This window comes from Mytilus galloprovincialis, chromosome 4, assembly GCF_965363235.1.
Source record: "Mytilus galloprovincialis chromosome 4, xbMytGall1.hap1.1, whole genome shotgun sequence".
In the NCBI taxonomy this organism is placed as follows: Eukaryota; Metazoa; Mollusca; class Bivalvia; order Mytilida; family Mytilidae; genus Mytilus; species Mytilus galloprovincialis.
This window is the reverse complement of record NC_134841.1, coordinates 32,386,023-32,454,042: the sequence shown is the minus strand read 5'-3', so window position 1 is coordinate 32,454,042 and position 68,020 is coordinate 32,386,023. Positions and strand designations below refer to the sequence as shown.

Below are 68,020 nucleotides of genomic sequence, written 5' to 3'. Positions count from 1 at the left end.
CCGTCGAATTATCTAAGGATTACACCCATCTATGTAGTCACTGACAATATGAAATATAAATGACAGTCAATTTTAATCAATTACCAAGTGCAATAACAAGACTCATTTTTTGTATTTGTGAGACATATGAAAATAGAAAAGTATATATGTTTATTGTATTATTTATTATATCGTATAATGTTGAAATTAGACGATGGTCGTTGTTACAATTGAAATATTAAACAAACAGAAAAATTTCAAAGGATCTATAAAAGTGATTACAAGTAAGAAATTTTTGAAGTAAATATTTTGACTATATATTAAATGTTATGACTACGAATCTGTACAGTAAACGTTTAAAAACTACATTGTGTTCCACAAACCAGGTTCAATCCACCTTTTTTTCATAAAATGCCCTGTACCAAGTAAGGAAAATAGCCATTGTTACATTATAGTTCGTTTCTGTGTGTGTTACATTTCGGTGTCGTGTCTCTGTTGTGTCGTAGTTCTCTTATATTTGATACGTTTCCCTCAGTTTTAGTTTGTAACCCAGTTTTGTTTTTTCTCTGTCGATTTATGAATTTTGAATAGCGTTATACTACTGTTGCCTTTATTTTTCATCATTTTGTAATCTAAGTTTTAACATAGATTGAAGGCACTTTTTTAAATTTTAAATTCAATATTCAGTATTATGGCAGCAAATATATTGTAAAAGGATTTTTTCTCACCATTACCATATATTATTACAATATATATACTATCAAAATTCAAAGAAAATGTCTTATATTCCGTGTTCTTCTACAAAATGCAAAAAAGGAATATTATATTTTTTCTTTCTATTTCGACATAATGATGCAATTAACAATGTCGTTAAACTTGTATTATTCAGAGAAAGGACATCGTCTGTATAGTGAAATGTGAAGTTAAAATAGATTTCTAGATTTATCAAAGACCTTTGTTAGCCAAAAAATATAGAAGTGGTTGTTCCTACGTTTCATCTTTTTCTTATGCCAACTAGTCTTAACAACCATAAGCTGTCGCAGTTTCCAATTTGCAAGTCCGATAGTTTTCTTTTTTTTGCAAGGTGAGGGCATGTTTTTTTTTTCAGGATGCGAACTTCCATGGATATTAAATGTTCAGACTAATAAAATTGTTGATTAAAATGTCATTTGGTGTTAATGTCTGTGCTATGGCCGCACAGTCGTTTGTGTAACTCTATTTCGTTTCATCGACATTGCTAAGTTTCAAGTTAATTGGACTTCAACTTCATCAAAAACTATCTCGACCAAAAACGTTAACCTGAAACGGGACAGACGGACGGACAGATGGACGGACAAACGGACGGACGGACGAACGGTACAACGAACAGACCAGAAAACCAAATGCCCATAAATAATGCATAAAAAGAACTTTTGTAATAAAAAATACATTATAGTTTTATACGCATTACTCAGAAAGATATATAATATTGCTAACATACAAAATATAGTCGAAATTATTACAAGGCGATTTTCCATTTAAAATGAAGTACTTGATACATATTTTTGTTTTATGAAGGTATTCTAACAAAAACTGTCATTCTTAATTTTCTTTGACTTGGTTACTCTTTTGTATTCACCAAGTGTTTGATAAGGTAGAAATTTGAGATACATGGTTATCAGATGACACCAGTAGTGAAATATTGCAAATACTCATATTTCTTCGAACTTTCTCCAAAAAAATACTTCGACAGATATTCAACATTTAAATGCATTATTAATATTTCGTGGTGTTAAATAAAACATGTTGTTACTAAATAAAAACGATCTTGTATACCATTATCAATGTATGCACTAAAACATGTCCCAATTGGATTTCAAATTCATTGATTTGAATTGATATACAATTAGATAAAGCATGAACAGTTAAAGTGATCAAAGAGAAGAGATATTAAGACTATGCTCCAATGAAAACATATCTTTCATTAATCAAAGCACACCTGAAAGTTGAAATATTAAATATGAAACATATAAATATTTTAATAGAAGTTAAATGGATTTAAAATATTGTGTCATCAAGAAATCCATTTAATTAATCTGCAGGCTCGGCAAGAGAGAAGCCAAAGGGTCGATTTAAATAAGGTGATGCAGGCATATGCTTAAATAGAAAAATCCAGTACATACAGATCGATTCACAGAGAGATATAAAGAATACAAAAACAAATTTAAAAAATAACAAACAAAAAAAACCTACGAAAACACCGCAAAAAAAAAAAAGAATAAGAAAATAATATTTTCTCAGGATAAAAGAAAATCGTATATTAAAAAAGAAGCCAAAGGGTCGATTTAAATAAAGTGATGAAGACATTTGCTTATATAGAAAAATCCAGTACATACAGACCGACATACAGAGAGATCAAAAGAATACAAAAACAAACTTAATAAATAACAACAAAAAAGAAAAAGAAAATACAGCAAAAGAAATTGGATAAAAAATTGTATTTTCTCAGAATAATCGAAAATAGGGAATTAAAAAATCTTCGTCGATTTTTAGTTTTGTAAATAGTTTATATTGAAAACTTAAGTAAGATACATATATAGGTTTTTTGTGTATGTGCTTGTACTTCCTGTTTTGTTTTTATCTGTCAAATTAAGGAGATTTAGATAAAAACCTTTATGGATCTGGTGTGTCCGAAGAGCTTGAATGAATTTCTATGCGTCAGGAGCAATACTTCTGTAATTTGATAGCCAATGATGTATAAGTACATTAAAACATGAGTAGCTAGAGTTACAAAAAGGAACTTAAACGAATATATATAGATATATTTAACAAAAAAAACCACCAAACGATGCATTTAAAACAGATCTATTATGATACAATTAGTAGTTTTTTGTTGTTCTTGGTAATGGGAAATGTGTGTTTGATTGCAATATAAATAGTGTAGCAATGTAACTTGATAGACAATATATCAGTCAATTCCGTATTTTGACTCTGTTGAGTTCCTTTTATGATTTTCTTAATAGAGAATTTTACTCATTCTCGAAGCAGCTGCTAAAGGAGAATTGTTTATTGTGAAGTATCTTCGAATATTATACGAAGACCTGATAATTATATTTTGGAATATCTTTTTTTCTTAAATGACTGACGATTATTTTCTACATAGCGGAGTTAAAAATTTGTCATCTTTTTCTTGTTCATGTCAATGCCTTGATTTTTGTATTTGACATAAGCAACTCGACAGATGCCAATTCGCCTTTTCGGAATCTAATGCATTCTGGGTAATATTTTCAAAAACGTACACCAAAACATTGTGATTGGTTTTAAACGTTCTAAACAATGGAAATTCATCCAATGACGTAACGTTATTTTCATTTTGTTGTACGAACAATGAGATTACCCATAAATCTTTGGATTCTGAAAAGGCGAAATACCTTTACTTTACTTCAGAGGTGCATACAAGTCAACTTTTATAAAATTGTGTTGTTATGTAGTGCTGTGTGGAATATCATTTGATGTTATCTTCTTTACTTTGTATTGTTTGTCCATCTGCGCTGTAAGATTTTATTCCCCTCCTAATATTTCTTTCTACATCGCAACTTACATATTAGTAAAACCACAGTTTTGCTTAAAACCATTCATAATTCCGAGTATCTTTTTTATATATAAAAAAAGTATCAATTTGTATTGTAGACCAATGTATCAAATTGAGTTAGCAGTATAGTTTGAATTTCTAAAGGCAGAAAGCTAGCTTACTGGAAACACAATGATTTATTCATCTAAAGGCAGAAAGCTAGCTTTACTGGGAAAACACAATGATTTATTCATCTAAAGGCGGAATGACATGGAAATGTAAATTCAAAAGAATCGTAGCTCTTGATTTCATATTTTTTTAAGTTTTCAAAATTAAAGCAAAGAATTTTGTCGTTTTGGCAAGAAAGTGTTAATTTGATTATTTGATCATCGAACGTCTTATTGGCAACTGATGTTATCCTCCTGTCTGAAGTATTTCAGCTAGTAATGTAAACTTAATGCTGTCTTAATGTTAAACAATATTAGTATGTTATTAATATTCATTCTAAGCACACTTTGTCATAAATAACGGATATTGATGATAATCGCAGAGATAATGACATAATATTTGTAACAGATGACAGATTTCTCCAAGTCTCGTTATGACAATTCTTAATCCCGGTCTCACTAACTACCCATCTGACAAGACAAGTCTAAGCTTTATTCTAGATTAAACGCCTTTTCGATCAACAGTGCAGAGAATTGTTAATTAAATGTTGTATTGGACGAATTATTATTGCACTTCTTTAAATTCTGAAAAATCGCTTTAAATTTCAATATAAATCAAAATACAGAAGTCCATTTTTATTAGCCAGTTGTGGTCCGTTGGAAGTTATGTCATGTTGAAAAAATTACGTTTTTCATAAGTACTATATCTTTTTTTCCATCTCGGAGAATATCTCAATACTAAAAACTATGTTTTGAGTTGCTGATAACATCTTATTTTAATAACGTGAAACTGAACATTGCCGGTACTTTATATTTCACTAAGCACATGGCATTTTGTAGTAATAGCAAATACTGTTCGGCTTGAAGTCAGAAAAAAAATGAGTACTTGTCTTCTTATGTACAATTTGTGAAATAGCCCTTTAAATCAGACTCAACCTGTCGGTCTAGTACAAATTTGAGTATTTATTCCACATATACACATATTACATTAATTATCATATTCCCGTCCTGATATTTGCTTGCAAAAAAGTCACTAGACGTTTAACACCGATTGATCCATACGTATTATTAGTAAATAAATTTTAGTCTTAAACGGTCGTTTTGATCTAAACAACTTCTGAACAATAAATTGTTAAGTCAGGTTCAGCTGTTTAGGACTGCACCTGCATACCATCAAATCTGACTAACGATAAAATATAGATGCATATCGTGACTATCTATGAACGGAGGGACCAATATCATTATCAGGGACAGGATTTAAAAAAATATACATATAGATATAAAGAAAGAAAGAAAGTCCAAATTATCACCAAATTGAGTGGAAATTGTATAAATAAAGGCAACAGTAGTATACCACTGTTCGAAATCATAAATCGATTGAAAAAAAAACTAAATCCGGGTTACAAACTAAAACTGAGGGAAACACATCAAATATAAGAGGAAAACTACGACACAACATTAAAATGTAATACACATAAAAACGAACTATAATATAACAATAGATATAGGAAGATGTGGTGTGAGTGCCAATGAGACAACTCTCCATCCAAATAACAATTTAAAAAAAAGTAAACCATTATAGGTCAATGTACGGCCTTCAACACGGAGCCTTGGCTAACACCGAACAACGAGCTATAAAGGGCCCAAAATTACTAGTGTAAAACCATTCAAACGGGAAAACCAACGGTCTAATCTCTATAAAAATAAAATAAAAACGAGAAACGAGAAACACGTATAAATTACATAAACAAACGACAACTACTGTACATCAGATTCCTGACAGGTGCAAACATTTGCAGCGTGATTAAACGTTTAAATGGATCCAAACCTTCTGCCTTTTTCTGAAACAATAGCATAACATCACAACATAGAAAAACACACGATAAAATATCAATTGGCAGGCTTAACTCAATCAAAAAACGTACATTAATACACTATAAACGAATAAATTTAATCTGCGATATCTGAATGCAAATGCACAGTTAATAAAATATAAGGGACAACATTCAAGGCCAAAAAGCAAACAAACAAGTCCAAACAAAGCCATGTCAAGAAACCACTGCGAAATATTTAACCCTTCGAAAATATTAACTTTAGAAGAAAAAAACGGTTTTAAAAAAAATACAGGTAAATCTTGAAGTTTATACAAATGTAGTAAAAAGAAGTGATATTCCAAATAATCAAAGCTGGAATATATGGCCATTTTCCTGACATGGTACAGGACATTTTAATTTTTAAAAAGATGGTTGGTTGAACCTGGTTTTGTGGCATGCAAAACCTCCCGCTTTTATGGCAACATTGAATATAACATTAAATTTACAACATTACATGATAGGACTATAATACAAATAAATTGGAGAATATAAAGGACAGAGAAACACACGAGTAATAGCTAACAAAGATACCAGGTTTAAAGATTAATACGCCAGACGCGAGTTTCGTCCACACAAGACTAACCAGTGATGCTCTGATGAAAAAAAAATCGAAAGCCAAATCAAGTACAAAGTTGGAGAGCAATCAGGACCAAAAGTTCCAAAAAATTGTGCCCAATACGGCTAGGGTAAACATCTGCTATATGCTAAGAGAATGCTTCGTATAAGCATATGTAGCTATTATACAAAATATCTTTGCAGAAGTGTTTCTGTGCGTGATGTCATGAACTAACATACATATCAGTAACAAATATACCAAGGTGAAGGTACTGATTGTCCACATTTATTATTAAAAATGTATACATTCAAGTCATGTTTGTTCCTGTGAAGCTTTTGATCGAAGACAAACTTCTTATTTTATATATTTTACAGGTCCGTCACCAGTGACGTGTCGGTACAGTAGAAAATCTTCCCGTGATTGCGATTAAAACCTTATATCATATAGTCTGAGGGTTGTTTGATTTTAAGGTTTTATGTGCTTTATATACAAATATTGGAGTCAATTTTGATATCATATTGCTTGGTTTGCATTGAAGGACATGCATAACTAATATGAAATGTGTTTCATCTGAAACATAATACATAATTTTCATTTCAAAATTTCATTTTTATTTTTATAGGTTTGGTGAATAGTGTTCTTTCTATTTGTTTACGTATGTACATAATTAGCAAAAATAATTGTTTTAAGCATTTATATGTTTTCATAGTTTTGTTACATATTCAAATTGATATTTTTATTAAAACCAAATTTAACTTCAATATGAATAATAAGTTCTCGAAAGTTTAAAAGGAAAAAATCTTCATATTGTACATGTATGTAATGTTGCAGTATTAAAGAACAATTCATGATAAGCCTTTGAACATTGAAAACATAAGTAAAATCATTAAAATTCTGAACTCCCAGGAAACTTTAAAAAAAAAATGAAAGTGCCTAATCAAATGGCAAAATCAAAAGCTCAAAACACACCAAACGAATGGATAACAACTGGCATATTCCTAACTTGGTACAGACATTTTCTTATGTAAAAAATTGTGGATTAAACCTGGTTTTATAGCTTTCTAAACCTCTCACTTGTATGAAAGTCGCAGTAAATTCTCATATATTGACAAAGATGTTTGAACAAAACAAAAATACATAATAGAATTAGGTTAAAATGTCAAAAATAAGGGTACAGCTGTCAACGTTGTGTTATAATCTTAATTGCTATAAAACAATATGTAACAATATATATATAAATAAGCACAAAAAGCCATATAGAAAAAAGTATAATCACAAAAATACTGAACTTAGAGGAAAATCAACTCGGAAAGTCCATAATCACATGGCAAAATCAAATAACAAAACGTATCAAAAACGAATGGACAAGAACTGTCATATTCCTGACTTGGTACAGGCATTTTCAAATGTAGAAAATGGTGGATTAAACCTGGTTCTATAGCGCTAACCCTCTCACTTTAATGACAGTCTCATCAATTTCCGTTATATTTACATTGATGCGTTAAATAAACAGACACAATAAATAAAATAGTCAAAATATGGGTACATCAGTCATCAGTCATCAGTCATCAGTCATAGAAAACGCATGTATAATATATAACTAAAGATGTTATCTAAAACAATCTCTTGATATAAGCAAAAAAAGGTAAATAAAAGTGGACCACAGGGGCCAACAACTGCTGCATCTGATCTGGAAATTACTATAACGGTTTTAACATGGGTTTTTTATAATAAAAACATTATTGCCTCGATTGTTGCAGATATTTTGAAGTCTCTGTCGAATTAGTTTAAGACCTAACTATAACTGTCTAAAACTAGAGTCAATTTCTTAATCTATTCATATGCTGTATTATTCGTCATGATGACTACCTTAATCAACCTAATACTTTAGCGATTTTTCTAATATAATATAATGTTGCGAATATATTTTCTATCTCTGTTGAATGAAAAATATTTAAAATCTGGTATCAACATTTTATATCTTTGTCACCTACAACTTAATATCTAATTTCAAATAATAAAAATAATAATGAAAATTTATAGAGCGCCCTATATAAAAAATAAAAATAACCCTAAGGCGCTGTACATTCAGCATGGTATTAAAACAAATCAAAGACAAACACATAAAAACATACACTGTGTTAGATTCAAATACTAAAATAAAATATAAAACTAAAATGTCTACGTTGATATAAAAAGGTCAATACAATATAAAACAATACAATAAAAAAAAAATACTTTAGACTTTAAGTTTATAAAGTTGAACGAATTGTCGTTAATTAATTTTTCACCCAAGATGTCTTTCAAGACATTTTTTTCTGAATAAATGATACATCGATCAAGCAGTATATTATTTACTCAGTCTTTTATAATGGTCTTCTCGTTTAAAAGAAACCATAACAGTTTTAATTGAAACAATGCAAATTTACTTGAAATGTTTAGAATTAGCATTCACGCTCATTCATAAGCCTGTCACAATTTGTATTGATAATCCATTTTTAAGAAATCGCAACAATAATTCAACGAGACATTTCTCAAAAAGAAATTGATAGATTTGATGGGTTCGTGCAATAAATTTCATTGAAAGAATATTTCTAGATTAGGTTTTAATTTTCGTGGATGTTTAAATTACAGTTTTTTCTTTATATTAATTTCATAGTTCTTTCTTAACTGCTACAATTCTTAATTATTTATATTATACCAAAAAGGAAACCTCGATTTACATAATGTTAAAATCTTTTACTGCACGTACTTATTACAATGGACCAATATGATCATAAGCCTGTTTAATGCCAGAAAATAATAGAGTAGAAAGTCTTCAGATCGTTGATTGAATGTCAATGAAAGCTCCTTTAATGCCGAGGAGAGTTCCATGATCCTTTCAGTCTAAACTAGCAATTGTTGTTTTTGATTAGCGATACAAACCGTCTTGATTAATAAACATTGATTTAAACGCCTTACCTGAAGGATTTAATTAACTCGATGACTATATAACAAGTCTTTTCTGACTTTAAAATTATTGCAATTTAAGTGAAGATTTAACACTGTCATCGGTAAGCCCCTCGGAAACTTGGACAATGTATTATTTTAGGGTTTACTTCAGATGTCAAGGAGGACTTTTATCTTAAACAATGCTTTGATGCTCTAGCTGGCTTACTATTATTCTAATTATTCATTCTTACTGTCAGTTGACCACTGGGTTGGTTAACTAGAGTGTCTATATTAATTATGATTGACAAGAAGTGGTCACATAGCATCTTATAATTATAGTTTGTTCATTAGGCACCGTTTTACCTGAATACTTGAAAAAAATCTCCCATTTGATTCTTCCATTATATTTTAATCAGTATATAACTCTTGCATTTTAATTTGACCATTTTGTTCTATGCCAATTCCTGACAATGCAAGTTTTGTGAACTTGCGTCACCTGCATATGCATACTATCAAATTTGGCTAACGATGAAACTATATAATAAGGGACCAAGATCTTTATTTGGAAAATTAAAAACAAATTGGAAAAGAAAATCCAAATTGTCATCAAAATGAGTGGAACTATATAAAACAACTGCTTTTTTGCAAAGAGAATGTGTTGTTTAAGTGTCTGTACATAGTTGAAAAAAAAAAATATTAATCATTTTGTGTTTCTTTGATTGCCGATCATTGCTGCAAAGAATTAACATACACAACAGGGAGAAATCTACCAAAATGAAGACCTTATTTGTCCTCATGTCAATTAATGAAAATGAATAATTCAAACTATACTTGTTCCTGTGTCGCTATAGATCTAAAACAGACTTTTTATTTTCACATTCAGTTAAAAGGTCCAACACGTCACACGTGGCATATCGGTATGCCCTTATTTCGTAGTTTAGGGGTCGTTTGATTTAAAGGGGTTTTTGTTTACGCTCTCGTTCACATCCAATAACCTGTAGTCGAGGGGTTGTCCTTTGCCTTTATCTGTAAATAAAGGCAACAGTAGTATACCGCTGTTCAAAAATCGTAAATCCATGTACAAAAAAACAAAATCGGGGAAAACAAACCAAAACCGAGGGAAACGCATTAAATACAAGAGGAGAACAACGACACAACATTCAAATGCAACACACACAGCAACAGACCAAGTACAAGACAAAATCCGATGAGAATAACAAATATAACATCAAAACCAAATACATGAATTTGGGATAGAAAAGTACCGTGACACGACTTATAGTAATGTGAATTCACACTATCTGTCATTTTTACTTTTTGTTAAAGTTATTAGTTTAATAAGTTTATTAGTTTTCTGTTAATTATTTTATATTGTGTTACCGCGAAAAAATGTATAGCATATAATTCGGTATAGGTTTTCCCAGTATTCCCCGTTGTTGGAGGTCGGGTTTTCAAATCCTTATCAATTGATCTTTTGAGAAAAAATAATCTTCTGGTAGTAGATTCAAATCTCAATATTCATATATTGCTTGCTTAGATTTAGAAAAACAATGGAGAAACTCATTAATATTATTTCAATTATCATGATCAATGTAGGCAATTGAGTACCACACGCAAATGAAGAAAATAATTTGGATTAATATAACACCTTCATTCTTTACATTTGAAACGATTGAATAAAAGTGTAACTACCCCTTTGTGATAGGGTAAAAATGTTAAAGATAAACCATAAATAAACCTCTTAGCATTTGCCATTTGACGACACTGGGTAAACATCGAACAATTGTGAGATGGAATCACGTAATTTACGTTTCTAAAACTTTCTTCGTATCTATGAATAAAATAATAAATTTCATTATCAATTTTAACTATATAACAAAATATTTTTAAAATTCAATTTTAAGCGCAAAGACTTCAGTGTTAAAGTCACACGACTGTTAAGATTTTTACAAATAACACTGAAGCTTTAAATTAATATTTCAATAGAATATATAATTACACAGTTAAGCCTTTTCCATTTTTTTCTCGCATAATTTCAACATATGTTTTCAGAGAAAAGAAGTTTATTGTACACAAGAGATTTATATTTTATTGCTGATATGTTTTTAATTGAAATTAAAAAAAAAATTATGATGAACAAGATTTTTTTTTTAAATAAAAGAAATATTAATAAAACAATGACAATTTATGAGTCTGATGTAACTGGTTTCTTAACCAACTAAGCAATTTTTTGCCGGCCTTGAAAATTTTTAAATTGATTTGCAACCATTTGCTTCCAATGACAAACAATATTTATTTGTGATTGCTCACATCAATTTTGTTTTACTATTAATCAAGAAAGCACACGTACATGTTTATAATATATTCTGCAGCGATTGGTTTGAATTTGTTTTAGATAAATTTATTTGGCCTTTCTTACTTTATGGTTCGAGCATCATTAACGAGTCTTTCGGTGTAAAACGAACTGCACGTCTGGCAGAATAAAATAGAAATCCTGGTATCTATGATGAGTTTATTTCATATAGGATCAGCAAAACCGATATACCAAATGTCGACATCAGAGTGAACATGTTTAAATTATAAAACAATTGTATTCATCATTATCATGAAAAGAGTTCATTTCAAGGCATTCTTCAATTAAATAAAATGTCTTCGGCAGAAACAATATTGTATTTTCAGGCACTCACAAAAACTATGGTTACCTTCTAATTTGATTATGTCAAGTAAAACTTCAAACAACATGTCACAAACACTGATGTACGTCGGTTTCATGTCTTTATATGAATGAATAAATGGACGGTTTTTCATAGTGCATTCCGTATATATACAACAACAGATACGTGTAAGTACAATATCCCATTGAAGTCAGTCAATTGAATTATTGGAAATACTGAGAACGTTCTACCCAGGAATTGACTATCTTTAGTTAGCTGTAGTTTGCAAAACCTTCGGAGAAGAGTCCTCCATCCCCTTCAACATCGTTCTTTATTTGGCCTTTTAATATTCCTTATTCGAACGTCATTGGTCGATATTATTTAGATAAAACGCCAGTCCATTGTACAAACTTGCAAGCCTAATATGTTTAATGAGTCTCATTTTTATATTATGTCATACTGCAGAATTTTTAAGATACAGACATGACCGAAGTAATTTTAAAATATAGTATTGAGTAATACAATCGATTTTAGAAAAAAATAATTTAACAAGAGGCTGTCACAACGACAGCAAACCGGATTTATTAACATTTATTTGTGTCCTGGCAATATCACAAGAACCATTACTGATGAATGTGAAAGTTAAAATCGTCAATATCAAATTTGACTTCCATTTTGTCATCAGTATCAACATATTAAAATTTGAAAAGCTTAGATTGAATGGTTCATGAGTAAATGCAACGTGAATGGAAACGCCATTTTACGATCTTTCAAGAACCATAACTCCTGAACGGTAAAAGTCAAAATCGTCATTATTGAACTTGACCTCTATTTTGTCATCAGTAACAACATATAAAAATTTCAAAAGCTTTGGTTGAATGGTTCATGAGAAAATGCACGGACACGACTCGAAACACCATTTTTCAATCTTTCAAGAACCATAACTCCTGAACGGTAAAAATCAAAATCGCCATTATTGAACTTGACCTTTATTTAGTTGTCAGTAACAACATATTAAAATTTTAAAAGCTTTGGTTGAACGGTTCATGAGTTAATGCACGGACACGACTGGAAACTCCATTTTTCAATCTTTCAAGAACCATAACTCCTGAACGGTAAAAATCAAAATCGCCATTATTGAACTTGACCTTCATTTAGTTGTCAGTAACAACATATTAAAATTTTAAAAGCTTCGGTTGAACGGTTCATGAGTTAATGCACGGACAACATTTGATTCCCGCCCGCCCGCCCGCCCGCCGTACATCCCCAATTCAATAACCGACATTTTTATCACAAAAATCCGGTTAAAAAGCCAAACTTAAATACTAAAATTATGACGGAGCTCTAACAGATAAATGGATTATCTAAATTAGTTTTGTAATTTTCGGTCCTCAATGGTCTTCAATTTCGTACTTTATTTGGCCTTTTTAATTTTTTTCATTCGAGCGTCACTAATGAGTTTTTGTAGACGAAACTGCGCCTGGCACAGATACAAAATTTCAATACAAGTATCCCAGATGAGTTTATTTACAACATGAGTAACAATTGATGACACGAATGTGACCTACAGAATTAGACTATTTAACGGGTTTAAGAGCAGTACGACGGGTGCCACATGTGGATCAGGATCTGCCTACCCTTCCGGAGCACCTGAGATTACTCCAGTTTTTGGTGGGGTTTGTGTTGATTAGATTATAGTTTTCTATTTTGTGTTTTGTGTACTATTGTGTAGTTCTCTTTTTTTGTCAGGGCGTTGTGTTTTTGATCTACGAGTTTGAATGTTTCTCTGGTATCTTTCGCCTCTTTTGTATATGAAGGTCCAAATGACCAATATTAGTAACAAGCTTTCCCTCTATACATATATTATATGATTTCTGATCTCTGGTCATAAACTAAATATTTTCACATTAACAGGAATGACTTTTTTGCCAGTGGATGAAGGTCACTTGTACTCAAATTTCAAGACTTATGAATATAAATAGATGCATGTCGAATGATTCCATGATGCATCTTGGAATGGAGGTGGAAAGGAAATAAAATACAAGTCCATGAACACTTTTATTATTAGAATAAAAATTGAAAAAATATGCTTGATAGATGGAAGGCTTATTTCATACAGGGATAAGCATGAAGAAAAACTAAACTGTGTTTTATTTAACAAACATAGGAACTTTCCTTATATATCAATGTTAATCTACAGATATGCCCAACTTGCAATCATGCATCATTTAAAAGAAACTTCTCGTTTCACCATTTATTAAAAAGTTAAGACACACAGCATCTCGTCTTTCCCTTTCTAGTGATCCAATTTTTCTCATCATAGACATAAAACATCATTGGACAATAGGCATTTTAAAATTCGTTCATCAGTGAATTTTACAGGTAGAAACAATGAAAATGTACCACCATACAATAATTGTCTATTTGTAAGATCTTTGTCTTAACGAGATCAAATCAGTATTTGAACTAACATTTAATTCCCTTAAACATAGTTTGGAAGATACTTGAAATACTTAGAAGTAAGAACATTGAAAATTAAAACTCTGCACTGTACCATTATTTCAGGTTGTAAAACCCCATGTAGCAGCAGTAAACACCAAAATAAAATGATATCACAGTTGCTTCACTTGTTTAGAGCTAAACAATACTTCAGTTGCCTATTTCAGAATGCAAAATCACAAATTAATAAATCTGGATTACAATAACCAACTACAAAAGTCTGCCAGTTTCTATCACAAATTGGTTATTAAATATCTGGTGAGTGCGTTCTTTATAACTGTATACATATATCTTATTCCAATAAAAATCAAACAATATAGCACATTCAAAACAATGACAGAGTATAGAAGAAAAAAACTGATCTACAAATCATGAGCATAGGACAGTATGAGGAATATTGATTCAAGTTAAATCAAGTGCTGCAGAAGGGAACCTGCTTACTCATGTTAACAGGTTAGACCAAGTCTACAACAAATAGAGAAGATTTATGGTTTTCTTCAAAGTCTGGTGTATATCACACAGTCTTAACTTATTATGTAACTGCTTGACCCTTGACAAAATGTATATGTTGCATCCTGTGTTAACTACATTACTCATCAAACTATTTAACCTTAAACATGTCAGCTACATAACATTCAAAACAAGTTCATTCCAATTATGCAACAGATATAAATTCAATATATAATCTCATCATAGATACCAGGATTAAAAATTTATATTTACGCCAGACGTGCATTTCGTCTACAAAAGACTCATCAGTGACGCTCGAATCAAAAAATGTTTTTAAAAAGGCCAAATAAAATTGAAGTTGAAGAGCATTGAGGACCAAAAATTGCTAAAAGTTTTGCCAAATATAGCTAAGGTAATCTATTCCTGAGGTAGAAAAACCTTAGTATTTCAAAAATTGAAAGTTTTATATTTTTGTAGTTCTCTGCACCGATCTTAAATAAAATTGAGAATGGAAATGGGGAATGTGCCAAAGACAACAACCCGACCATAGAAAAAAACAACAGCAGAAGGTCACCAACAGGTCTTCAATGTAGCGAGAAATTCCCTAACCCGGAGGCGTCCTTCAACTGGCCCCTTAACAAATATATACTAGTTCAGTGATAATCTTAAACAACCATACCTATATAACTACCAACTGAGTAAGTTCTAGGAAACAGAGAGCACAGGCTTTGATAAACTAAATATGCAATTCAAATATCAATATAGAAAATTTTATAACAAACAATATATTAAAGGCCTTTTTGTTGACCCAAAGTCTGTTTCCAGTAAAAAAAAACAATGGAAATTATACTGTTTTCTTTGAATTTTCATGGAAAATCAAAATATATGCTATTTGAAAAAAACATGAAAAATTCAATTAGACATATTTCATATCTAGTTATTGTTTTAGCTATAACTTGTTGATATTGGTCAATAAATTCTAATTTGAAAAGTTTGGCTAGAAATTGGTGCTGTTTTATGGCCTTTTCCAATAAACTCCTTTGGACATATTTGATGGTTATCAATGTTCTTCTGTTGTTAAACAAAGAAAAATATACAACAAATATTAGATGTCATGTTTATGGTTATCTAACAATTGTTTTTGATAACATACTTAATTACAAGAGATTTCATAAATGAACAAATAGACTAGTATGATACACTAAGTTTGGAAAAAGTTTTAAATACAACTAGAGGTATTCAGTTGATCTTGTATTTTAAAATTTTGGCACATGTTCATGTCGATATTGCTTTTTAAAATTAGCTTACAATAGATGCAAAGGTCAAATAGAATAATTTAAACACAATATTTTTGGGCATAAAGAAACATGGTATTCATAATAAGATAACACTGGCTACTATGCATTCTTCTGACATACATATCATAATATGAAAATATAGAAGTAAATAATGGCTAGTGCATTAATCAGATTGAATATAAGATGCTTTAGTTAAAATTTGTTTCCTAAGAGTTTATAATTATCATGACTTTGATCGCCATAATTTATGGATGTTTTCTAGATGGTCTGCTGCTCTCTGACTTATATTAAGTGCAGGATGCATGGGCTGAATACCTTCTTCTCCTACCAACGACATACCACATACTCCAAAATAGGCATGGAGGGCATCTGGAATAAAAAAAATATACATTTTTATCCTTCCAATTGTACAAATAACATTTACACAAATTAATGTTTGCTTCAAATGTACTTATACAAATAACGTCTCAAGTTACTTCGCTTCCATATTGAGCAAACAGAAATATGAATTATTCTTTTTGGTAACAGTTCATTATGGGGTCCTTTTTGCCGCCTCCACTTTAACTCTGTCCATGTTATAAAAATCAGAGAGAACTATTTGTATTTTAACAACTAAACCTTAAAGTGTCTGATTTAACTTGCAGGATTAAAAAATATATGAACAGTGTGGAAAATATAAATAAAACTCGCTAAGTACAGGAGAAAAGCCAAAGCTCTTAAACTAAATTTAATATTTTCCAACAATTTTAGTATATTGTATATAAATATACCGGCATGTTATATGTGTCAAAAGACTGGAAGATGATGTTGCAAGTGGACTATTTTTACTCAGTAATTGATTCCCAGTGGGTTTTTTTTTTTTAATAATTATTCATAATTACATTTGCACATTTACAATCAGTGTAAAAAAAGATGAAAGATACCCGAAGGACATTCAAACTCAAAAGAAGAAAATAAACTAACAATGCCATGGTTAAAAAAGACAGACAAGCACTTGTACACAAAATACTGTAAATACAATTGACAAATTATGATGCAGTAAAAACTATCACTTTGAAATGAGACAGAAAATTTATTAGATTTGTTTCACCAATTCAATTGGTTTATCCCTGATGGTTCCACCTTTTCAACATTTTTAATATTTTTCGTTGTCCAACATCAAAACTTCTGAATGTCCCACATTATTTTATTATCTTGAATGTTCTCAACTGTACAATGTAATTGTTACTTTTTTTGCAGTATCAAATTAAAATGAATTATTGAATTTGGAAACTAGTGGTTGATATCAATTTAATATAAGTAGATATAAATATTTGAATAAATTTTCATTTAAAATGCACTTTTCAAAAAATAGAATAAAACATAAGTTATCTGTAATTATTTTTTTTTTTTCATTAATCAAGTATATTAATTCATTATATCGATCTCCAAACAGCTCAGAATGCTCATTAACACGAAAAAGAATAATGAAAAAATGAGTGCATTTGTTTAAAATTTAAATAACCATTTCCAATTGCAGTGTTACATGTTACATGTTATTATGTTACTTAATAGAAATAATTTACATAATTTGAATTAGAGGACAGGCCTCAAACTATATTCTCTTTTAGGAAGAAGAGGTATATTTAGCCTAAATGTGTCGTCAGTGTACATTTATTATATATCATAATCCTGGGCTTGCTCAGGTTAATATGTGAACCTTTACTTTATGTCAAGGCCACACGCCTTTTTTCACAGCTGAGTGATTTTTTGTCTGACCACTACTATATAAGCCCATGCAGAGTAGTGACCAGCCTCTTTATTTTAAAAGGCCGCACGTGATTAAGTCGACTCGATTTAGGACACAAAATAAAAGTTTTGCAACAGACTCTGTTGTAAAATAACTTATCTAAATCGGAAATATTGAAAATAAATTTCAAAACTTGGCATAATCTGTCAGCTGTTTATATACAGAAGTTATGTCGCGCTGTACGTTGCATTTAAGCGACTGAGAAAGTGACAATGACGATGAAATATTAAAATTATTTGCGTCCGACAAAGAAGTTAATGCTTCTTTTTTTGATTTTTCTCAAATTGAGAACATTAATGACCCGTAGTTTGATAACCCAGAAGCACAAATATTAATTGCCGAGGACATTCGAATGGCAGTAACACAAAAACAATAATGACATCAGACTGAAAAAGGTAAGAGGAGTACAATATCTACAAAAAGCATGCTTTAGCCAGTAAGCAAAAGACACCTAAAAGGCAGGTGACTGAGATGGACAATGAGTTGCCATCAGGGAGCAGAATAACAGTAAGTCCGGTAAAAAAACGTGGTAAAGGTACAAAGGCTACAAAACCTCGCACATCCACAGGCACAGTAAAGAAAAATGCTGCAAAGAATCAGCTTGACCAGTCAGAGTTGCTTAAAACTCTATTCAAAGGTTTGTCAGATACTCTAGTATCCACATTGAGTCACAATAATGAAAAGTCAAGTAGTAATATTGACAATAACATGGAATTTCCTGAGAAGGTGTCTGATGAGCAGGTGATTGACACCCACTACAATATCTTTTCTGACGAAGAGAATGAGCCTCAGGTTATAGCATCAGATGACGAATTTGACTATGAATTACCTAAAATATTTGGAGGCGATGAAAAATATGATGAAGAGGTAAGCCCATCATTGGCTAAAGTTTTTCACAATATTTGTAAGAAGAAATCAGATGTGTCAGTAATGACGAGAGAAATGAAGATACCGGTAAATTGTAAAAGTCTGGTAGCACCCCCAGTTAATGCTGAGATATGGCAATTCCTTGAAAGAAAAGCTAAAACTGCTGATTTGAATCTGCAAACTATACAAAAATTGCTGGGTTGTGGTATGGTACCATTGATAAGAGTGGCTAAAATTTTGAAATCCAAAACTCCAGATGTAAAACTAATGAGAGAAAACATTTCTAAAGCTTTGGCAATTTTAAGCAATACTCACTTTGAGCTATCAATTAAAAGACGGATGTCTTTAAAGCCACACATAGACAAAAAATATCACCAACTTTGCAACTGCAATGAAGATGTAGGTTCTAATTAGACTTAATTTTGGTATTTGATGAAAATTTAAAGTATTTGGAATAAAGACTTGAGAGCAAAGACTTGTCTGTCTTAAACAAAAAATTGTCAGAATGATCTGATTTTCAAATTAGTTTTGTGCTGGATATTTATATTTGGTGAATTTCTTTGTTTATATCTCTGTTCAAGTTTTTTACTGGTAATGTTCAAAAGATCAGTTGGTTATTAAGTTCCATTATTTCTTATTCTATTTTGGAAGTTGCATTTATTGGAGCTACAAAGAGTTCACTTATTAACCTGAGCAAGCCCAGGATTATGATATATAGTGTTACCTTATCCAAGCATCATTTATGATGTGAAGGATAAGGTTCATTATATGAAGAAGCCAAAGGGCTTCGAGGGTTAATATGTACCCTCCCAAATTATATAATCAGTAATACGCCCATCCCAAAAATAAATATTAAGACCAATAAATGCCCATAGCAGTTTGGTTTTTTCAAAAGAGGCTGGTCATTACTCTGCACGGGATTATATAGTAGTGGTTGGACAAAAAATCACTCAGCTGTGAAAAAAGGCGTGCAGCCTTGACATAAAGTAAAGGTTCACATATTAACCCTCGAAACCCTTTGGCTTCTTCATATAATGCACCTTATCCTTCACATCATAAATGATGCTTGGATAAGGTAACATTATTTTATAGAATATAAAAAATAAAGGATGGGTGTTTAACATCTAGTGGAAAGTTGCATATTCAGAATGATGAAATGAAACCTGGGCCGACCAGTCTTTGCTCTTACTTTGCTCATTGCTTTTTATTTTTAGTAAGACCAATTACCTTTTAAAATCAACATAACTTTTCATTATTTCAACTTTGTCTTTATGATTTTGTAATTCAAGGATTTTTACCATAAATCTTTTCAAATTTTAGTCACTAGAATTAAACTGTTTATTTAAAAAGAAAAGTTAATCAGACTTTTTATGATATAATTCATTTCATTTCTTTGATTTAAGCAAACATTTCATCTTCTATGAAGTTTGAATATATTTATTTTTTGTATTATATTGTTTATAATTTGAACAGTAGATTAGCAAATTGATCGCAAAAATAAACAAAATATATTTAACGGTTTATACCATTCGTTTCTCAAAGTTTATTTGAAATTTCATAAGCTGCAATAATTAATTCCCTATAAATTATCTGATACGGGCTACTTGGGCGCAGGTGAAAAATTTTAAACTACTAGGAGACATTTGAGCACCGACATTAGAGTCCATTTTATTATATTTTATTTATTATAACGGGTTAAAAACATTTGCTCAATGGGCATTGACAATTTTTATTTTGGCTAAAATGGGTTAAAAATCAGGCACTTAAATGGGTTCTACTTTGGCGCTAAAACTTCCGATTTTTTTTAGCTGAAATGTCCTATCAATGCGCTAAAATGCCGCTGTTCTGGTACACACTTGCATAAGAAATGTTCAGACAATGCATATTTTGAAGGTAAATTTGTAATGGATTGGTATCAGCCGTATGACATTTGCGCCGATTTTGAAAATTTTCATTCTTTCATTTGCGCCGATTTTATTTTTTCTCCTAATTGGATTTACAGGTAAGTAACAGGTAAGTTAATACTTTTACATGGGCTGAGCACAGAGTATAAAGACAAATTTTAAGCATCATTGGTAAATGGCTATCCCATTTTTTCGGATTACAATTCCTTCCCCCAAATGAAATCAATGACTGCTTCACGTTTGACAATATGTCTGACGCTCCTTCTGATGACAAATGTCTTACATTCTTAGCCTACAGACTAAGTACATGTATATGCACACTGTAACGCTATCCACCTCATTTCTGAGCAGCTGCACCCCAACTTATATGTTATTACAGATTTTATCAAGAAAATCCAGGCCGTAACGTATGTTAAAATTAATGCGAACTCTATAGAAATGCTCGCATCAGTACGTAAGCCAGACAAAGAACAGATGGACCCCGTTAGCAACAATTATAGGAATATATTAGATGTGTTGCCTATACACACTCGACAAGAACAGATTTATGATTTGAATGTATTCCGTTTTAATGGATTTGAATCCTTCATTTTAGCATTAACAGAGTGCTTTTATCTTAGGTTTTTACTTGTTGATTTTAAAGTATGTAAATATATAGCTTTTATATTGATTTATCCTGCTCGAAACCCTACTTCCACCTCCCCGTAGTGAGCAGAGGACAACAGTTATATACATGTTATGATTGACAATTCATAACATTTGTACAAATGGCTTACGGAAGAGGTTGATAAATGGTAAATGAAAGAGGGACGAAAGATTCCAGAGTGACAGTCAAACTCATAAATCGACAATAAACTGACAACGCCATGGCTAAAAATGAAAAGGACAAACAGACAATAAATAGTACACATAAAACAACATAGAAAACTAAAGAATAAACAACTATAACATCACTGGGATAGAGAGTTGTCTCATTGGCACTCATACCGCATCTTCTTATATCTTTTCACCTGTAATTTACCTGTAAAAAAATCGGCGCAAATGAAAAAAAAAATCGGCGCAGATGAAAGAAAAAATCGGCGCAAATGAAATGCAGATCGGCGCAAATGCAAAACGCCGTCGGTATCATCTTTAGGATATTTTTTTGCACCAAATCTCTTAATTAAAAAAAGTCAAACACATCAATAATTTATTATCAATATCAATGTGTTTATTCAAGGTAACTCAGTTTTTAGATTCAAGCATAATCTTTGCTGTTGAAAAAAATGTAATTTTTTCCATTTTTTTTCCCTTGAAATTTTGTTAAAATGTTCTACTGCACTTCCTCAACAAAATTAAAATTAACCTTAGATTTTCTTTCTGCATCAAATGTTTTAATGATTTTAATCTGAACATTTGTTTAAAATTTTTACAACTTTAAAATGATTTCTTAGTTTACTTATTACACAATTTACACTTAGTATGTGAATGTATATGTAGATTGATGCACACTGAAAAATGAGAAGTAAGCATGTTACACATCCCCCTTTCATTTCTTCACCGAAAAATAAGGATTTGAGCATTTCTAAATATCCCTTTATTGTAAGTAAACATTTCATTTTTAAAAAGTTGTGTACAAATTCAATATCTAGTTTCCTTATTATCCATGCTGAAGTATCAATATTATATAACACAAAGTTCTAAAGTGCCATGGAAATTTCAAAAGTCTTTCTGGAAGGGTATGATTTCTCATTCAGGGTATTCATTTTAATTACTATCACACAATATGGATACATTAATATTTCCCCTGAAGTTAACTCCATTATGTGTATGTATTACCGTATATTTTATTATTAAGTAGATTTGAAAAGCTCACTACAGCTTGTGTTTATGTAGTTTATTGAATATCGACTCTAAATAAAACTTTGAATCTTAAATCCATTTGAAAATTAAAATTATAGCTTAGCAGAATGAAAGAAAAAAAAAGCAAACAATTTATATGACTGTAAAATAAGTAAATTAAATTGACGGGTCAGTATAAAGTAATATTCTTACCATGAATATATTATCGTTGAAATAAATCATCAAAGACAATGAAAAATTAATTCCTAAAGATAACTATTGTTTATGCACCTACATCTTAATTACAAACTGTTTTCATTGGTGGAGAAGCTACTTTGCTGCTAAGCAAGCGATAAAAAAACATATAGCCACACTTTAAGTGAGAAATGTAAAGAAATATTAAGTTAATGGTCACACGTTAAAAAACTTAAGAGCACTTTAACAGAAGAATTAATTTTTATTTTTCCAATTAATGAGAGATTTTAATTTCAGATTTTTCTCAATCCAAAATGTTGATTTGTATCTGAAGATTATGTACCTATAACTCCAGAATCCAGTTACAAATAACTTTATACCATCACACAATATGCAAATTATTTCTTTGATCCCTCAATCAACTGTCTTTGATCAACTCTAATAGTGGTCTATGTCGTGATCATCGTATAATAAATTGCTAGTCTTAATGATCTGAGGTGCAGCTCTTACTAATCTGATCGTACATTCCATGTGTAACTTTCAAACAATGCTGATGTCATTTGCATAACATAATGAAAGTTTCAATCAATTTTAATTAAGTAAAGTTTTTAATTCCAATAGTAAACTTCAACACTTTAAATAGAACGTTAGAGTAAATATCCCATTTAGTTATCTTGCAGTAGTAAAACTAATTCCTTATTAATAGGAATTAAATGAAAAATATCATTAGTAAATATTAAGGGAACAGCTTTGATCTTTTTAACATTAAATTTTATTTTGTTTTGCAATTTACAGTTTACATACAATGTAGGGCTTAGTTCATTGTTTACAACAAAAAAGTGATGTTCAGGCATTAGCTTTTGTAGCTATTCGTTTGATATTAAGAGTGGTGAGGTAATGTCAAAACATGGTGTTTTACCATTACTCCTTTTTTATTATTATATATGAATGTTTAAATATACGATTGTATACATATTGTTATAATATTTTTCTCATTATCCATGGCTGCAGATGATATTTTCAAAAAGTTTGCAGGATTTTCAAATTTATCTTGAATTGTTTGCCAGAACCTTTATTTTACAGTAGCAGTCTTTGTTGATGCATTTGTTGTCAAAAATTTGGAAATTTATTAAATATCTGGTAGCATTTGGCCCTTAACATCTTTTTCAGATTAATTTCATATTGTATTAAACAAGTTTTATTAAAACTTGTATCTTATTTCTCCAAACACACAGATGTGAAATTCAAATGATCAAATGATTTTTTTACGTTTTCTTTCACCAGATTTAAATTGCCAAAATTCAATGAATATCATGCAAGTGAATCAAATAAATTCCTAACAAAATGCTTATAAAATCAGCTAAGTAGACGATAAGGGTTATTTTCAGTGGCTGCCAGGGGGTTGGGGAGTGATTGAAATAAGTAAAATCACAAAAATACTGAACTCAGAAGAAAATTCAAAAAGTCCCTTTAATGGCAAAATTAAAAGCACAAATGCATCAATTGAATGGATAACAACTGTCATATACCTGATTTGGTACAGGCATTTTTTATGTAGAAAATGGTGAATTGAACCTGGTTTTATAGCTAGCTAAACCTCTCACTTGTATGACAGTTGCATCAAATTCCATTATATTGACAACAATGCATAAACAAAGCAAACAGACACAATAGGTAAAAATATCAAAAATAGGGGCACAACAGTCAACATTGTGTAATCATCTTAATCACTATAAAAACAAACAAATGTAACAAATTAGTGAATGTAGAGAACATATGGAGAAACTTTTAGTGTAATAATTTTTGTCTAGTTTTTAAGGCTGTGTGAGACTATAATTGTCTGGAGTATATGATCAGTATATATAGTATAAACAATAAATGTACCTGGTGTGTGATCTGGCCATTTAGCAAAACCTCCGGTTATACTGTTCTGTGTTTCTAACATATAACCTCTATTAAAACCTTTGTCTGTTAATTCAAACATATCTAAAAGCTGAAAAATAAAAACAACTTCATCATAATTTATAGCCACTACCAGTATAAGAATTTGATACATATATATTTAGAAATATTCCTGTTCATATTGCTTATTGCTATTTTTGTAAGTAGCATATATATGCAGTCTCTGTTCAAGTGTTGTAAATACCTAACCAACATCATATCTGAAAAATGTAGAATTGTACAAGCATTGCTGTGTTCAGTTTTAATTGTATAATTTTCAAGATTCTTATAGCTAAATAAAAATAGATTGATATGATTCATTTTACATAATAATCATACTGATGAAGGATATCTGTTATCTGAAATATTTGTAGATAATTACATTTCTTGTTTCCATCTTTTTTTTTTTAAATATTGGTGTTATTTTTTACACTTTTTAGAAATATAATTCATTTATTGTGTACATGTATTGTTACTCGTAACAATCCAGCGCTCTCATAAGAAAGATTGTTGACTAATACCTATATGTTTAATGTATACATATAAACTGGACAAATTCTAAAATATTTGAAAATAAATTTGCCAGGAATAATTAAAGATAAATTTAACATTGTAGAAAAGTTGACCTTTACAATATTGACTGACCTTTAATGTTGCACCAACCCAGAATGAGTAACATGTATCGACAGGCTTATTTGGTCGTCCCTGAAATCCTGTTTGTTGTCTACTAATGCACCATCGTTTTAAACGTTTTATTTCCTTTTCATTAAAGGCGTCATACAGTTTGTCCATTAACACTAGTGCTGCTATTGCACAAAATGTTGATCCACCTTCAAATATACATACATGTAATACATTATTTTTTCATGTAAAAAGGAATCTCACAATCTTTTTTAATATGAAACTTTTTATATCTAAGAACAAATTACAATTAATGTGGCAAGCATTTTATTTCTTGAAAACTCAGATTATTGGCTATTGGTTGAAGTTAATTTTGTTGTCAAAAATACTAAGGTACATTTTATCAGCTTTGTTGGTATTACAGAATTTAACAGAAAGATTTTTAATACAAATTTCCAGTTTGGCCCAATGCTTTTTACAAATATTTTATGTAATACAGCTCAGTGTAAAAAGTAACTAAATTGACATAATTTCTTTTCATAGTTTTAAACCTGAAATTGAAATAAAACTCCTAAAATGAACCAAACAGGTCAAGGACCATTCAACTACATCATTGTACATGTACATTTTTTTGTACTAACATTATTCAAAGCAGCACAAAATCTTTAGGTCATTTTGAACCATATTTGCTGAACAATACAGAGAAATCATTTTTACAGGGTAGTGTACTACTTTAAATAATTTTGTTATCATTATTGTAGAAAATTCTACCAGCTCATAAAAAAATTTAAAAGTCTGACAGCTTCAAAAATTACTATATATATATTAGAATACATAAATGTAAAAGGTGTATGAAAAATAGGGGTAACTACAAATCTCCACAAGGGAATATATAAATCGGTTATTGAACTTAAAGGGAGATAATTGTGGTTTATGACCAGCATATGATTGGATTGGATTCTATTGATATAGATAAAGATATTTACATCAACAGCTAGACATTCTTTATGTCTCTGTCCCAAGTCAGGGGTCTGAATTTATGTGCTTGTTGTTTGTTGAAGTCTATAACATTTGACACTTTTTCATAGAAATAAGTGCATTTATTTCTCAATAATATTGTTTAATATTTTTCATGATTGGGTCTTTTATAACAGACTATACAGTCTGTGTTTTTGCATTGTTGAATACTGTACAGGTGCTTTTTATAATTGCATAGATTTACTTCATTTGACCTTTGGTGGATATTTGTCTCATTGGCAATCATACCACATCGACATCCTTTATTTTTATAATGAGCATGTTTTAATTTTCATAGCTACTAGAACACACCCGCGAAATCGCGGGCATTCAGAGCGTAGTTTAAAGTATGTAAAGTGTTGTTGGAAGAATTTTGTATAATATTGAATGACTGGAGAATTCCAGCAAGTCATAGGTTATTGGGGATAGGAAAATGTTTCTTTTTTATCCCTCCTCCTACATTTCCAAAATTCTTAATTTTTGGTTTTCTATCAATATTTCAATATGAACATTCATTTAGTATGTTATGAACATTTAAGTAAGGAGCCTGCAATTCAGTGGTTGTCGTTTGTTTATGTGTTACATATTTGTGTTTCGTTCGTTTTTTGTACATAAATAAGGCCGCTAGTTTTCTCGTTTTAATTGATTTAGATCGTCATTTCGGGGCCTTTTAAAGCTGAGTATGGGCTTTGCTCGTTGTTGAAGGCTGTACGGTGACCTATAGTTGTTAATTTCTGTGTCATTTTGGTCTCTTGTGGAGAGTTGTCTCAACATGGTAATCATACCACATCTTTTTTTTTGTAATCAATGAATTTTGTAAAAGATTTAATGACTGGAGAATTTCAGAAAAGGTATCAAAAGTTCACATGAATAATTTTAGTGCTTATCTGTATATTATGAACATTCATTACTATATAAATAAAGTGTATTTACTTTCAATTCTAAGTTTACTATTCGATCCATGGTGGTCAATTGATATAGTATACAGACCCTCTCCATTTAATAAACTCTGAGACCGTCGTGGATAGTAAACTTGAAAATGATATCAGATAGAATTAAAGTACACTTTATTCGTAGTATATGTATGGTCAGAGTATACAGAAAAACGCAAACCGGAGGTCTAATCTGACTTAAAACTTCGTCCAATGACGGGACAATATCCGGATGACTTTTTTCTAGTTTTTCTCCCAAAATAACTCAACCTGAATAATCATATGAATGGATGACAAATGCGACTATGTACTGTACCTATAGGACACAGAGGCGTATTGATTAATTTATTGTGGAAAGAAGAGACGCGACACACAAAATGAGGTCTTCTCGTTTAATAGTATAGATAAAAAGAAATGGGTGAAATCAATAAACTTGAAATGTTTTTTTTAAGTGATCTCTGACCATTGACAAAGAAATGAGCTCTAAAACACTGATTATTGTATTTTCTTAAAGGAGAGACAAAAGATACTAAAGGGACATTGAAATCTTAAGTCCAACACAAACTGACAACGCCACGGTAAAAAAAAGTAAAAGACCAAAAGAAAAAATCAAAATACAAAACACAACACAAAAAACTAAAGTCTGAGGAACACAAACCCTGCCACAACCAGAGGGGATCTCAGGTGCTATAAAAAAATAGGATTCTGCTAATGACTACCTATGGCAGTTCTTGTTGAAGATAACACAATTCCAAGTATATTTAACAAGATAATTAATAAACTGTCACCTTAACAAGACTGGAGTGACTAATAATTGTTATGTAGTTATATAACATTCAATTAAGATCTTACTTCATGAATAATGTCAGATATTGTCAACACTCATCTTATTTCAATAGAGTTTTTTGTATTTTAGGCATGAAAAGTATTACATGACTAGAATTGGGATCAAAATAGGTCATACATTGAAAAAATGTGCTACTTTATGAACTCTCATACATGTATATGGTACTGAAAAATTTTGGTGAGCTGGGAAATTTTCACAATATGATCTGCAAAAATATGGCCATTTGACAGGTGCACTAGAAATCTAAATAATAAGGTCAAAGAATTGCAACTATCCAAAACATTATCGTCTTTAAAAAAACATTAAAAATTTTAAAGGATTGTATGTGCAGTTTTGATGCTTATCTGAACCTACCGTGAGCTTCTGTACCTGGACCTTGACCAATACCTCCTTCATAGGACTGTAAAATATATAATAAACTATTATAAGTTACAACTGAAAGCAAAAAGGTCTTAAATAATTATCTTGCAACTGGTTATTTCTATATATTTTTTTAAGATCTGTTACAATAATGGAATAATGTCAGATACAAACAACCAAATTACTCAGGTAGAGTCATCTGCATCTTCGCTAGCCAAGGGTTACGATCCACTCCCACTCTCTTCACCCTTGGCGGATTGAGCCAACATTTGTGATAACAATGGTGCGCCATCTATCGGAAGATAAAAATCACGCCAATTCCGAATACATTATTCTTGACTAATGGTAGCACTTGAACTCTTCAATTTGGAGGTAAAAACACGGCAGCGTCTAGATTCTACACACTTGGTAAAGCCGGAAATGAAAACATACGTCAACATTCATGCATTTTTGCATGAAACATACACAGGAACTTCTATTTGTTGATTAAAACATTCAAGTTTGCACTAAATATAGTTGTATGTTTAGGAATGTAAAGACTTGTTGCACAAAAAACATGTGGCAATTGTTTACAAACACTTTCTACATTAACACGTGATCATGTTATATGCGCATTTTGATTGGATGCAGGGAGTTTTGACTGCAACCAATAAAAATCCTTACCTTGTGTCTCCGAAATTTTATCTCAATCCGCCAAGGGTGAAGAGAGCGGGAGTGAATCGTAACCCTTGGCTAGCGAAGATGAGTCATCTGAGGCAAGCAGTTTTTACTTGAGCAATATTAAGTTCAATTTTAACCAACAATTGGTCGAAACTCAGGAAAGTTATGACTGAAAGTTTTTTGAAAAAAAAACGGTTTTACTAATATGTACAGGTTAATGAAAAATAACTGTCATTTTAGGTATACTATTTAAGTGTATACAATTCTTCCAATAGTTAGGAATACCAAGAAAGGTCTGTCATATAAATACATAATTCAACACTAGATACAAATTGAGGTGAATATCAAAAATAAAACAAGAATGTGTCCAAAGTACACGGATGCCCACTGGCACGATCCTTTTCCATGTTCCATGGACCGTGAAATTGGGTAATAATCTAATTTGGCATTAAAATTAGAAAGATTATACTATAGAGAACATATGTACTAAGTTTCAAGTTGATTGGACTTCAATTTCATCAAAAACTACCTTGACCAAAAATCTTAACCTGAAACTCCCACTTTCATTTTCTATGTTCAGTGGATCGTGAAATTGGGGTCAAAAGTCTAATTTAGCTTTAAAATTAGAAAGATCATATCATAAGCAACAAGTGTACTAGGTTTCAAGTTGATTGGACTTCAGCTTCATCAAAAACTACCTTGACCAAAAACTTTAACCTGAATGGACGCACAGACGGACGGATGAAGGGACGGACAAACAAACGGAAGCACAGACCAGAAAACATAATGCCCCACTTCTATTGTAGGTGGGGCATAACTATACAAATAGAGCTAGCTAAAACTTCCCTGTACAGATTTAAGGAGAATAATCTTGAAGTTCATACAAATGTAGTACGAAGAAATGAAATTTAGTAGGTATTCCAAATAATCAAAGCTGGTAGAAAGACAAGATCCATATTAATATAAAAATCACAAAAAAGCATTATAAACAGTATCAACAGGTCGAATTAACAAGAAAATACGATTTGAGAGTACTCGCAGTTACTGACAGCTAGTTAAAAGCCAAAAATAATTAATAATAAAAAATCATGCATCAGAGACTAAAACAATATCAAGATAAAACAATCAATATCTTCAATCACTAAGAAAAAAGTCTGGATTGACAGATGGACAGACAGACGGACGGAATGCAAACCTAATGTTCCCTTTGACTTCATTGATAGGGACTGATAATTATACCCTCCCATAGTTATTAGGTAAACAGGTAGTTGATGAGCAACGGATGCCAAAATTCATCAATATAGTATACTCATATTGAGTATGATACCAAATATCAGGAAGCTCTAAATAGTTCCTAAGAAAAATGTAACAGAAATGTCACACATTGTCATTACATGTACATATGTGTAATTATCATATACATGTTCAGTAATCAGAATATTAATGTGAAAGATTGATTGATGGTTGTTTCCTGTCCAGTGGCAAATAGAGCATGCATGATAGGACTAGAAAACAAATACAACAGGTAGATCCAAAATAGAGGTTTTCCACGATGAAAGTCAAAGAAATTTTAACTGCAACTAAAAAATGAGGATTATTCAGATAGGGACAAAATATTGCCTTGGAATGGACCACCTGCAGACCCCTAAAAGAGTTTTTGCAAGATTTTCTTAAGTCCTAAGAGCGTGGCAATCTCTTCATATGAGGCATCAAAATAAACTTCCCCATTCTAACTTCATGTGGCAGCGACCTTGTACATCCTACACAGCCAAAACGACCCCTCACTTTGGTAAGGGTTTTACTGCCAGTCAGACTCAGATGAAGGCCAAAGTGACCATTTTTCTATTCCTCATTCACCCTTTATTGGACTTTTGATTTGCAGGGAAGCATGTCTACATAAGATTTCTAACCAAATTCAGGAAGCCACAATGTGTAGTTCCTGAGAAAAATGTGATGAAAATATTATGGGATGGAGAGACAGATGGGTACAAATATAAACCAGTATACCCTTACCTTTTGAGTGGGAGTAAAATTATTTAGTATTTTTTAATTAAGGCAAGCTTTTTAAAGGTGTGCAATATTTATCACTTCTCTTATGAAATTAAAAAAAAATATTTAAATATTTTCAACTGGTCAATGTATACTGAATTTACAGTGTAAGGGAGATAAAAAGGTCATTTCTTTGAAATTTTTTATGGTCTGCTATATCAAAATATAATAAGCATTTGATTAATCTCCTCAACAAAGTTATAATTAGTGCTCTTTGGTCGGGTTGTTGTTTCTTTGACACATTCCATGTATCCAATCTCAATGTTATCTACTTACCATACTATTTTTAATGAATTGAACAGCTCTGTCTTTATTAACACCTGTCCAATCATCTAATATAAAACTTATACAGCAGGCACAATAAACAAATCTCATGTCATTTTCACTGCCCTCTGGTACACAACAGAAACTGAAAAAGTCATGTAAAAATACACTTATCTCATGTCATTCTCAATGCCCTCTGGTACACAACAGAAACTGAAAAAGTAATGTAAAAATACACTTAAAACTCATGGCATTATCACTGCCCTCTGGTACACAGCAGAAACTGAAAAAGTCATGTAAAAATACACTTAAATCTCATGTCATTATCACTGCCCTCTGGTACACAGCAGAAACTGAAAAAGTCATGTAAAAATACACTTAAATCTCATGGCATTATCACTGCCCTATGGTACACAACAGAAACTGAAAAAGTAATGTAAAAATACACTTAAATCTCATGGCATTATCACTGCCCTCTGGTACACAGCAGAAACTGAAAAAGTAATGTAAAAATACACTTAAATCTCATGTCATTACCACTGCCTTCTGGTACACAGCAGAAACTGAAAAAGTAATGTAAAAATACACTTATCTCATTTCATTCTCACTGCCCTCTGGTACACAACAGAAACTGAAAAAGTCATGTAAAAATACACTTATCTCGTGTCATTCTCACTGCCCTCTGGTACACAAAAGAAACTGAAAAAAGTAATGTAAAAATATGCTTGAATCTCATGTCATTATCACTGCCCTCTGGTACACAGCAGAAACTGAAAAATTTATTTAAAAATACACTTTAATCTCATGTCGTTATCACTGCCCTCTGGTACACAGCAGAAACTGAAAAAGTAATGTAAAAATACACTTAAATCTCATGTCATTATCACTGCCCTCTGGTACACAACAGAAACTGAAAAAGTCATGTAAAAATACACTTATCTCATGTTGTTATCACTGCCCTCTGGTACACAGCAGAAACTGAAAAATTAATTTAAAAATACACTTTAATCTCATGTCGTTATCACTGCCCTCTGGTACACAACAGAAAATGAAAAAAGTAATGTAAAAATACACTTATCTCATGTCATTATCACTACCCTCTGGTACACAGAAATTGAAAAAATCATGTGAAATATTACACAGCAGGTGAATACTGTTCTTAGGTACGTACACAAAGTGAAAATACATACCTTCCATCTTCTTGCTGTAGATATCTTAGTCCTGTAGTCACAGATCTCTTGTCTACACCTGATAAATCATTCCCTAATATTATCAATGACAACAAAGCTGTGTATGTATTGGCAATATGTCCTGAGTCAAGTGGAATTGGATTTTTTCTTGCCTGAAAAAAAAACCAATGTCATTGAAAACTCAGGATATTTGTGTTTGAATACTTAATGAGGTCATTCACAATATTAATTTAACTGTCAAATACTGAATTTTGCTGCATTTAAGGCAAAGCTAGCAAATGAAAGCAGTATTTTTTCTAACAGTAAAACCCAGAAACCTGTTGGAATGTTCTCAAAGCAACATCTCTATACTAATTCATTCAAAGACAGAATATTGCCTGCTAGTAAAAGGTTCAAACTTAAAGTTATGCTTCAAAAAGTCTAGTAGTTACAACCTCTGTGTGAAGGGAGGTAACTCAAATTCCAAAATAATACAGAGTTCTAAACATGTTATTTCTGCTGTTGTTTTTTTCTATGGTCGGGTTGTTGTCTCTTTGGCACATTCCCCATTTCCATTCTCAATTTTATATATTCAGATGAGAGCAATCTTTAAAGAATGGACACATATGCGAGATTTATCAACGAATTTCAGGAAATCTGCATACAGATATATGTTTCAGATATTAGAATGTGAGTTCTTATTCTTGCGATTATTTGCAAAAAAACTGACAATAAATACTTCTGAATTATAGTACATGTACTTTAATTGAGAAATACAAAAAGATTCACCTCTTCAGCTTTGAATGGATTTCCTAATGTTGTAGAGCCTCTAAAGCCACACTGATGTATATTACTATCTAAAAGTAAGAAAATATAAATACTCTTTATCTACAAATGTAATAATGCAATATTTAAAAGAAAATTTTAATTTTCATGGAGTTTACATGTAATCACTTTACAATAAACAACAAAATACAATGAAATAGAAATGTTTATCCAAACACCCAAAAAAGGGATTTTACACAATAAAGGTGTCACATTTGCCTTGTTTGGGTCATTATTCATGTTATTTGTAATTGTTTATTGTTTGTTCTGATGTTGTTTTAATACTTTTTATACGTCCTGATAAAGATATACATGTATCAGATGCATATATATTTCATTTATATGAAAATATATATCTACAGCCAAATAAATAAGTACCTGCATTGAATTTTCATGATATTTTTAACTTGCAGAAAGTTAAAAATAACCATGAAAATAGGTACTTATACAGTAATTAACTAGATTTCAGTGGTCAACTCACAAGTATTTAATCCAAATTTGGTGTGATGGGTTTAACGCATTGTATAAATTCGTATATATTGTATCTATTTTTATGTATTTTGTCAGAGATTTCTCAAGATAAGTTGTTTCCATACTGCATTTTTTGTACTGTGTTACATGTACCTTCTTACTAAAGTAACTAATTAGTATGATTTAGTGTAAAAATCTTAGTACATGTAGGTCAAATGTGTATTTTGTTTCATGTAATCTTAAATTCTTTTATTTAAGGAAGTTAAGTAAATCATAATCCCATTTAAAATTTGATATTCTGACTAAATTTGAAGAGGTTCAATTACTTAAATTACATGTTTGTGTACCATCAAAAAGCATTGCAAGCTACAGGTGGCAAATTACTTACCATCATCATCTGGTAGAAGTTGCAGGGAGTATATCCAATTTATAATATTTTCTTTGTCACTTTCTAGAACCTCAAGTGAGTCCAGCATATCCAATCCCGAGATTCCAAAAAATCCTACGGTCATTCTGAAATAATAAAAAAAAAACAACAATTTACATTTCATACTCTAGGTTAGCATTATTATGTTTTGCCTACAACCAACCAATGTCTGTTGGGTAAAAGAAAGAAAATTTGGTGAAGCAAATCTATAAAATTTTATCCTGAGATGTGAAAAACTGAGAGTGGGGAAGATCTAACTGGATGTCTTTCTGATATTCTGGTACATCATGTTGCATTGTGATGTTCAGTTATGGCGTACAGGTAGTGATAAAGTATACACTGGTTTTCTGGCATTGTACACAATGTATAACAAAATACATTTGGTCAGATTACAGTGATATGCAGTGAAGTTTAGCGTTTGATAGTTCATTGATTTCATTCTGGCGTATCATAAACAAACAACTTGTAACGTCTCATTTCATTGGCCCAAAGATTCAAATACAACAGCAATGTAGTCAGTGTGCACGTGAATTAACACAGGTGACCGACAATGGAATTTTCTATGTTACTACGAACGTAAAAACAATGATTTTTATAGTTTACAAACCTTTGGTCAAAAGAATTAAATAAATGTTTTGTTAACTTCAAATAGTGGGGTTGAAATATTATACCGATATTTTGTATTAAGTAATATTCTAAGTTCTTTATGCATGCAGCAACTCAATTATCTTGTACCCGGCATGATGAGAAATATAAGGATAAAATAAAATACATGTGCCGCTTTTATACGGATGAATATATGAACCACTTTTAATTTCTTTCATACTGACCATAGGTTATAATCCTAACAATGTCATAGTCACTTATAATAAGTATCTCATAATACTGATCAATTACAATAATTAATGATGGGTTGCACTGACATTCCTCTTTTATTATTTTCATGCTATAAAACATACACACAGTATACGTAGCTATAAATGGAGGAAATTGTCCCCCAAAGATACAAACAAAATAACTTTAATCGTATCATTTGTGCAGTTAGGTGTATATGTTTTCATATGTCAATTTTTTTTCATACTATGCATGTTTTTTCAATGGAAATAATTTGTGACGTTGCATTGCATTTTTAAAAGCAGGAAAACACATGATACTATTGTTACGAATTTACAGTTTAAGAAGGTTATAATATTTCTACAGTTATATATTTCCCGATATCTCTATGAGATTCCCATTTAATCTTTTTATCGTTTAAAACTGTATCTAAAATCATCCCGTTATCCTTGGTTGCTATCAGACGCTTTACCTGTAAAATTGTTGCTAGGGTGCTCTCTTCGAGGTCCGCGTTCGAAGTATAAATACTAGGTAGCTATTCAGTTCAAGCTGTCATTCGTATCGGAGACGTTGAAAGGAGAAGAATAGAAGGCTAGGACCGTTAATATTTAAAGATGAGTAGCAGGATTGTTAGTCAAACAAAGTGGAGTGTTTGAAACCTGCTGAGAAGATATAGATAGTTTTGGTTCCGTAGAAGTTGTATAAACAGGGTTAGTGCTAAGGTTTTGCGTTCCACATCTCTCACTATTGCAGAGAGTGTTTGCTATTAAACCATACCTTAGTGCTACCCTTTTTCCAACTGTTTTATCAATGTTTATAAACATATTTTAATAAAGTTTTATACGTCAAAAGTTTACAACAGTTGGAATAGTTTCCATATATTCGTTTTGATAGGTTTCAGCCCGTTTGATATATTTCGGTTCAGCCCGGTTTTATACATTTAGGTTTCAACCCGTTTGAAACATTAAGGTTTAGCCCCGTTTTATACATTAAGGTTTCAACCCGTTTGATACATTAAGGTTTAGCCCGGTTTTATACATTAAGGTTTCAGACTAGTTCCAAACATTTAGGTTTCAGACCAGTTTCAAACATTTAGGTTTAAGACAACAGTTCCAAACCGTCAGACCAGTTTCATACATTTAGGTTTCAGACCCGTTCCATACATTTAGGTTTCAGACCAGTTTCACACATTTATGTTTCAAACCAGTTCCATACATTTAGGTTTCAGACTATAGTTTCAAACAGTATCGGACTGGAAGGATTTTAAACAGTTTTTAATTTAACAGGTTTAGATTAGGTTGATAGGTGTTGAAATTCGTTTAATGTACCGGTAGTATAGTATTTGTATCATATTTGATAGTGATAGAGTAAACTTTTTATTGACTTTAGAACTTTTGAATTGCTTTTCAAATCCCAGAAAACTGGTACGAACCCGAGGATAAAAATATCTAAACGTCCCCGCCCCATTACATGTTACACAATGAAGTACCATATGACATGTATACCAGTATTGTCATTGGCATTGCTGAGTACAGGAGATACAAATATTGTTATAAATTTGGTATGTGAAAATAAGAGACAGCCAACTTGTTTTTAGAAAAAGGGAGGGGTGGTCATGCCTTGTCTTTATCGTCGTGTTTACAATTTGGAAGTATGATTTTGTTTCAGATTAAATTAAATCTACATTTCAGACCTGTTGTTGTCCAGAGAACAGTAGCGAGAGGGCAGAATCTGAAGACATCTTTCAAAAAATTTAATGTGTTTCTTTTTTAGAAGTGTTTGTGCCATTCGTTCTTTTTTTTATCTTCTAACACTGAAGAGTCTAATTCTGGGTCTTTCTAAAAGGTCAGTCTGGGTCCCGGCAGTATCCCAAGTTTAATATTAAACGTCGATCTCTGGATAATAATATTAATATTCAATTGAATTAAAAAAATGATATAAAGAATAATGCAAAATTTGAATTTTGATCAAAAGATAAAGAATATGTCGATTTACATGGTTTTGGCAAGTTGGACTTAAATGTGCTGTTTACAAATCGATAGACAATATAGACAATATTTTATTCGCACAAACACATTTACATTAAATGGTTATGGCATACAAAATTAAGACAATAAACTGACAATAGTCAACTTGATTATAATTATATTAGAGTGACAGTGGTATTCACAGCGAAGAAGAAAAAGGCTATAAATATCAACAGTTAACACATTGTTAATGTTCATGAACAATTAAAAAAGAACACAAACAAAAATTAGGTTGCATATTAAAAAATGTTATACAGATGTTCTTAATAAAAGACAATCATTAATATACTTTATGGTGATTTTTATAATGACTGGTAGATTGCTATTTAAAAGTACAGTCAAATGATTTAGTGTTACATAGTGGACTGAAATTTAATAAAATTGAAATTAAGAATTTTATTAATATTTTGTATATAGGTATCCCTTAATGATTTATAGCATGGACAGATTGAGAAGAAATGCATGGTATTCTTCCTCAATTTCTTGTCTGTTACAGGATAAGCAAATGCATAATTACCCGTAACAAACGTTGAATCAACACATATTTAATAATTTACTTAGGGCGTAAAACACAAAAGCAAAAGTGTAAGGGTTTGAAGCATAACACAACACTACAAAGAGATGAGTTATGATAAAGGTCGATTATCTGTATACCGCCATCTTAAATTGTGAAGTATTAGTCCACAGTAGGTATAATGTTTTGCCTAAATCTGCAAATTTGAGTCAGGTTATTAATTTGTAGGTTTGAGATTTATTGGAATAAATAAGAATAATTGATCTATTGCATTTTGAGGACTGAATTATCAAACTTATAAAATATTTGTGTTTGTTCGAAACAAATTGTCAAATTGACAATTTAATGGGAGATAACTCAAATAGCAGAATTGTTTTTGAAGGAATGATCGAAAAAATTTTAATTTTTACTTGTAGCAAAAAAACTTTGTCGCATAGATTTCTTTTTGGCAAATTGGATTAAAAATTATTACACTTCCGTGAACCATACTCTACCTGTTTTTACCTCATTTGCATTAAGGAAAAAAAAAACAGATATTAAGATATAAGAGCCTTTTCCACAAGTCATGCTAAATATGGTCCATTTTTGACTACCGACTTAGGCACTGAAACAAATCGTAACAGAGTCATGGAACTAGTGCACTAATAGCGCCCTTTGATATTAGACTTGTTCTTGTAACGTTGTTGAGAACAATATATGACCCTAGATATAATAGCCATTATTATGTCTATGGTATGATCAAACTCAGTATAGAGACCACTCCAAGTTGCATTTAATTGACAATATTAAAAAGAAGATGTGGTATGATTGCCAATGAGACAACTGTCCACAAGAGACAAAATGACATAGAAATAAACAACTATAGGTCACCGTACGGCCTTCAACAATGAGCAAAGCCCATACCGCATAGTCAGCTATAAAAGGCCCCGAAATGACAATGTTAAACAATTCAAACGAGAAAACTAAAGGCCTTATTTATATATAAAGAAATGAACAAAAAACAAATCTGTAACACATAAAACAAACGACAATCACTAAATTACAGGCTCCTGGCTTTGTACAGGCACATACATACATAATGTTGCGGGTTTAAACATGTTAGCGGGGTCCAATTCTTTCTAACCTTGGACAGTGTTATAACAGTACAACATAAGAACGAACTATACAAATCAGTTGAAAAAGGCTCAAAAATACAAGTGGACGTGGCCGGGTACTTGTAGATCCCAACAACGAAAAGACACTAGGAACAGCTCTGAGAGTACTCGCAGTTATCTGACAGCTAGTTCAAAGCCAGTAACAACTAATAAATAAAATAATGCATCTAAGACTAAATTATCAATCCGTGCACCTCCACAATCCAATGGATTTAGTGTAAAGACGTCACAAGCAGTCAGAGAAAAACATGGCCTTGTGCAATGCCAAGATACAGGTATCGATAGATTGTAGATCCATGAATGTGTATATGTATATATCATACTAGTAATATTTAGTTTGCTTTTAATTTACTGATAACAACATCAAGATTTATACCAATAAAAACAATATTCAATGATCTTATTGCAGTGTTGAATTGGTAACCTTTTAGAATAAGTTTATTTAAAGGAGCGATAAGTTAACAAGGACCATTTCTAAATTTCCTGGCCCGGTTAACACCATTTCCGTAAAAATGAGAATGTGCTATCCCGTTTGAAATAAGTTTTCTACAGGTACAACCAAACTTCAAAACCAAACCTTTATATTTATGGATCGATTTAGAAAAGGTTTTAAGTAATTTATGGTAACGATATCCCTGGTTTAATAATTTACCAGTAATACATAGATAACGTACGTCAAAATCAAAAACGTCACAACAGACACGGGCATAGCAAACGAGCAGTGAAATATAAACACCGTAAGATGGTGCAAAAGGGACATCACCATCTAAAAATGGAAAATTAACAATAGGGAACGAAAAATCGTCCCTTTTGTCGTAAATTTAAGTGTGTGGAGTTTTCCGTTGAAAACCGAAATATCTAAATCTAGGAAAGGACAGTTATTACCGTTTAAATTTGATTTATTTAAAGTAAGTTCCTTGGAGTAAATTTCAGCAGTATATTGAGAAAATTCTTGATTATTTAACGAAAAAATATCTTCAAGATGACGGTAAATGTTGTTGAATTTATCAATCAAATGCAATTTATACGGGTCTTTACTGAGTTTAGTCATAAACTGTGATTCGTAACAGTACAAAAAACAAGTCTGCTATTAAAGGGGCACAATTAGTGCCCATAGGGATACCTACAACCTGTCGATAAACTTTGTTGCCGAAACGTACATAAATATTATCAAGGAGAAAATTAACAGCTGCAATCATCTCATCACACCTCCAGTAAGTATATCTAGCATATTTACCTTTCTCATTAGAGAAGAAGGCTTTAAATGAGTTGCAGCAAATATTTTTGCATTCAGCTTTACCAAACGACCATTTAATTAAATAGGAAAACTTTTGTTTGATACGATAGTGTGGAAATGTAGTGTAAAGAGTCGAAAAATCAAAACTGTCAACAGAATGAAAAGGACCATCAAAAGCACGTAAATTATCAAAAACACCCAAAGAATTTTTTTACACTCCAAAAATAGTTTATACCACTATGTTTATATATTTTATTACAATAGCTTATGATGGGCTCTTCAATAGTAGTTAATGAACTTGTTAAAAGCACTGACAGATTAGTTACTAGAGGCCCAGATGAAACGATATTTAAATGGGGTTTTTTTTTGTGTAGTTTAGGTAGTCAATACATAGTAGGGACCTTCAAATGTTCAGAAGAAGCCTTAAGTTTTGATGTTTGAGTTCAGCAACACTTATCGTTATCTTGATGATCCTTTTCATTAAATAATCAAGAATTTTCTAAATATACTGCCGAAATTTATCCAAAAGAAATTACCTTTGAATAAATACAAATCACAAAAATGTCGACATTCACCTCTAAATCTAACCGCAAACTTTAAACCGACTTATTCAGATGGGATATAAGTATGATACTGTTGTCAGATCGATCATTAAAGATAGCATATTTTGGTAGAGGGTCTTTGCATCGAAAATATAGACATTAATTCTTAAACCAGTTGTTGGCATGATATTATCACTTATTTTATGATCGTATAATACTAAAACCCCAAGCATTCCAAGGGAAGGGATTGTGCTTGAACATATGATGAAGACATAATCTTTCAATCAGTTTAATTGAAGTCTGGAGCTGGCATGCCAGTAACTGCTAGTAGTCCCTTGTTAATTTATGTATCATTGTCATTTTGCTTAGTTTCTTTTGATACCTATTTTGACATCTGACTCGGACTTCGTTAAACTGGTTTTTACTGTGCACATTGCTGTTTGTTTGTTTAATCCACATTACCTAGCGCTAGAGGTAAAGTGGGAGGGTTGAGATATCACAACTCATGTTTAACCCCGTCGCATTTTGCGCCTGTCCCAAGTCTGGAGCTCTGGCATATTTTAGTCTTGTATGTTTTTCATTTTAGTTGATCTATATGTTTTGGAGTTAAGTGTGACGTCCATTATCATTGAACTTTAGTGATCGGCATAATACACATTTTGTTTAAGGACGGACTGCATTAAGCCCGCTTCCTGACGGTTTTCTGCTCTTCGGTCGGCATGATGTCTCTTTGACACATTCCCAATTTCCATTCTCAACTTCATTTCTGGTTTATTAAGTCAGGATTTTTTTTAACACAAGTTTACTTTAAACCTTTACGAAATTCTTCCATAGATATAAAGATTGGTTTTGAAGTTTTGTTGTACCTGTAAAAAGCTTATTAATTTCAAGCGATATAGTACATCGTTATTTCTACGGAAATGTTGTTTACAGAGTCCAGAAATTTAAAAACAATCCAGGTAAACTTATCGATCCTTAAGATAAATTTATTCTAAAAAGTTACCAATTTTGATTTTGTTATCAGTCAATTAAACCCAAACTAAATATTATTTTTGATATACATATGCACATTTATGCCTCTACAATCTGTCAATATCTGTATCTTGCCATTGCACAAGGTCGTTTTTTTCTTTCTCTGACTGTTAATGACGTCTTTACACTAAATTATGAATGTATGTTGGAAGTTCACTAATTGATATTTTAGTCGTAGATGCTTGAGTTTTTGTTTTATCATTTGTTATTGGCTATCAGTACTCTGAGATCTTTAATAAGTGTCTTTTTGTTGTTGGGATGTATAAGTACCATTTCAAGTCCACTTTTTGTTTTTGTTAGATGTGTTTATTTTTGCATCTATCTGATGAGTTTAGCCCTTTTCAACTGATTTTTACAGTTATGTTGAACTGTTAAACTACTGTACCGAGTTAGTGAAGGGTTAGTGCCTTCAAACTAGTTTATACCCGCCACATTCGGTATGTGCTTATCCCAAATCGGGACCCTGTACTTCAGTGGTTGTAGTTTGTTGCTGTGTAACATATTTGTTTTTCATTGATTAATTTTCACATAAACTAGGTCGTGTAGTTTTCTCGTTTGAATTGCTTTACATTTTTCATTTCGCGACCTTTCATAGGAGAGTATGCATTATGGGCTTTTCTCATTGTTGTACAGTGATCTTCGGTTGTAAATTTCTGTGTTATTTGCTCTCTGGTGGAGAATGGCAATTATATCACAGTGACACCTTCTAATTTTATAGTTACTTTCTTAAAGAAATGTGAATGAATGAGAAAGATGTTTCTGTAGTCAAAATAGTTGCATTTCATGATGTTTTCCATTGTCTACATTGGTTTTAAAGGGAAATTTAGGGTGAGATGTCTTCCATCGCTATCAGTCTATTATATTCTTGTAAGTAAAGCAGTTTCAGAAACATGAGCTCACTAGTTGAACGGTCACAGTCGAAACTGGTTTCAATCGTTCAAACATTTTTAAGAATATCAAAGATGTGACAGTTTGATTGTCAAACTAGTTGCATTTCTCGATGCTTTCAGTTAATACTTTGCAATAGTTAAATTTGTATTTTCAACAATTACAACTTCGAAAGACAGGCCACTAAGAGTCGCAGTTTTAAGAAGTAAACATAAGATAAAAATTTCAAAACATGCCAAAAAAGGTCAAAATTTTAAAGAAATATATATATATAGGTAAAGTAGATATAGGAAGATGTGGTATGAGTGCCAATGGGACAACTCTCCATCCAAGTCGCAATTTATAAAAGTAAACCATGATTATAGGTCAAGGTACGGTCTCAACACAGAGCCTTGGCTCACATTGAACAGCAAGCTATAAAGGGCCCCCCCAAAAAATACCAGTGTAAAACCTTTCAAACGGGCAAACCAACGGTCTAATCTATAATAAAAAAAAAAGAAGAGAAACGAGAAACACTCATGAACCACATAAACAAACGACAACTACTGAACATCAGATTCCTGACTTAGGACAGGTGAAAACAATTGCAGCAGGATTAAACGTTTTAATGGTACCAAACCATCTCCCTTATCTAACAACAATAGTGTAACATCACAACATAAAAATACTCACTATAAAATATTAATTTGAATGGCTTAACTCAATCAAAAAAACGTAGTAAACACAAATGAACGAACACTGAACGAATAAATTTTATCTGTGATACAATGTAAATACATAGTTAATAAAATTAAGGGATGAATAATTAAATACGTCACATTGCATACAAGTAAATGAAAATAATTTTGTAGTTAAGTATATACTTCTTCTTCTGTCTGTATAATCATCCGTTTAGGAAAACCAAGAATTGTTTTGTATATCAATAATATAACCTAAAGTTTGTTACATGTGGGGTGAATATCAACAATAATATAAAGCTATAAAATTAAAGTATGGATATAGGATCATGTTAATATAATCAGAAGAATGTTTGTTGGTTTGTATTTACTGTCTATTCCAACCTGTACATGTACTAATAACTCGCCAACTTGCTACACAGCCAGTCCTCGACTGATGTTCGACAACCTTGATGCAGTTACGTTTCGTATACTATCATAGTCATCGTAATACTACCCTAGCTAGCCTTCTGAGCCATCTGGTTAACCATTGTTATATCAATCATGCTTTAGAGCCCGGAACCAGCCCATTAGTTCATACCAATTTTAGACAAAGATCTACATCTATCCCCAATATTTTATCAATAAAGAAGTAAACATGCACATTTCTACTTGTATATGTATTTGAAACACGTGCATTGTCATGATAGCTATACATCATGATTGTATAACATTTAATGATAACATCATATTTGCTCAGTATTTTTAATATACTAATGGTTCTTACTTTTTTGGTAACAGATTGTCCTATTATTCCACTATTGAGAATTACAATTGAAGAGCATAGATTCATAAAAAAGATACAATGAGTCCTGGAGACGATATAGTACCTTATCACAATATCGTTATCTATAAATAACATTACGTTTTATTCCGAATAAAATGAATGGAAAGATGAATAAGTTAGTGTAGCACATTTAGAATCTTATAACTAGTTAGCGTAAACTCCTTTTTTCGTTTTTATAGTTGTATGTAGATGATTTTAATAGACTAAGCAAGATATGAGTTTCATGTTAATGTACCAGTGAACACCATATAACATGTATAAAGTATACACACTGTAAACACGGAAGCAATGATTAAAGCAATGGTTTATCCCATCAAATAATTAAAGTAACGATTGTCTGCCTGTTGTTATTCCAGTGATCGAGAATAAAAGGGACGGGATGTGAATTTTTTTTACATATTAACTGACTTGCGATTTAGATCTTGTTGACCTCTATCGAAGTCTTTTGATCTTTGTTTTCGCTCTACTGTTGTTATCTCAATGCATATATACTCTGCATCTCTAGGTCTATTGTTCGTCAATGATTCACTGAAACACACTGCAGTCATTTTGAATTGCAATTTCAAATTGAATTTAAGTTTTTAGTAGTACAAATTGTGATAGTTTTTACGACATACACTATGAGCCAGTCGGAGACCAACCTTCCAAGTATCAATCCGCATATAATTATGACTAAGTACATAATTCTATTTAATTGAATATTATAACATTTCCTTTTCTTTGTGGTCCTTCACCACCATTGCTTACTTTTGTCAAACAGTAAATAAAAAACACTAAAAAGATAATAAATCCTATAAAGACAGTTGACATTATAAACACCATTCCATATGTGTTCGGAAAATTAAAAGGATTAAAATCACATCCTCCATCTTGTTGAAAAGTTTTAAAATCTCTTGGAGACATACACACAAATGGTACAGCATCATTTATAGCTGCAAGATCGGACAAACTGTGCCCTGACAAACTTCTGGTAAAAGTCCAAATATAAGATTCCTCTGGATCACATGTCCCATCTTCAAGAGTATTCCAGCATGTAAAAACAACAGCATAGCTTTCATAATCCGTAGATAAAACCCAATATGTGTTTACTTTTTTGGCTAATGAATAATTAGTTTCAAACGAGACATCGAACACTGCTGGTTTTTCTTTGTTTACAATTTTCCCCGATCCTGCTACATAGTCACAGAACGATCCAAAGAAACTGCCAGCTGAAAATTTAAAACAAAATATATAATGGATTAACATGCCTCTCTTTAAGTTATGTAAAAAAAACTGACATTGTAAGATTGAAAGATTTTGTATTTCAAAGTTTAGAAAAGAAGGTACTTAAAGCATCTATGATTATAGATTGCAATTTGTAAATACAACTGTTTCACAAGCCATGCCTCTTTTTGGGAGATAGATATGTTATTTATTAACGTACTGGTTCCCATATATGATCTCTGTGTTTTATCTCAGAGACATAGAGACAATTTTGGAATGAAATGTTACCAGTAAATAAAAACATAGTAGCGCCTAAAATTTAATTCTTATGAGGTCCAAAAGTGGAGGTACAGTGGCGGATCCAGGGTGAGGGTTCCTGGGGTTGGAACCCCCCCCCCTTTTTTTTTGGACGATCAATGCATTTGAATGGGGACATATAGTTGGAACCCCCCTCCCCCTTGTCCTTGGATGGGAACCCCCACCTTTTTAAAATGGCTGGATCCGCCCCTGGGGTAGGGGTAGTATAAAATTTTAGTATAAGTTTAAACACTTAGAAGTTTAGGGCATGTACAGGTGAAAAATATGCCGCATAGTCCTATATTTTGACCTTTGAATAAAATAGTAGTCCATATCAACTTCCCCTTGTGTGATTTTTTCACGAAACTTCATAGTAAAAGTGGTTTTAGCCATAAAAAGGAGGTCCTATTGGAAATTGCATTGTCTATATTTAAGAATTGCAACCTATAGAATTCATGATTTCAAGCTTAGCATGAACAATTTTAAACTCGTCATAACAATTGCAAGTAATTGACTGTCTATGATTATTTATATTTGTGCCTTTATATCAGGTTATATGACCGTTGGCAGTCTTTTGAAGTCATCACGATGGAAAATGTAATGGTCCAGTCTTACATACGCACGACATGCTGATTGATTACAACGAATTAATGCATTTTTAATTACATCTGTTGACCTTTTTTTATAATTTGAATACACGTTTGAGTATGTTATAAATGAAATATGAAAATTACAGTCAAATCGATGAACATGAACTTGTCAGCTATACAACCGATCCTTTTTGAATCCTACAAGTTAAGATTATGCATATTATGCAAAATTTGGTACATCATACCACACAATTTATTCTTTAATCCTCAATAATATCGACCAAAAGTTTACTTGTCTTGTTTTTATCCTTTTATCTGCTGGATATCATCGACCTGTTTCATCATAGACCATAATGTTCGGTGCATTTGTTCATAAATATAAAACTCGTTTAAAATATAAAGCTGTACCTTTTCTTCATTTTATTATGTCCAAATCCCTAATTTCACACGAATATTAAGTAACTTTAGTTCTATCAACGAATCAAACAGTTTTAACTGCAAATCTATTGGTATATAAATGTTTCTGTTTTTTTTTTTATTATATAGAGCAAAAAGTTCGTGACACTTACTGTGAAACCGCGGTTGTGAATATTTCTGACAAACAATTTTCTAATATTTCCTTTGCGGTAATAGTTTAAGCATTTAAAATTTTCAACGAAATTATCTAAGTCAGTTTGGACAGATTCGATGTCAGATATATTTCAACAATGAATGACACTTTTATTTCTGACTTGTACAGGTTTCACTGATATTTTAGTATTGAATGATATTTTCATCTTTTCTGAATCATAGATACCAGTACTGAATACATGACATTTGTTTCAGATATCAGTGTTTCAATACTCAAAGCATCTTCGCTTGCAAACGGTTTCAATCCAGTCGTGTAGAGGAGGAAACTGGATCGTAACCATTGATTAGCGAAGATGTACTCAATGGTACTTTCTTCCATATCTTCTGAGTTTTTTTTTTTTGTGTTGCACCTTCAGTAGTTGTTAGATACGTTGGTATTCAAAAGATGTTGATGTTCTGGTTTTCTAAATAGAAAGAACTAAATCTATGATTATCTGCAAGCAGTACTAGTATTGAATTGCAATAAGCATAATCAAGGGAGATTAATGTAAAACAGCAAAAATTCACCAGTAAACATTTCTGTACTTACACGCTTGAACACTTATTCTGCCATCTTGTAAAGCATTGAATTCTAACTGTACATTCTGCGGAACGAAATATGATCTAATCCAGTAATTATTGGTCGACATCGCATACCAACGTCCTTGAAATTTGACAGGGTCAAAGTTTTCTTGTGTGTGTTGATGAAATGAATTTGTTCGACAGTTCCTACCTAAAACAAAAGAAACGTAAAGCGTAATATCAATTAAAAGTATGGATAAAATGTCCATTTTCCAGATATATCATAGCAGATTTTTTGTACACGTGTGGATGAACATCTGCTACCGTATAATGTACAAGATTAGTCTAGTGCAACAGTTTATCGAATAAAAATAATATACATAGAGAAAATCGAATTCCTAATATAACAAATAGAATTAGTGTTTAAATTGTAATAACTACTTTTTCTAAAGAATTTATTTTTTAATACAAAAAAAGACTACCATGACCAGGTCAAATAAAGTATTTTATTATTATTGTATGTCTGTTCGTGTGATTGGAAGACTTGAAATGAGTGCCTATGAGACATCTCTCCACAGTGCACCCCGTATTTGTCAGCTCTTTGTGTAATGTTTTGTAATAGTTGTTTGTCATTTCGTCGTTTTCTCTGGACATAATGTTGTCTGTTTTACTCAACTTGTGCTTTTTGTTTTGTCATTTGAGCCATTGCTTAGGGAATTTTCTTCTTTTATTTTCCTCGGAGTTCAGTATTTTTACTTTTGCCTACATTTTGTAATGTCATTCCGATCCGGTCTTCACCAATATAGTTTTATTCAGCTCTTACCAGGAAAAGATATTTAAAAGTTGCCCAGCAAAATCCCAAAACCCACAAAAATTCAAGTGGTCTTCTCCTTGTGGTCGTTTTATCAGAAAAAATGGCATTTTAAGTTTGAATAGTACGGAAGCGTATTATTCTTATTTTTATTTTTCTTCCTATCTTTGCGTTGTAACGCAAAACATTGGCGTAATAACGCAAACATTTGTTTTATCAAGTATTTCTAATTTAAGATTCAAATGAAACAGTAGTTATTAATGGAAGAGGCTGTATATATTAAAATTTATCACCTTTGTAGTCATTGCAAAGTAAGATGCTTGAATAATTAGATCATATCATTGACTAATAATGCGCAGAATAATATAAGAAGATGTGGTATGAGTGCCATTAATGAGTTCTCAACTAAATTTTGTAATTCTCATATGCTAAAAGAGAATTTTTTGACAATTTTTGAATTTTAAAGGTAAAATTATGTTGTATTCTACTAAATTTTTCAATGTCCAGAGAAAATGTTACGGCCATGTTCCATATTCGGAATATTTGTACTATATTGCATTTGTATAAGTATCAACATATTCTCATTTTACCAAAACTCATACTGATTCATTTATTTCTATGAATAGTAGATGCTACACAATGGATTTTATTGGGTCTTAAAGATTATGGATGCTCTCTCGATTATATTTTTAAAATAACTTTTGTAGTTGTGAAATTGTTTTGTATAAAAAGCACTTCTTATTTCTGTACATAGCATATTTAAAAAGTGTCTGCGGATAATAAAGAAAAAAGATTAAAATTGCATCTCCACCTTTGATAGATGCTGATGTAATTCTTTTAATTTCATATTGAATACCTCAACGTTTGGATGCTGGCTTTCAATTATTTATAGATTCTGTCATCCCAACATATCTGGATGCTGGCATCCCAAAATATCCGGATGCTGGCATCCCAATATATCTGGATGCTGGCATCCCAAAATATCCGGATGCTGGCATGCCAATATATCTCGATGCTGGCATCCCAAAATATCCGGATGCTTGCATCCCAATATATCTGGATGCTGGCATCCCAAAATATCCGGATGCTGGCATCCCAAAATATCTGGATGCTGGCATTCCAATATATTTGGATGCTGGCATCCAAATATATCTGGATGCTGGTATCCCAAAATATCCGGATGCTGGCATCCCAAAATATCTGGATGCTGGCATCTCAACATATCAGGATGCTGGCATCCCAAAATATCCGGATGCTGGCATCCCAAAATATAGGGATTCGAGCATCACAACCATGCAGACATGTACCATTTTTCATTATGACATACGAATTTAAATGCTGCTTCCTAATCAACTGGATTTTAGTATTAAGCCGCCAATATAACACCCAGTGCATTTCCTAAGGTTTTGATGTGTGTTGGATGCATATGAAAACAATCAAGTAAACATAAAAAAAACCTACTGATGAATGCCGGGAAGATTATATTTTTTGTCTTTGTTCATGTCCAGTGGCCAGTTTAATGCATAATGAGAATGTGACATCATAGGTCAGAGTGTGAAATGTATACTTGACCAACAAACTGAGTCTGAATTGTAAAGTTCTAGTTTACCATGTGAATGCTGATGATAACAATTTGATATTTATAAAACTATGTCAATGTACTACCGGTAAGTTTCCAATAATTAGCCAATTTTAATGTAATTTTTCTGATTTTAATTACCATTATGTAAGACATGATGTATACATTTTATTGACTATTGTGGTCTCGAGACAATACATTTATATATGATGACATCAGGACTACAATTTTCAAATCTGATATGCTTATGTTTCGAATGTTCACAGAATATTTTTTTTTTTGAAAATAAGCTAAATGCAATTGCCGGCTGAAATCATATCAAGTTTAGTAGTTCCCAAGGCTTTCAGAAATCAACTGGACATTCTTTTTTACTGGACTAGATTCTTTTTTTACAGGAAAATCACACATATGATTTGGACAAAATTTAAAAAAAATGCTGCTCATTTTGTATTGCATATTATCAATCAAATAAATTTGCCCAATGACCATCAACCTTGGGAATGTCTGATTAACTAAGTTATCCAGGACAAACACTCTACAAAACGGATTGGTGACTGTACCTTTATTAAAATGCTAAATATGAGGTGCGTAATATGCAAACCTGCATAATAATTTTGTTTTGTGTCTATGAGAAACCCCATTGGCATTCAATGTATAAATTAAGGAGATTTGTTTGGCTATTGGTACTTTACGGAACGGAACGGAACGGAACGGAACGGAAAGGAATTTCATTTAAGGTATCCAAAGGGGCATTTATCAAAATTTCGAAAAATCTTTAAAACAAAACAAACTTTAAAATTTCTGTGTTTTACGGTTTTCCATATATACAAATAACACAAATGTATACTTAATCTCATCTTCACAGGTGAAATGTGTAATGGAAAATATTCTGTAGATGAATATGTCGGATTGTCCTGATAAATTATCATGAAATTAACGCATTTGCAAGTCATGCATTATGATAATATCTAGACTGACCTCACGTCGTCCTTGATTAGAGACAGTGATCAAAATGAATCTGATTTAAACTTTTTAATTTATTTTTCCGTTCCGTTCCGTTCCGCAAAGTACCAATTGCTCTGAGGAATTGGTATTTAACGGAAAAAACGGAAACAGACATCTTTAATGTAATTAAAGCAGTATGATAAAAAAAATTGTCTGACACCTCTTTTTGCATGAGTGGTATGTGTTTTAGATAGCATTTTCGACTTGATCAATAATAAAAAATGTAACACAAAGGCAGGTTACACAAAAAGTCTTTCTCCTTCCATCGGTAATTATATTTTAAAAAGGGGGCCTTCAACAGCCCGTTCCGACGATGATTAGAGACAGTGATCAAGTTGAATCTGATGTAAACTTTTTAATTTATTTTTCCGTTCCGTTCCGTTCCGCAAAGTACCAATTGCTCTGAGGAATTGGTATTTAACGGAAAAAACGGAAACAGACATCTTTAATGTAATTAAAGCAGTATGATAAAAAAAAAATTGTCTGACACCTCTTTTTGCATGAGTGGTATTTGTTTTAGATAGTATTTTCGACTTGATCAATAATAACAAATTTAACACAAAGGCAGGTTACACAAAAAGTCTTTCTCCTTCCATCGGTAATTATATTTTAAAAAAGAGGCCTTCAACAGCCCGTTCCGACGATGATTAGAGACAGTGATCAAGTTGAATCTGATGTAAACTTTTTAATTTATTTTTCCGTTCCGTTCCGTTCCGCAAAGTACCAATTGCTCTGAGGAATTGGTATTTAACGGAAAAAACGGAAACAGACATCTTTAATGTAATTAAAGCAGTATGATAAAAAAAAATTGTCTGACACCTCTTTTTGCATGAGTGGTATGTGTTTTAGATAGCATTTTCGACTTGATCAATAATGAAAAATTTAACACAAAGGCAGGTTACACAAAAAGTCTTTCTCCTTCCATCGGTAATTATATTTTAAAAAAGAGGCCTTCAACAGCCCGTTCCGACGATGATTAGAGACAGTGATCAAGTTGAATCTGATGTAAACTTTTTAATTTATTTTTCCGTTCCGTTCCGTTCCGCAAAGTACCAATTGCTCTGAGGAATTGGTATTTAACGGAAAAAACGGAAACAGACATCTTTAATGTAATTAAAGCAGTATGATAAAAAAAAATTGTCTGACACCTCTTTTTGCATGAGTGGTATGTGTTTTAGATAGTATTTTCGACTTGATCAATAATAAAAAATTTAACACAAAGGCAGGTTACACAAAAAGTCTTTCTCCTTCCATCGGTAATTATATTTTAAAAAAGAGGCCTTCAACAGCCCGTTCCGACGATGATTAGAGACAGTGACCAAGTTGAATCTGATGTAAACTTTTTAATTTATTTTTCCGTTCCGTTCCGTTCCGCAAAGTACCAATTGCTCTGAGGAATTGGTATTTAACGGAAAAAACGGAAACAGACATCTTTAATGTAATTAAAGCAGTATGATAAAAAAAAATTGTCTGACACCTCTTTTTGCATGAGTGGTATGTGTTTTAGATAGCATTTTCGACTTGATCAATAATAAAAAATTTAACACAAAGGCAGGTTACACAAAAAGTCTTTCTCCTTCCATCGGTAATTATATTTTAAAAAAGAGGCCTTCAACAGCCCGTTCCGACGATGATTAGAGACAGTGATCAAGTTGAATCTGATGTAAACTTTTTAATTTATTTTTCCGTTCCGTTCCGTTCCGCAAAGTACCAATTGCTCTGAGGAATTGGTATTTAACGGAAAAAACGGAAACAGACATCTTTAATGTAATTAAAGCAGTATGATAAAAAAAAATTGTCTGACACCTCTTTTTGCATGAGTGGTATGTGTTTTAGATAGCATTTTCGACTTGATCAATAATAAAAAATTTAACACAAAGGCAGGTTACACAAAAAGTCTTTCTCCTTCCATCGGTAATTATATTTTAAAAAAGAGGCCTTCAACAGCCCGTTCCGACGATGATTAGAGACAGTGATCAAGTTGAATCTGATGTAAACTTTTTAATTTATTTTTCCGTTCCGTTCCGTTCCGCAAAGTACCAATTGCTCTGAGGAATTGGTATTTAACGGAAAAAAACGGAAACAGACATCTTTAATGTAATTAAAGCAGTATGATAAAAAAAATTGTCTGACACCTCTTTTTGCATGAGTGGTATGTGTTTTAGATAGCATTTTCGACTTGATCAATAATGAAAAATTTAACACAAAGGCAGGTTACACAAAAAGTCTTTCTCCTTCCATCGGTAATTATATTTTAAAAAAGGGGCCTTCAACAGCCCGTTCCGACGATGATTAGAGACAGTGATCAAGTTGAATCTGATGTAAACTTTTTAATTTATTTTTCCGTTCCGTTCCGTTCCGCAAAAGTACCAATTGCTCTGAGGAATTGGTATTTAACGGAAAAAACGGAAACAGACATCTTTAATGTAATTAAAGCAGTATGATAAAAAAAAATTGTCTGACACCTCTTTTTGCATGAGTGGTATGTGTTTTAGATAGCATTTTCGACTTGATCAATAATAAAAAATTTAACACAAAGGCAGGTTACACAAAAAGTCTTTCTCCTTCCATCGGTAATTATATTTAAAAAAGAGGCCTTCAACAGCCCGTCCCGTAGATGATTAGAGACAGTGATCAAGTTGAATCTGATGTAAACTTTTTAAGTTTTTTAGATGAAAATAACAAATCTTCCAACAGAAAATAACAAATCTTCCAACAAAATGACTAAAATGTATAAAACCAATGCATGAATATCGCCCAGCAAACATCCATGTAATCTATATTTATTGTAGCATGCTAACATAAGAAATCAGAGCTATTTAAAACGTTTCTCTTGTTAAAAAGTTTCTTAGGAGAGGATCTGTTTTTGCCAAACTTTTAACAATTATTTAAGAGTGCTCAACTAAATAGAAATTTGTATAGTGAAAAAGTCTTCTCTATAATGATAACAATTATCTTTGCTGTTTCTGAACACCTCAAATATATGTACACAACTCTTAACATGGGCGATCTAATATTAAACAGAATTTTAATTTAACTAAACAAGTTGTACTATTACACCATTGCTCTTGAGGGGATAGAGCGCTCACGGCGACTTGAACAGCGCCTCATTATATAGATCAAGATCCGAAATCGGCAGCTTTTAATTATGCGTGTTATATTTGTTTATTGTTTTTTTTTCTAGAAACCGGAAACGCTGTTTTTCTCGCTTTTTATTGGTTTACATTTAGTAGTGAGTGCAAGTAAAGGGGTCTCTTATAACTTACTATATTGGATGTGCTTTGTTCATTGTTGAATGCCATGAGGCATACGATGTTTTATTGGGGTATACATCTTTATTAGTTCGTCTTTTGATAAAAGTTGTCTCATTTGTAATCATACCCATTATGTCTGCTATGTTTATATAGACTACACTGCATTGGCTCTGCGATTCCAGTTTCCTTCTGTCGTCGTCAGGCAAGTATAATATTACATGAACATTCCTTCTGTCATCGTTGATTGAATTTATTTCCAAAAGAAGAATCATGAAATTTATAGTAGGATAAACAAAGAAGATTAACACATAGATTTTTATTTATTTTCAAACCAAATTAAATCAAAATTCAAATCCCGTGTCTACTCTTAAAAAGTTTGCGTACAAGGATCTGACAACACTCCGTTTTACTTTCTGTCCTGGTAGTTTTTGGAAAGTTTGCTATAGCTTGCTATAGCTACTTTCCATAGGCATCGGCCTTAACTTCTGATTAGACAGACTATCGCAATGTTCTGCTCCATGATAATGTAGTACTAGTGTTCGAATTCTGATTCTTGGATATTTTGAGTTGCTAATCTTTTGAAAAGATTACAGCTTGACATGAATGAACATTTTCCCGCACTATTTTTTTACTATGTACGATATTTACAACTGTTTATTATTGAATAAGTAAAAGCCCGAGTGTATCGAAAGATTCCGGTATGCGAGAACAAGTAGATATTTGACCAAGTTGTCAGATAACTGACAAGTGATAATGGTTTGATTTATTTTAACAATACACAGGTGATAGAATATAAAATAATCGACAATTATATGGTTTGTGTCTCACGCCAAGGACGAGTAAAGGTAAATACCGGCTTTAATAGAAAAGTGCATTGTTTTTGCCAAACTGACATCGATCTGAAAGTTTTGATGCCAAAAATCATTTGAAAACTTTATTGCGTTATTTAAATATCTAGCTGTTTCACATTCTAATGTGGATATAAGGACCTTCACTCGTTCAGCAAGCTCAAGTGGATCAAACTGACAACAGAAAAACATTGTCTTAATGACAATTATCATAGCATCCGCATAATTTAGAAACAACCAAGTCATCATCTACTTCTTAGAATATTATAGTTCAGTATATCAAGACCGAGGTCAAGCTAAAGACAAGTGCTGTAGAAATTATTAAAATGATCTAATAACATTTGTTCATGTACTAGCTTCTTCTTTTCTGTATCTTCCTCCTGCTAATGAGGAGCACATCCAAACGGATTTTAAGAAATAGTTGGCTTATATTACACGGGCACAAATATCAATATAGAATGTGAGGCTTATGTTACACGGCACAATATAATCCATTTTAAAAGTATTCCACATAGAATGTTATTTAAAACTTCTATCATAAAACTATGGACTGTTTTAAATGTTAATATATACAGACTAACAATTTCAGACTGAAATTTTTAAGAGCTAAAAAGTTTTCATATAAACGCCTTACGGTTTTGTAATCAGCACAACATAGCAAGACAAGGCCACTAATATTTGCTACTGTTAATCTAGCAGGTAAGCCAAGCCACACAGATTAAGCCATTCAAATTACAATAATGCTATAGTTAAGCATGCTAAAGTCTAAGCACACAGATGATATATAAACGATAGCTATTGATTAGTCACTATGGTTAATACTGAGTACATGTACATATTCACTTTTGTTTTAATCTATGTTCATTGCGTTCAGACGCTTTACATGCATATCATAGCACATTTTACGAGATGTTGACTCTATATTGTTCATAAGCTCTGCATCATAGGGCAGATATTCTCCAGTGAGTTTCCTACAGTCTGTTATCAATTGGCATATAATGTCTCTATCACGGAACTTGTTATTCCACTGAATGCTTCCAATTTTGTTCACTATCTCTTGCTTGATGGTTCCATAGTGTTTTCTACGGATACCTTCGAGGACAGGACATCTTGTAATGAAATGAATAAGGTTTTCTTCTTCAATCCTGCAAATGGGACAGGTTGAGTCAGCATTTTCTATTTGGAATTTTGCCTTATTTGCTTGAAGCATGTAAGTAGCACAATGACTTTCTTAGTGCTTAACAATGCAGTGGCGGATCCAGAACTTTTTATCCTCACACTTTATTCCTGGGGCAGTATGATTCTTTAAGATTGACCTATAATTAACAATGTGTCGTCCTAACACAGAGGCAATGATTACTAGTATATCAAATAAATGGCTTAAAACAAAAATCTCAAATGTCATTGCTTCAATGGTAATAACACAGCAGCAACTAAAATGTGTTATAGGGTTATGAGCACCTCAGATCAACATTGTATGAATCTAATTATATAAACGTTTTATTCCTGAGGTCATACTACTATTTTTATGCCCCCACCTTATTGAGTTTTATCCTTGTTTTTTTTTCTGTAAATATGTACGTCCCTTACTTGTACGTATGTCCATGCATCCCAAAATTGATTTCTGTTCTCTTACTTTAGTTTGCATGAACCAAATTTTATGAAACTTATACACAATTCTTATATTAAACACAAAACACAAGTCAAGTTTGAATTGTGTTGGCGTCACTTTTACCATTCTAGATGTAAAGGGGTGAAATGTTCAGTATACCCTATCAAGTATATTTACCCTTTTATATAAGTTTGACTTGTAGCTTTCTTCGGTTATACATTTATCAGGTGAACATAAAAACGGTCTTTAGATTTAGAAGTATAGATATGTATATATATAAAACGAGAATGTGTCCATAGTACACAAGTGAGTACAAAAGTTTAGGGTCGAATCCGATACCAATACCAATAGTACATGTATATTCACCTATTACCTATGGGGTTCGTGTTGTTTATTCTTTAGTTTTCTATGTTGTGTCGTGTGTGCTGTTGTTTGTTTGTCTTTTTCATTTTTAGCCATGGCGTTGTCAGTTTGTTTTAGATATTTGAGTTTGACTGTCCCTTTGGTATCTTTCGTCCCTCTTCTATTACCTTATCTGTACATTTCTCATCTGACAGGTGCGCCACCAAACGGTGTATTTCGAATTTTGCTATATACACGAGTCATAATTGCAGGGTTGACACTAATAAATTCAATCATTGTCAAATTGTTCCCTATTGTAGTATTTTAATCAGTAAGACTTTCTAAGATGACAATACGAATACTAAAATTTTTAAAATAAGGTGTATAGGTACAGTTTTCAATTTGTTAGCGGGCATGACATAAAACAGCGAATCAAAGAATTCAACTTTATTTATAACTAAATGAATAAATATAGGACAATGCTGCATGTTGATTAAAAAATTAAAAAATACTTCAGGGCCTTTTGTTTTCCGAATAATTAATATTACCAATAATTGATAAGTTCCAGGTCGACAGGTTCAAAAAGAAAGATTTTGAAAGCATAGGAAACTGTGCATCTTATAATGGGCATGACTTTATCATATGACAATCCCAATACTAAAATAAGGCTTACGCATAGTTATATACATTAGTTCAGTCACGGACCCCAAATATCACGGGTGTGTTCTAAGTTTCAAATTGATTGGACTTCAACTTCATCAAAAACTACCTCAACCAAAAACTTTAACCTGAATGGGACAGACAGATGAACGGACGGACGGACGGACGGATGGACGGACGCACAGACCAGAAAACATAATGCCCATAAATGGGGCATAAAAAGTGATTTTTGGAAATTGCTGCGAGACAATGGTTTAGTTTGAAAAATCAAAACTGTGATTAAATACATATTTGAAATAATACACGTCTATAACCTATTTAAAATAATGCACATATACAGTTGCAAACTTTCCAGAGGTGCTATCCAGCACTTTGATTACATCAGCTAATAAAAATTTAAGCTTTCAAATTTTAAAAGTGTGTATTAATCCGACAAATTAAGAGAACCTCAAAAGATCTTTAAACAGAAAGTAAAATTGAGCGTTTTCAGATCCTTATAAGCAACGTATCGACACATTTTATATGATCTTTAGGGACGGACCATTTAACTTGCAGAGGGGGAGGCATGCGCGCATTTTATTTTTATTTTTGGGAAGTGGCGCGACAAATTATTTTTTTCAAATTTAACATTATTTTTTATGGTAAATATCCTCTGTCAAAATTTTTTTTCTCCCTTTGCTGGCCAAATTATTTATTTTCTCTATTCAGAATCAACATATTTATTTACGAAAAAAAAACATTAAATCAATTTTCAATAAGGCTCTCTATAGACACAATATTAACAACATGAATAAACATAATCTACTACTACGGGTTTTTTTTTAACGACCTTGACAAAAGCCCTTGCACGGTTGATATAAACCAAATCAATCTAGCAATACACTATGATGAATAATATTATAAATATTAAATTACATAAACAAATACATGAACAAAACGGATTACATGATAGTGTTTTGAGTTTTATTGTTAAAATATATAATGATTTGTAAGTATACTTGAATGACGATACATTTTTTTGATTTTTTTATTTCTTTGGATAGTGAATTCCACACCTTTTGACCACTAAAAGAAAAGCTTGGTTTGTATAATTCTGTATTTGATTTTGGAACAATACAATTATCTGAAAATGAGAGTCGAGTACTGTATGACTGTTTGCTATTTGTAGTTACAATAAGATTTGACAAGTATTGGGGTACCAATCCATTGTTTTATTCATACATTAATAAGGACTTGTGGTATAATATTCTATTTCATGTATTTACTGGAATTATTCCAGATTCTTTAAAAAGTTCAACAGATGGTTTTTGAAAATCGTGTTCATTTAAAATAATTCTAGCTTCCCTTTTTTGTAATTTAAGCAAACTGTCGATTGAAAATGTGTTACAGTTGCCCCATATTGAACAACAGTAGTCAAAATTTGGAAGAATGTATGCATTATAAAATAAAATTCTTGCATTATGATTTAAATATTTCTTGATCCTTTTTAGTAGAGCTAAGAATTTACCTTAAAGTTTTTAATAACATATTTGATATGATCAGACCAAGACAGAGTTGCGTCCACAAAAATACCAAGGACTTGTTCACGCTGACTTTCATTAATATATTGATTATTAATGAAGATATTAAAAGGTTCATTACACATGACAGAAAGTTTGTGTTTTGAACATAAACACATTTTCTTTGTTTTGGATACATTGATTAACATTTTGTTCTCATCACACCAATGAGAAATATTTTCTAACACAGTATTTAGTGTCTGGCTATACAACTTTTGTTTTTACCAGTAACAGAAATAGTACTATCATCAGCCAAAAGATCACTGTTATGATTTGGATTACACAAAGGCAAAAAATTAATGAATAATAAGAATAATATGGGACCTTAAACGAACCCTTGAGGTACACCTGTTTTTACTTTTAATACACCTGAAAAAGTATTTGAAATGTATACAATCTGCTGTCTATCAGTTAGATATGAAGTAAGCCAGTGCAGTGAAGAATAAGAAAATCTGTATTTTTGTAATTTCTGGAGGAGCAGTTTATGATGAAAAACATCAGAAGCTTTACAAAGATCCAGAAATACTGCTCCTACTAATTCGCCTTCATCAATTGCTTTTAACCATTTATCTAACAAAGTTGTCATGGCAGTTTGACAGGAATGGTTCGAACGAAAACCTGATTGCAGGACATACAACAGATTATATGTGTCCGTATAGTTCATTAAATAAGTTTTTACGTGTCTCTCAAGTATTTTAGATACTAATTGTAAAAATGCAATTGGTCTGTAATTAAATACATCATTTTTTAACATTTATTTTCAAAAACTGGTATGACTTTAGCTAGTTTGAATAATGATGGATAAACTGATTTTTTAATGCTTGAATTAAAAATTTGACATAAGGGAACTGAAATAAGATGAGAAGTAATTTTTAAAAACTTTGCACTGATATTATCAAGACTGCTTTTATTACATTACAGATGATTGTTTCCGTTCGATTCCGTTAAATACCAATTCCTCAGAGCAATTGGTATTTTGCGGAACGGAACGGAAATCAGATTCAACTTGATCACTGTTTCTAATCATCTTCGGAAGGCCCCTTTTTTAATTTATAATTACCAATGGAAGTAGAAAGACCTTTTGTCTAACCTGTCTTTGTGTTATTTTTTATACGTCCGTCAATTTTGACGGGACGTATTATGGTATACAAATGTCCAGTGTCCGTCCGTCCGTCCGTCTGTCCGTCTGTCCGGTGTAAACATGTCGCACCGTAACTTGAGAACGACTTATCCAAATTTCATGAAACTTAACATAGTTGTTTCTTATGATGGTAAAATGATCTGTATACTTTTTTGTGAAAATAAGATTACAACTTTTTGAGTTACGGCACTTTGTAACTAAAACAGGGGTGTGTTTTTTTCACATGTCGCACCGCATCTCAAAAAAGATTCTTGATTATGGCTTAAAACTTTAAATACTTCTTAGTTATATTAATCTTAATATCTGTATACTTTTTGGTGATGATTCAAAATTTCATTTTTGAGTTATTGAGTATTTTGTAAAAAAAAAAGGGGGGGGGGGTTACATGTCGCACCATATCTCAAAAACGATGTATGATTATTGCTTAAAACTTTACACACTTCTTTGTTATATTAATCTAAAGATCTGCATACTTTTTGGTGATGATTCATTTTTATATTTTCGAGTTATTGAGTTTTTTGTAAAAAAAGAGGTTTTTTTTCACATGTTGCGCTGTATCTCTATTGCTTAAAACTTAACAGGCTAATGTTGCGTCGGGTTTCCAAATACATCTTGTACAATCTTCCTATTTAGCGGGAATAAGGAATGAGTCAGGATATACTAAGCATGACATCCTGTACAACCCTGTGTTATTCAAAAAAGATTTATGTTTTTTCACAAGACGACGGGCGTATCATGCGCTCATGGCGCAGCTGTTTATTTAAATATTGATCAATTCGAAATGCTATCTAAAACACTTACCACTCATTCAAAAAAGAAGGGTCTGACTTGTTTTTATCATACTGCTTTAATTACATTAAAGATGTCTGTTTCCGTTTTTTCTGTTAAATACCAATTCCTCAGAGCAATTGGTACTTTGCGGAACGGAACGGAACGGAAAAATAAATTAAAAAGTTTACATCAGATTCAACTTGATCACTGTCTCTAATCATCGTCGGAACGGGCTGTTGAAGGCCCCTTTTTTAAAATATAATTACCGATGGAAGGAGAAAGACTTTTTGTGTAACCTGCCTTTGTGTTAAATTTTTTATTATTGATCAAGTCGAAAATGCTATCTAAAACACATACCACTCATGCAAAAAGAGGTGTCAGACAATTTTTTTTATCATACTGCTTTAATTACATTAAAGATGTCTGTTTCCGTTTTTTCCGTTAAATACCAATTCCTCAGAGCAATTGGTACTTTGCGGAACGGAACGGAACGGAAAAATAAATTAAAAAGTTTACATCAGATTCAACTTGATCACTGTCTCTAATCATCGTCGGAACGGGCTGTTGAAGGCCTCTTTTTTAAAATATAATTACCGATGGAAGGAGAAAGACTTTTTGTGTAACCTGCCTTTGTGTTAAATTTTTTATTATTGATCAAGTCGAAAATACTATCTAAAACACATACCACTCATGCAAAAAGAGGTGTCAGACAATTTTTTTTATCATACTGCTTTAATTACATTAAAGATGTCTGTTTCCGTTTTTTCCGTTAAATACCAATTCCTCAGAGCAATTGGTACTTTGCGGAACGGAACGGAACGGAAAAATAAATTAAAAAGTTTACATCAGATTCAACTTGATCACTGTCTCTAATCATCGTCGGAACGGGCTGTTGAAGGCCTCTTTTTTAAAATATAATTACCGATGGAAGGAGAAAGACTTTTTATGTAACCTGCCTTTGTGTTAAATTTTTTATTATTGATCAAGTCGAAAATACTATCTAAAACACATACCACTCATGCAAAAAGAGGTGTCAGACAATTTTTTTTAACATACTGCTTTAATTACATTAAAGATGTCTGTTTCCGTTTTTTCCGTTAAATACCAATTCCTCAGAGCAATTGGTACTTTGCGGAACGGAACGGAACGGAAAAATAAATTAAAAAGTTTACATCAGATTCAACTTGATCACTGTCTCTAATCATCGTCGGAACGGGCTGTTGAAGGCCCCTTTTTTAAATATAATTACCGATGGAAGGAGAAAGACTTTTTGTGTAACCTGCCTTTGTGTTAAATTTTTTAATATTGATCAAGTCGAAAATGCTATCTAAAACACATACCACTCATGCAAAAAGAGGTGTCAGACAATTTTTTTTATCATACTGGTTTAATTACATTAAAGATGTCTGTTTCCGTTTTTTCCGTTAAATACCAATTCCTCAGAGCAATTGGTACTTTGCGGAACGGAACGGAACGGAAAAATAAATTAAAAAGTTTACATCAGATTCAACTTGATCACTGTCTCTAATCATCGTCGGAACGTGCTGTTGAAGGCCTCTTTTTTAAAATATAATTACCGATGGAAGGAGAAAGACTTTTTGTGTAACCTGCCTTTGTGTTAAATTTTTTATTATTGATCAAGTCGAAAATACTATCTAAAAGTTTAACACATACCACTCATGCAAAAAGAGGTGTCAGACAATTTTTTTTAACATACTGCTTTAATTACATTAAAGATGTCTGTTTCCGTTTTTTCCGTTAAATACCAATTCCTCAGAGCAATTGGTACTTTGCGGAACGGAACGGAACGGAAAAATAAATTAAAAAGTTTACATCAGATTCAACTTGATCACTGTCTCTAATCATCGTCGGAACGGGCTGTTGAAGGCCTCTTTTTTAAAATATAATTACCGATGGAAGGAGAAAGACTTTTTGTGTAACCTGCCTTTGTGTTAAATTTTTTATTATTGATCAAGTCGAAAATGCTATCTAAAACACATACCACTCATGCAAAAAGAGGTGTCAGACAATTTTTTTTTATCATACTGCTTTAATTACATTAAAGATGTCTGTTTCCGTTTTTTCCGTTAAATACCAATTCCTCAGAGCAATTGGTACTTTGCGGAACGGAACGGAACGGAAAAATAAATTAAAAAGTTTACATCAGATTCAACTTGATCACTGTCTCTAATCATCGTCGGAACGGGCTGTTGAAGGCCCCTTTTTTAAAATATAATTACCTATGGAAGGAGAAAGACTTTTTGTGTAACCTGCCTTTGTGTTAAATTTTTTAATATTGATCAAGTCGAAAATGCTATCTAAAACACATACCACTCATGCAAAAAGAGGTGTCAGACAATTTTTTTTAACATACTGCTTTAATTACATTAAAGATGTCTGTTTCCGTTTTTTCCGTTAAATACCAATTCCTCAGAGCAATTGGTACTTTGCGGAACGGAACGGAACGGAAAAATAAATTAAAAAGTTTACATCAGATTCAACTTGATCACTGTCTCTAATCATCGTCGGAACGGGCTGTTGAAGGCCTCTTTTTTAAAATATAATTACCGATGGAAGGAGAAAGACTTTTTGTGTAACCTGCCTTTGTGTTAAATTTTTTATTATTGATCAAGTCGAAAATGCTATCTAAAACACATACCACTCATGCAAAAAGAGGTGTCAGACAATTTTTTTTTATCATACTGCTTTAATTACATTAAAGATGTCTGTTTCCGTTTTTTCCGTTAAATACCAATTCCTCAGAGCAATTGGTACTTTGCGGAACGGAACGGAACGGAAAAATAAATTAAAAAGTTTACATCAGATTCAACTTGATCACTGTCTCTAATCATCGTCGGAACGGGCTGTTGAAGGCCCCTTTTTTAAAATATAATTACCTATGGAAGGAGAAAGACTTTTTGTGTAACCTGCCTTTGTGTTAAATTTTTTAATATTGATCAAGTCGAAAATGCTATCTAAAACACATACCACTCATGCAAAAAGAGGTGTCAGACAATTTTTTTTATCATACTGCTTTAATTACATTAAAGATGTCTGTTTCCGTTTTTTCCGTTAAATACCAATTCCTCAGAGCAATTGGTACTTTGCGGAACGGAACGGAACGGAAAAATAAATTAAAAAGTTTAAATCAGATTCATTTTGATCACTGTCTCTAATCAAGGACGACGTGAGGTCAGTCTAGATATCATAATGCATGACTTGCAAATGCGTTAATTTCATGATAATTTATCAGGACAATCCGACATATTCATCTACAGAATATTTTCCGATGTTATACATTATTACACATTTCACCTGTGAAGATGAGATTAAGTATACATTTGTGTTATTTGTATATGGAAAACCGTAAAACACAGAAATTTTAAAGTTTGTTTTGTTTTAAAGATTTTTCGAAATTTTGATAAATGCCCCTTTGGATACCTTAAATGAAATTCCTTTCCGTTCCGTTCCGTTCCGTTCCGTTCCGTTTCGTAAAGTACCAATAGCCATTTGTTTCCCGCAATTGCCTGTATACAATAAAACATGTACCACAATGCAATATTTAAAAAAAATCTATTATCGATACTGGTGCACAGTGTCTATGATCTGTACGTACTGGATATTGTCAGTATCTCTGGACTTGCTGTATACATCTCTCAATGAGTCAGTACATCATGTCAGGATCTTCTAGTACTTGAGCCTTTCATTTCATTACAAAACTTACATTTTCTTTATTACAATCATTATTAAACTTGTATCTTTTTTCTGCATTTTAATATTTCAATATTTGTTAATCATTTAAGGGAGCTACCATTTGATTTTTATGGGGGGGCTAGGATGAAAAATGTTGTCCTGCTTTTTTTTTTAATTGTAATCTCTGTCCTGCCTTTTTATTTTTTACTCTATTCGGTCCTGCCTTTTTTTTTTTACTAGTTTATCCTGACTTTTTTTACACAAGTTGTCATCCTGCCTTTTTTTTTTACCAAGTTGCTCATCCTGCCTTTTTTTTTTACTCAAAACTCCTGTCCTGCCTATTTTTTTTCAAATTTCATCCTAGCCCCCCCATAAAAATCAAATGGTAGCTCCCTAATCAAATCAGTTACACGAACTGGAACTTTCAAACTTTCTATTATCATGTATTGCTAGTAATCTGAAATCGGCTGGAATCAGAAATGATCTGGTGCTGTTTGGATGATTCGTCGTCTGAGTTTAACCTGTCCAATAACTATAAAGTGTTGCGATACATTAATACACAACACATGAATAGTAACCAGAAAGGTGAAGCCACTTCTTTACAAATGCTGAAAAGAGAAATAATAATTATATGAAAGATTATCAACAATAATTTTTCGTTGTAACATCACAACAATAGGGAACAGAAAGTAAATATTCATGTATGATGTCATAATGATGTAGAATTAAATTTAAAGATTGCTTTCTCACTCGTAGTTAATTGATATTTAAAATAAAATACTTGCACATCCCCTGCCCTACGAGAAAACGCATTATTATTCGAAGAAAACCTTCATTTAAACTTTTTTCTTTTAAATTAAGTTTTCCACACCAATATTTGCCTGTTGTTTCTGTGTAGTCGTTAAAAACTATTCAAAACACATATGAACCACTAGTTCAATTGAATTTTTATGGAACAACATCCAGGTCTATACTGTACATTATGAAAGGGAGAAAAGTGTTCAATTTTATCAAAGTTTTTTTTTAGAAATACATCCTACATATATTTAGTGACTTTCGTGAAATTTAATTCCCATCTAAGGGTGTATTCGGTTAACACCTTAATTTGTGTGTTGTTTTTTTTTTTTTTATTTTAGCCTAGTCCTGGAACACAAAACCCTTGTAGCGATATTTAATTTTCGTATTTTCTTTTCATTCATTTTGCAAATTTGCTATATATTGCTTTTATTATCAAGCTTCCACCGAACCGAGCTTCGTTTAAAAAAAAGAAATAAATCACGCAAATATCAGCTTAAAATCATGATAGATGACTCCGAGGCATATTTGTAAGACTAGCTTGACCCATAAAACTATGTAACATATTATTATTCATTCCTGCTAGATCTAGTAAGCTAAGTACAAAATGTATATATATTAGAGTAAATTTATTTTGAAATCGGTAAATCTGTTATGTATGATAAGCGTTTCTTTCTTTTAAAACATAGTATTTCAAATTTTACATTCACTCTTATTCATATCACAATTCATATGTGACTATGCGGTATGAGTTTTGTTCATTGTTGGAGGCCATATGCTGACATTTAATTGTAAACTGCTTAGACATGTTAGTGCTATATTATTTGGTCTCAGTCCGGTGGAGAGTTGTCTCATTAGCAATCAGACCATTACCCAGATATTACTCGGACTTCAAACGGCTGTTTTGCAAGACAAGCTAGGCCAATGAGCGTAGGAAGTCAAGACTCAGAGTAATCTCGGACGGGCACAAGTTAACTGGTTTTAGACCCTTGCAAAAAAGAGGCAAACAACACATTCAATTTTCTAGTCAATCTGAAATTAAGTTTTTCATACTTTATTTTTCTTGAACTCAAAGGACTCTCAGTGGCGGATCCAGAAATTTTCATAAGTGGGGGCCCACTGACTGACCTAAGAGGGGGCCCGCTCCAGTCACGCTTCAATGATTCCCTATATAAGCAACCAAATTTTTTCCCAAAAAGGGGGGGCCCGGGCCCCCTGGGCCCCCCCTCTAAATCCGCCTCTGACTCTTACCAGTCTTACCTGACGTCATTAGATAAAGTGTTGGGAGGAAAACATTACACAAAATTATGCATTGGAGTACATCTATAGAAATTCGACCAAAGTATATCAAACAGAACTTGTAGGATTACTGGATTCGGATATTTTGCGATGTCTAAACTCCTAGTTTTGGATGCCAGCATCCAGCTTTATCGGGATGCCAGCATCCCAGTAAAACGGGATGCCAGCATCTCAATATAACGGGATGCCAGCATCTCAATAAAACGGGATGCCAGCATCCCAATATGACTGGATGCCAGCATCCCAATAAAACGGGATGCCAGCATCCCAATATGACTGGATGCCAGCATTTCAATATATAGGAAATCCAGCATCCCCAAAAAATAAAAAAATATTTAAAAAAAAATATATGCAAAACTAGCATCCCTGTAATAGTAAGATGTACATTATTATTTTAACAACAGCATCTACATCAAATGTTAATGCTGGAAGCATATAAAATCAAACAGACAGCATATGTACTATAAAAAGATGCTACCTTATACAAAATATGAAAGCAATTAAAAAACTGAGAAATACTTTGACAAATTATTCAAAATTAGCATCTTTTCATTGACATATGCTATTTCCTAGTTATTTCACGGAATGTATGAAAAAAACTGTACATGAGAATTTGAAATTTTAGTTGAGAACGCATTCATTAAGAAAACTCTCCATCTAAGTCACTATTCGTACAAGTAAACCATCATAGGCCAAATTACGGTCTTCAACACGGAGCATTGGCTCACACTGAACAAAAAACTATAAAGGCCTCCAAAACGATATTCATGTTACTACTAGTACAAAGAAAATTGAGTAAATTGAGGTTATACCGAAGAAAAAAAATCAACCCTGCTAATATAGCTGTAACCGAATATAAATATACTTCCAAAGTAAGACCTCGTTTGAGAACTGTGTAAAGTAGGTTAGATTCAAACTAGCTACTCTTTGGCAATAAATGTATAGAATGAAGATGTTTTATTAATAAAATTATGTTCTCTCTATTCAAATTGCTACCCAAGCATCTTAAAAATACTTCATTATATTGAACTGAAAATTCAATGACTTTCTATCAAAGAATCTTGATCATATTCTGAGATTTAAATAAAATGTTTCCTCATCAATAATTCATTTTAAAGCAAAAAGATCATTTTGTCTGTTTGACTCGGAGGTTTCACAATTGTATGATGATTATTTTTGATCTTTCAATTTAAATATGACTATATACTAAATTATATCTATTTTCTTGTTAAATTATATACTTTTCTGATGCACAAACCAGTCTTAATTTATGTATAATTGCACTTCAAGTATTCCATTATTCCTAACGCAAAGATAGGAAGAAAAATTTTAAAAAAATGTGTGGCGCTAATACGCTTCCGTACAACAGTCTAAATAATTATGAAATTACCTTTAAAAACCAGCATTTTCATAAAAATTTGTTTGCCATTAAATACCATCATTTTCTCAAGACATGAAAATTATTGTGTAAATGATTGTATAAAGTTCGAGATGCATGTTAGTTACGTAAACGCATCACTGTTTGAGAAATCCTGGGATGTCAGTCGTTGATGACATATGTTCGTTATTGTTCTGCGGTTAA

At 31.8% G+C, this 68,020-nt stretch overlaps 2 protein-coding genes across 2 annotated transcripts; both read right to left on the bottom strand.

The window, feature by feature from the left end:
* Positions 1 to 13,756: 13,756 nt before the first annotated feature.
* Positions 13,757 to 36,789, bottom strand: LOC143071916 (geranylgeranyl transferase type-1 subunit beta-like). The gene is made up of 9 exons (XM_076246601.1): positions 36,645 to 36,789; positions 34,079 to 34,203; positions 33,184 to 33,251; positions 32,416 to 32,567; positions 31,238 to 31,370; positions 28,247 to 28,292; positions 25,121 to 25,305; positions 24,419 to 24,527; positions 13,757 to 16,327 (listed from the first exon to the last, which is right to left on the bottom strand). The coding sequence occupies exons 1-9, from the start codon at positions 36,737 to 36,739 to the stop codon at positions 16,182 to 16,184; spliced, it is 1,059 nt and encodes a 352-aa protein (XP_076102716.1). The 5' UTR covers positions 36,740 to 36,789; the 3' UTR covers positions 13,757 to 16,181.
* Positions 36,790 to 43,666: 6,877 nt separating this feature from the next.
* Positions 43,667 to 47,401, bottom strand: LOC143070559 (retinol-binding protein 4-like). Its single transcript, XM_076244805.1, has 2 exons — positions 47,098 to 47,401; positions 43,667 to 45,056 (listed from the first exon to the last, which is right to left on the bottom strand). Exons 1-2 carry the CDS (start codon positions 47,336 to 47,338, stop codon positions 44,539 to 44,541), a joined length of 759 nt encoding a protein of 252 aa, XP_076100920.1. The 5' UTR covers positions 47,339 to 47,401; the 3' UTR covers positions 43,667 to 44,538.
* Positions 47,402 to 68,020: the final 20,619 nt, after the last annotated feature.

Bases quoted from the DNA above. Each gene is read 5' to 3' on its own strand.
- LOC143071916 (XM_076246601.1), bottom strand. From the start codon at position 36,739: ATGGCACAAACACTTCTAAAAAAGAAACACATTAAATTTTTTGAAAGA. The intron at 31,371-32,415 runs GTATGTATTTTC...TGACTTTTTCAG, and splicing joins CTACAGCAAGAAGATGGAAG to TTTCTGTTGTGTACCAGAGG. The intron at 28,293-31,237 runs GTAAGTAGATAA...TATATTTTACAG, and splicing joins AATTCATTAAAAATAGTATG to TCCTATGAAGGAGGTATTGG.
- LOC143070559 (XM_076244805.1), bottom strand. From the start codon at position 47,338: ATGGACATTTTATCCATACTTTTAATTGATATTACGCTTTACGTTTCT. The intron at 45,057-47,097 runs GTAAGTACAGAA...TTAAATTTTCAG, and splicing joins CAGAATAAGTGTTCAAGCGT to CTGGCAGTTTCTTTGGATCG.